We start from the raw sequence: 64,583 nt of genomic DNA, 5'->3' as shown, positions 1-64,583 counted from the left end.
GAGCTCATCAACCTCATGTCACGTGACGGCAATAGATAATACTACGTGTACCTCATGAGTCTTGCTGGGATTATCGCTCGAACTGCTCCTCTCTGAATGCAAAATGAAAACTACTACCCTCAAGCCACGCCCTCTATGTGTGGTTGTAAATTAATGGGATTAGTTGGATAGAAAATAGATTATACAATGATTGGTAGAGGTAAGAGATTGACGTAAGAAGATGACATAAACTGTGAAAATTCAAGGCTTTCACACGGAGAAAGAGAGAGAGAGAGAAGATGAGTTTGGACTGTTTAGTGGTTGGGGAGGTGACTTAAGAGAGTGACTTATGATGACTTAACAGTGCAAGTTCAAGGCTTCACAAACTTCTTTCATTTAAAAAAAAAAAAAAAACATCACAACTTTTGCAACAATTATTCTAACTGTCTGTCAGTTTCACTCTCACCACTTTTTCTCCTCCTGGTTTGCCGTGTGTAGACAAAAGTTTTGGTTTAATTACTTCTGGTCATATAATTTTTTAGTATAAAATGAAGAGTGAAGGCAGACATGTAAGACAGGAAAGAAGCATTAGTGGTGCTTCTGGCTATAGACAATTATTAACTTTTAGCAAAAACTAAATGCTGCTATGATGTTTCTGTGTCATGGATTTGTAATAATTTCATTAGATTACTGGTATCATGGAAGAAATAAGAAAAGTAAATAAATAAATAGAATGCCATCTTCATTCTGTCTTTAATGGAAAGAATTATGATAGCGCAAAACATATTAATGATCCATAGTTTCATTACTTTTTTCCAAACTTGTCTTTTTACTTTGGTTAAAATACTATTTTAATTGGTCCCTAAATTTTAATAAAAGTTTGTATTTCGTCCCTAAATTTTACAAAATTCTTTTTTTTCACTCCTAAACTTTATATATATTAAAAAAAATCAATAGTTTAGAGACAAAAATAGGAATAAAAAAATAACTTTTTTCAATAGTTTAGGGATGAAAAATAAACTTGTCGTAAATTTTAAGGACATAAATAAAACATTTTCAATAATTTAAGGACAAAAGATTAATTTTTCAATAGTTTAGGGATGAAAAAAGAACTTTTAAAGTTTAGGATAAAAAAGAAACTTTTGGTAAAATTTAGGAATCAAAATCAGGGGAGGATCACATTGAAGGCAGGGTGGTCACAAGACCACCCTGACTTGAAAAAAAATATATATATATATATATATATTTATATATATATATATATATTTATATATATATATATATATATTTATATATAATTATTATATATAAATTTAAAAATGATTGTATATTGATAAATGGAGTTTAAATATATAAATTACTATATATAAATTTAGGCCCAACATATATAAACTTTGAACAAAGTTTGACAAAAAAAATTAGTTTTAGACTAAAACTACAACTCCATTCAATTTTTTTTTTTTATTGAATGTGAATTTTGACAAATTCACCATTGTATTATATTTTCTTCTTATATCCTTCATACTTGCAGAATTTCAAAAAGATCAAAGATAATAGCTATAACATCAATCAAATGTTTATATTTCAAGTTTTTGTAGTTTAAAATTATACATCAAAAAATAATTTTATGGATCAAATAGTAAATAACATCCTATTGGCATAAAATTTAACATGTATTTTAAAAATATAAATAATATGCAATTCAACGATTATATTTTTAAAATATATAACCATGTTAATTTGTTTAGTGAAAGGTGTAACCATAGGCTACAATGAAGTTTGTAGTCAAAATTTGGTCCCCTTAACTATATATTAGACCCTTACAAACAAAAAGAAAAAAACCCAAGAAAAATTTTATTAAACTAAAATTTTGAAAAAAATGTAACTTGCAACATTGATAATGAAACTATTAAGTAACAATTTCAAGATAAGAAAAATTGTACAAGAAAATTGTAAGAGTTTATGTATTTTCTTTTTCTTTTTCTTTTTTTTGTCAATACATGAAGTTTTTTTTATTATATTTTGTATAATTTAAGTTTCTTAATAATCACCTTAAAAAATTACTAAAGCTACCACTGAACAAAATAGTACTTTATCCTTTTTACTTTTTAGCACCATATTATTCTCTAGTTACACGAATTAAATGATACTATTAAGTGAAAATTATAAAGTGATATAAATATAGGGCATATATGAAACTTTTTTTTTTTTTCTCTCTCTGAGTGCAACCCCGTTTTATTGTGCACGTTTCGGGCCCAGAAAATTAATGAGAAAACCCCGAGTTTGGACTTACCTCTCATTGATAAAAGAAACATTTCCACGTGCATGCCATGGACAGCTCCCAATCACAGTACCATCGTTTTCATTTCTCTATTGAAATTTATTAAGGGCGGACTACAGCGTCAGCTTGCTGACATCATTTAAACCGCAGAATTCAGTAGGCTGTTGTGGCAAAAAGTAGAAATATCTTGACACGTAAAGTAGTACAACTTATGTGACGAGTTGTAAGTAGTAAAGAGGTATTTTTACATAAACTCATCATCACCTTCTATTACTCACAACTTGTCACGTGGGTAAGTTGTGACACAACTTATGCCACAACTTGCCCATGTGACGAGTTGTGAGTGGTAGAGCGGTGTTCTCACATAGACCTACCATCACCTTCTATTACTCACAACTCGTCTCATGAGCAAGTTATGGCACAAGTTATACCACTTTATGTGGCACTAGCATAATTCTAAAAAGTATGCTAAAGAAGATGCCAAATAGTGCTCAGTTCTAAAACTATTCTCAATAAAAAGGCATATGGTAGTTCTAACTTCTAAGATCACAAATTAGTTGAAGATGCGAAATAGTGCGTTGTTCTAAAACTATTCTCAATAAAAAGATATATAGTACTTCTAAGATCACAAATTATTTCATAATTTTTTTGTCTCAGCTTTGTTGTGGCAGATTGTGAATGGTTAGTCATCGCTTACATATAGACCTACTATTTTTTCTTTACCAATCACACTCTCCCACGTCATAATTATGATAAAAAGTTGTGAAAATTTGTGTAATTCTAGAATTTAAAAAAGGGTCATGCTAACGAGTGCCCTAAGGACACTCATTAACCATCTATTTTAAGAAAATTTTGACATCACTTTTATGGGAAATAAAAAAAGCTGTCAAAACATTAATTGTTTTTTTTTCTTTTCCCATAAAACTTTCTTTAACTGGATTCTTAACCAATGCCCTAAGGGCACTCGTTAGCATTTCCCTTAAAAAAAAAAAAAAAAAAAAAAAGAAGAAGAAGACAAGTTAGATAAAATGTTCACATCATTTAAACTGTCCATATCAGCAATAATACCTAAAGGATGTCAAGGTCTTCGCGAAAATATCTAGTACAATAAACGTAGCGATCTAGCCAGCTGTCTTCAAATATCTTTGGAACCCACACGAATTTAAGATTACAAAAATCAATTAGAAAAATCAAGTGAGAAATAAAAGTTAAATCATGTTAACAGGTGCTTTTAGGATAAAATTATAAAAATCGTACCAAACTATCAGTTAAATTGTGAAACAAAGTATTATTTGGAATAGTTTGGTGTAAAATACTGAATATGCAATAACCCATTATCAAACCAGGTAAACCGACAGATTACATGGGTTAATTTTTTTTAACCCACAGATAAAACCTAAACAATACTGTGTGTATTTATGTGAATGACGTGTTTTTTTTTTCTCTAAATTTATGTCATTTGATATAATTTTTTATTGTTATAATTTATTAATTTACCTAAATGGATTTTTTTTTTTAGTTCCTTTTTATAATTATAAAATATATTATTTAATTAATTAATAAACCTACAATTTAACCAATGAACTAATGGTTGAACCAATGAACCAGTGAACCAATTCTTCAACCGGATCAACCTTTGATACAATTTTTATAACATATTGTAGGGCCGGGAAGCTTATGATCCGGCCCACGCTCTATCCGGGCTCAGGGCCCGTGCCGAGGAGGTAATGTGCCGAGGACGAGTGATCAAAAGCCGAGGGGTTAAGGGGAACGGCTGAGGACGACCCTGCCCTCGGCACTCCAAGGCTTTGATGAAAAGAGCAACGTCTTCGTGAAGGTCATCCCCAAATAGTCTCCTGAAGGGGATGTGAGTGGAATAGGGCCCACATGGAGGTACGGTACGAAATAGGTTCAAGGAAAATACGTCCCCTCCGCATTAAATGCACCGGTCAATGTCCTGATCATGTTAATGAGAAAAGACGCTTGGACGGTGTAACTTCGATCCTCGCGACTAAACAGAAAAGTAAGAGGGGACAGCTAATGGGACAGGTACAGAAGTAAGCACCTGCCTGACCAACAAGTGGAGGGCTAGGATCAACCAAGAAGGACTATATAATGTAAAAGTTAGTGCGCCAAGAAGGGGTTGGAAAAAATGGCCAGAAACCAGAGCCTCCCAGCCCGCCTCCTAGAGAAAGACTCCTAGGGCGAAGACGACTTAACCATGTATGGATATCACGAGAAACCCACCGCCTGGTGACCAAGGCCTAGCCTTTCAAACCCACGCTCTACAAATGATATTGTTTGGGCCTTTTTACGCGCGAGCCCAACACTGTTACGGTTCATTACGAATCGTGCCCTTACACATATGTTTTAGGGTAATTGTTAATAATCTATTTTAATAAACTTTTGACACAAATTTTATGAGATATATAAAAAGCTGTCAAAATATTTTTTTTTTTTTCCTACAAAATATTTCTAAAAATATAATCTAAACCAATGCCCTTATCACATCCACTCACCTTTCTTATAAAGTCATAGTCTTCAACTAAAAAAATAAAAGCTATTAGAGCTCAAACAGTTGGGAGTTGGGACAAAGAACTTTTCTTTTGTGTAGTACCGAACAAATAATAGCTCTAGTACCAAAAAACAAAAAAACTTTGTTCATTTAATGATTTTGAACTTATCATTATGATTTACGTAAATGATTGTATATTGATAAATGGAGTTTAAAACTCTTCCGTACGTTCGGGTAGTATTTTGATAAGAGAAATGCTAACGGATGTTCTTAGGATAATAGTAAATATTTCATTTAAAGAATGTTTTTATGGGAAAAGGAAAAAATGCAATTAATATTTTGACAACTTTTTTTTTTCTCCATCAAAGTGGTGTCAAAACTTTTCTAGAATGAATTGTTAACCATTACCCAAAGAGCAACCGTTAGCATAACTCATTTGGAAATTTAAGCATACAAACTTAGTACACAACTTTCACTTGGCAACAAGTCAAAATAATTCCAAAGAGAACAAATTTACTTCTCAAAGATATAAATAGCAAACAAAGGATAAAAGAAAATCATTTGAACTTTAATTAAGTACATTTTGGTCACATTTTCTTCTACTCTCCTCTTCTCACATTCCCTTTATTTCATACATATCCTTAGGTGTCTTGGGCTCGTTATATGTTAGGAATATAAAATAATTGTTATAATCCCTTTAGTTAGTTAGTTAGTTAAGATTAGGATGAGTTAATTAGGATTTGAGCACATGTAGCTCATTTAACACATGGTTTAATTCATAGAGCACATATTGAATTAACTAACCAATTATCTTGAGCCATGTGAGCTAATGAGATTAGAGACAGTCTCCTATAAATACATAATTGTAATTCAACATTAAATATCAATTGAAGAATAAATCAACTCATTGCTTAGTGCATTTCCTATTCCTCTCTTTCTTAATATTTCTCTATGAAAGGTTACTACTTCGAATTAAGTCAATTTCCCTACAATTCCCATCAATTCCCCTATAATTTTTACCCATCCCCATTAGGAACCACCAGGTTCCTACCATTTGGTATTAGAATCGTCGATCTTGAGATGGGTGAATATGACCGACAAGAAATCTTAAAGGACTTACAACAAATGGTGAATGAAGTTTCAGAGAAAGCCAAGGCCTTGGCTGAATCTAAAAAGACCATGAAAGAAGAGCTCTCAAGATTGCAAGAGGATCTTGAGAACATGACGAAAGACGAGTTACAATCTCTTGACTCAATGGAACTCGAAGAACAAAATAAGTTCCAAGAATCTACTACTATTGTTGCAAGCCGGGACATTGATTTTTGTGTCAAAGTGGATGATGATATCCATGTACACGCTGCCCTCGAAGTTCAATCCAAAGAACCAATAAAGAAGGTGATGATGATCCAAGAATCTACAATGCATGAAGTTGTTGCTATTGGTGTGGATACAAGTGATCTAATGGTGTTTGATTGTGGCCAAACTCGTACTTCAATATATGGGACTGCTCATGTAATCAAGAATGAAGGCATGAAATTAATAGCCACTAACATTGGTGGCAATGCAAATGAATTTGAATTAGATGATTCTTTTCTTGGTGGCTACGGGGGGATAAATTATGGATTCCATAATCAAGCTGATCATAATTTTTATAAGGACTTGGGTGTGAGTTGGGATCTTAAAGGTTGTGAAGATGTAGAAATTGCTCTCAAAAAACTCTCTATCCTCAATATCAGCTTCATGGGAATGTGATCAGTTGGATCCATTTACTGCATTATTTGCAGTTTGTGAGTAATTATCTCCGTACCCACATGAGTTGCATGGGTGGTCATTTGTTTAGAATTTTATGGTCAGAGACTTGGTATTTGATAGAAAGAAAGGTCACGACATAAAGATTTCTTGGTGCTCCTTTACTGATCTAGTTAATGATGGGATCTACTTGCTCAAGTTATGGGCTGTGACAAGGTGCTTGGAAATAGTTGGTGTGTTCAATGTTCAAGATGCTTTGGAGTATTGGATTAGTGGCCGGTTTCCCCTCATGAAGGTATCATTTCACAACAACACCTTGTGGGCAAGATGTTTTCAATGGGAGGGAAATGTTAGGAATTTGAAATAATTGTTGTAATCCCTTTAATTAGTTAGTTAGTTGAGATTAGGATGAGTTAGTTAGAATTTGAGCACATGTAGCTCATTTAACACAAGGTTTAATTTATAGAGCACATGTTGAATTAACTAGCCAATTATCTTGAGCCATGTGAGCCAATGAGATTAGAGCTAGTTTCCTATAAATACATAATTGTAATTCAACATTAGATATCAATTGAAGAATAAACCAACTCATTGCTTAGTGCATTTCCTCTCTCTCTCTCTCTCTCTCTCTTAATATTTCTCTATAGAGGGTGGCTACCTCGAATTAAGTCAATTTTCGTACAATTCCCATCAATTCCCCAATCATTTCTATCCATCCCCATTAGGAACCACCAAGTTCCTAACATTATACTTTGAAAATCTTAATCTTAAGAGTGTTATTGGAAAACTTAATTTTTCATCTAGAAGTTGGCCTATATGGAGGTCTTGTATACATAGAAACATGAGGCATTATCTCATTCATGTAAAGAGAGTAAACCAATGACATTTCCAATCTCAACATAAAATGAGAACAAAATAACATATTGATTAAGTCATTGTTTTTTGTTGCCTTAATTCCATGCCAAATTTGTTTGTATAATTTTGTCCAATTTTCACATAATTTTGGGGATTAATTGTAATTGGGTAGAAGTATTTGAGCCCTAGTCAAAGCACCGTAAAGATGAAGTCATGACAGCGAGATGCATGCCAAGCCGCAAAATGTACACGTGGAAAATAAAGAAGATATATTTTTCTTATTCGAGTTGCTACATGCTTGAGGACAGAGTCCAATGAGTCACTCTTATCAAATTGGCCAACTCATTTCTACCAACCCCACATCATTCCATCTGCATGTTGTATGTGAGAAATACTGAGAGAGCAATTGGAGAATCACAAAAGAAGTTCGACATTGTCTCCATTCATGATCCACCCAAAGAAAACCAATGAAAATGTAATTTGAAGTTTTGTAAATTGGATTCTTGGAAGGCACTATTTTTTGAAATATTTAAAGAATCAATTACACATATAAAGCAAGAGAAATTGATGCATTGGTACCATATTTTGTATCACTTCGTTTTCCAATATTGGCAAAATGCCCTCTTTTGTTAATCTACTATGTGCCTATTATCAAGGTCAATATTTTTTTTCTTGGTTCTTCTAATATTCTTTGTGCTTCTTTCTTATGTAGTCAAATTAATGTCTCTTTATTTAATGGTATAATTTTTAAGAACTTCAAAAATCAAATGATTATATTTTTTGTTTGTGTTATAAATCACTTCTAAATCTAATCATAATTGCTAATCTTTGTAATAGCAAGCATGTACCTTGTTCGTGTAGCCAAGCTAGTGCTACAAAGTAAAGAGTCAAAATATTTTGGATTCTGAATAGTCAATTCTTATCAAGATTGTATAAATATCTATAAATAGGAAAGTTACTATATGTGAATTGAAGGACTATACTAGATCAACCGATTTGTCTCACTTAAATTATCAAGCCGCCAAGGATCAGAGTGGTCAAAGCTATGAAGAACAAAGCTCCATTCACACAAGAGAAGTCACCAAAGTGGCCAAAGTGAAGAAGAAGAAGAAGAAGAAGAAGAAGAAGAAGAAGAAAGACTGACAGAGTAGAACAAAGGAAGAAAGCTTGTAACAAGCAAAACGATGTGTAGTTTAGGTGTACATATATGTAGAACTACATGTAGTTTAGTGAGTGTATTTAAATGTCTAAGCAAACACGTGTGTGAGTTTGTTATTCACACATGATTAAAGCTGTTAGGAATCTTCTTTCTGTTAGTTCAGTTTTTCAGTTGGTTAGGCCCTATTTTCTGGTAGCTATATATAGTTAATTGTAAACAATAATTAATCAATTCAATCATTCCTTTATTCACTCAGATTTTATATGGTATCAGAGCAAATTGCTTTTGCTTAGTTTTCCCTCTTTTCTCAATTTCCAATTCCTAATTTTCTCTTCTTTGAATCCAAAGCTTTTAAAGCTTCTTCAATGGCTTCCACTGATTCCTCTGCTTCTGCTTTCGCTTCCTTAAGCACCATTGATGAGTCCCATCCTTTCTTTCTTCATCACATTGAAAGTCCAGGCACTATCCTGATTTCACAGCCTTTGATTGGAGGTGAAAATTATTCAGCATGAGCAAGATCAATGGAGAGAGCACTCAGTGTTAAGAACAAGCTTGGTTTTATCAATGGTACAGCAATTCTCACTCCATCCATGGCAAAAGAGCCTCTGATTGCTTAAGTAGGGACTCGCTGCAACTATATTGTTGTAACTTGGATTCTCAATTGTGTATCACCAAGGATTGCTACAAGTATTACATATCGCAACTGCTCTAAATGTTTGGAATAACCTTTAAGAGAGATTCTATCAAGGCAATGGACTTAGGGTTTTTCAGTTGCAGAAAGATCTTGCTAGCATTTCACAAGGTAATACTTCTATGAGTGATTATTTCACTCAACTTACAATTCTTTGGGATGAGATTCAAAATTTTAGTCATTTTCCTTGTTACTCGTGAGGCAAGTGCATTTGCAATGTCAATGGAAAAATTGCAAGTGTGCAACACAAGGATTCAGTCATGCAATTGTTAATGGGACTCAATGATTCCTATGCTCAAGTCTGAGGCTTGATTTTGCTTATGGATCCCTTACCTTCTCTCAACAAGGTTTCTCTTTGTTGATTCAAGAGGAGAAACAAAAATCAATTGGCACTAGAAGCTCCAATAGACCTTTTGTTAAGTCTACTACTTTTGCTACAAAGGTCAGCTTTGGATCTGGACCTTCCTCAGGTGGTAGTTACAAGAATCACAAGAAAGGCAAGGAGAGACCTGTCTGCAACCACTGTGGTGTTGTTGGACACACTGTGGACAAATGCTATAAGATACATGGCTATCCACCAAGGTATAAGTCCAAATCAAAGAATGCTTTGGCTAATCAAGTGTCAAGCATTGATCTTGGACCTGATTCTTGTGCACAATCCCAAGTTCAGTTTGGGGCTCAACCACAGTTCCCTCAGTTTCATTTTGGGAATCAATCTCAAGCTCCTATGGAGACTCAATTTCAATTTCCTTTCACTCCAGAGCAATGCTAGAAGTTGCTTGCAATGATTGGTGGCCAAGAAGCACCCTTAACCTCACTGGGAATGGCCAACAATGTCTCTCTTCCTACACAACAAAGCACTCCTTTGGTAGGTATCTTTTCTCAACCCAATTTTGGTCTCAAGCATTCTGTTTTTGCTGACAAAATTGTGAATAGGACTGCTTTTGGTTATAAAACTTGGGTTATTGATACAGGAGCTAGTGATCATATTGTCTATTCTATGACTTTACTACATTCAATTACTTATGTCACCAATTGTATTGTGAAATTACCAAATGGAGAGTCTACCCAAGTTACACATATTGGATTTGTCCATCTCTCTTCAACATTGACCATACATAATGTCCTATGTGTTCCTTCTTTCTCTTTTAACCTACTGTCAGTTAGTAAACTAACACAAAAGTTGTCATAATGTCTTGTTTTCTTGGCTCAATATTGCTTTATCCAGGACCTTACCTATTGGAGGACGATTGGAGTGGGTGAAGTAAGCAATGGACTTTACTTGCTGCAGCACTCTCCACTTGCAACAGCAAGGCTACCTCCTTCCTTTCATGACTGCTTCAACCAATCCAGCTTTCCTAATGCTTTCTCAGCTAAAGCTTCTACTCTAGATATGTCTACTATTTGGCACTTTAGGTTAGGACACCCTTCATTGAATAAGATGCTACCTCTTAAGAATGTATTACATTCCTTCTCAGGTGTAAGGAATGATGTCTGTACTATTTGTACTTTGGCAAAACAGAAACGATTATCTTTCCCTTTCAATAATAATGTGTTCTTCTGCTTTTGATTTAATTCATGTTCCATTCCTACTCATGATTGTTATAAGTATTTTATGACTATAGTGGATGATGCAACCAAATCTGTTTGGGCTTTCTTGATGAAGTCCAAATCAGAGGTTAGACCCTTACTTGTTTCTTTTCATAAAATGATTTTCACTCAGTTTGGTGTTGGTTTTAAAGCCATTCGTTCTGATAATACCTTTGAGTTTTGTATGGTGGATTTCTTTAGTGCTCATGGCATTATTCATCAGAAGAGCTATGCTTACACTCCGCAACAAAATTTTGTTGTGGAGAGGAAGCATTAGCACATTTTAGCTATTGCCAGAGCTTTAAAGATCCAATCTCACATTCTCATTGCTTACTGGGGTGAGTGCATTCTCACTGCTGTCCACCTCATTAACAGGCTTCTATCTCCTTTACTCAATAACTTGACTCCTTTTGAAAAGCCTTTTCACAAACCCCCTACCTATGATCACCTTAAAGTTTTTGGTTGCCTCTGCTATGTATCCTCTATAGTTCATAACAAACCTAAGTTTGCTCCTGGGGCTTCTCATTGTGTTTTTCTAAGATACCCTTTTAATACAAAAGGTTATAAAGTCCTAAATCTTAGCACTAAAACCATTTCAGTTTCTAGAGATGTTGTTTTTGAAGAGAAAATATTTCCTTTCTCTCCTCCTTTTTCTAAAATTGACCCTTTACCTTCTACTATTCCTTTACCTTCAAGCACCTTTGATTTTCATTACTATTCCATACCTGCATCACATACTCCTGTTGATGCTTCTATTAGCCCTGTTGCTATGCCTACTTCTGAAGAATTCCATTATTTTATTGACGTGGTCAATTCTGCAAACCCTATTATTTCTGTAGATGTTCCTATCCCTAATACTACTTCTGTTCCTACTAATCCTCCTCTTCCTGATGTTACTTCTGTCCCTAGTCCCATTTCTAAGTCTATTCCTACAACTGTTCCTACTGTTCCTTTGCCTACATCTGTTCCATTTTCCACTCAAGACCAAATTGCACCCCATAGGAGGTCTTCTAGACCCTCTCACAAACCTTCTTATCTTATGACCTATCATTGTAATGAAGTCATATGCCTTCACCTGCTACATCATCCACCTCAGGTATCCTTATCCTCTTTCTTCTTTCCTATGTTATGACAAGCTCTCACCTAGTCATAAACACTTTTGCAATATGATCTCTACTGGTGTTGAACCTAAGTCCTATGACCAAGCTGTCCTAGATACTAGGTAAAGGGATGCCATGGCAATTGAAATTGCAACCTTGGAAGCCAGTCACACTTGAACTTTGACACATTTGCCTTCTCATAAGACACCCATTGGATACAAATGGGTTTACAAAATTAAGCATAAATCTGATGGTTCAGTGGAGAGGTATAAGGCAAGGTTGGTGGCAAAGGGTTTTACTCAAAAAGAAGGTTTGGACTATATTGAAACTTTCTCTCCAGTTGCCAAGATGGTTTCAGTCAAGTGCATTCTTGCTGTTGCTACTGTGAAAGGTTGGTTCTTATGCCAATTGGATGTGAACAATGCCTTTTTGCATGGTGATCTCAAGGAAGAGGTTTACATGTCTCTTTCCCCAAGCTTTCACAACAAGGGGAAGCTAGTTTGCAAGCTTAACAAGTCACTGTATGGATTGAAGCAAGCCTTTAGGCAGTGGTTTTCTAAATTCTCCACAGCCTTGGCTTATCAACTAGGATTTCAGCAGTCCAAGTCTAACTATTCTCTCTTTCTTAAGAAGACTAAGGATGCTTTCATTGCCTTGTTAGTCTATGTGGATGATATCCTCATAGCAAGTGATAACAAAGTTGCTGTCAATGAGCTGAAGGTAACACTGGATCAGAAGTTCAAATTAAAAGATCTTGGAGAATTGAAGTATTTCTTGGGTTTGGAAGTGGCTAGGTCTGCCCAAGGGATTAACCTTTGCCAAAGGAAGTATACATTGGAGTTGTTGAGTGATTCAAGTATGTTTGGCAGCAAACCAGTGAAAACTCCTATGGACCAAAATTTGAGGCTTAGCAAATATGAGGGGCAGAAACTAGGTGACCCCAGTGCATATAGGAGGTTGATTGGGAAATTGTTATACCTTACCATCACAAGACTAGCTATTACTTATGCTGTGCATAGGCTGAGTCAATTCATGTCTTAGCCAAGGAAACCTCACCTTCTTGGAGCAAACAGAATACTGCAATACTTGAAAGGTACTCCAGGCTAAGGCATTTTGTTCTCAGCCACTTCAGAGTTACATGTCAAGGCTTTTGTAGATGCAGATTGGGCATCATGTCCTGATACTAGGAGATTAATAACAACTTTTTGTGTTTTTCTTGAGATTCTTTAGTTTCATGGAAGTCCAAGAAGCAGCAAATTGTTTCTAGATCATCTACTAAGGCAAAATACAAGTCCATGGCAGTGGCAGTGTGTGAAATTGTTTGGTTATCTTCCTTCTTTGAGATTTGCAAGTGAAACATCCTAAAGCAGCCCTACTGTTTTGTGATAGTCAAGCAACTTTGCATATAGGAGCTAATCCTGTGTTCCACGAGAGGACTAAACATATTGAGATTGACTGCCATGTTGTTAGAGATAAGGTCATGGAAGGTGTTATTAAGTTGCTTCATGTTAGGACCAAGTCACAGCTAGCAGACCTGCTTACCAAAGCACTCAGTGCTCAGCAATTTAGCTTCCTTCTGTCCAAGATGAATCTTCTTAATATACATACTAAGCTTCATCTTAAGGGGTAGTATCAAGCTGCCAAGGATCATAGTGCTCAAAGCTGTGAAGAACAAAGCTCCATTCACACAAGAGAAGTCACCAAAGTGGCCAAAGTGAAGAAGAAGAAGAAGAAGAAAGACTGTGACAGAGCAGAACAAGGGAAGAAAGCTTGTATCAAGTAAAACGATGTGTAGTTTAGGTGTACATATATGTAGAACTACATGTAGTTTAGTGAGTGTATTTAAATGTCTAAGCAAACACGTGTGTGAGTTTGTTATTCACACGTGATTAAAGCTGTTAGGAATCTTCTTTCCGTTAGTTCAGTTTTTCAGTTGGTTAGGCCCTGTTTTCTGGTAGCTATATATAGTTAATTGTAAACAATAATTAATCAATTCAATCATTCCTTTATTCACTCAGAATTTATATAAACTATTGGCATTAGTGTGCGATTTGGGTTTCGATGATAAGCTGACTTTTTGCTTAAATTTTCTATTGTTTATAGGTCTCACATGGGTCTTGCACCAAAGAAGATTATTTATACCTTATTCTTTACACGATTGGGTATTGTTTTTGGTCAAAAAGCTGGGGCAAGGTACTATTTTTTGTCAATTAAAAAACCTTGACATGGTAACTCTGATTAGCCTAAACTCTAAAAGAAAATTCAAGCTCATTACATCCTTACAAAGTGGAAAGACGTGCTAATTACTCTTTGAAATCAACCACCTCCCTAAAGTTAAATTAAGAACCATGAAACTTATAAACGAGAGAGAGAGAGAGAGAGAGAGAGAGAGAGAGAGAGAGAGAGAGCAGAGCACCAAAAACAAAAGCTAAGTAAAACAAAGTATTACTAGAGCTTAACGTACCTTGCAAATGATATTACAATTGGTGCAAGTGCCATTCCCACCCCGAAGAACTTCAAAGACGAATGTGGCTGAGCTGAGATGAGAGAATGTATGGGGAGTTGAAAGCTCGAAATTGTGTGAAAACACAAAAGATGTTTAGACCCCCAAATTAAAATTACTGCTTGGTTAATTTTACTCTAACTTAAACTAAGTGCGGAATAGAGTAAATGCAAGCAAACAAACAATATAACTACTCTAAGCCATATTCATCAAATCACAACAATAAAATGAAAGCTAAAAGAGTAGAGAAGAAGAATGCAAACACAAGATAACAAGCAGATGTGTTAATGAAGAGAAAATCGAAGAACTCGGCGAAAAACCTCTCCGCCACCCTTCAAGCGGTAAATCGATCCACTAGAGAATAAATTGGAGTACACGAATAACAAAAGACCCTCCAAGCCTAGTCTATCCCATGTACTTGAGCCCTCCAAGCTCCTTCTACCAACTAACTTAACGAAGCCTTGTCTTCTCTAGCTCTCCAGATCACGCAATTCAGCCCGATTGCATCCACCAAACAAATGGCTTCTTCCAATACTTCCCAGTAGCACCAAAACCCCACTTTACACTCAGGATGGGTGTGGTAAGTGTTTGGACTATCAACCTCTCAAGGATTTTGAAATGGAGAGGTAGAAGTTGAGGAAAACCACAATGGATTGTATAGAAGATTGTGGGTATGACAATCTCTCACTTTCAAGGGTAATGGCTAGGGTTTTCTCTCTGAAAGCGCTCCTTTCAATATGTGGGTAATGTGGATATATATAGTGTGGGTAGAGATAAGGTGTATTAGATATGACAAAATAGCAAAATAGAATGTTTCGTGGGTATCTCGCGGGAAGGCCTTACCCACGAGACACTCGCGAAAACCAGCTGTCACCATCTGTCATGACTCTTCGCATTCCAATCATGTGCTGAGCACATGCTTTACTTCGCGGGAAGGCTACTCGCGAGCTACCCGCGAAAACTCCTTTGGTCTTCAATTTGCCTTAAGTCTTCACACTCTCTCTCACATACAACCCTTACAAAGAAATCCCACATAAAATACAGGGTACATAAGATTGAACAAAATTATAATCAAATTTGGCACGGAATTAAAGCCAACACAAAATAGTTTTAAATCACAACATTATAGGAGCCTTCAAGAACTTCACGGTGAGCTCTAAGTCATCACAGAGTGCTATCAAACTCAAAAGAGAAAACACCCAGCAAAGTAAAGCCAACAATGGAAGCTTGAGCAAGCCCATTTCAGAGTAAACCCCAATTGAAAGTTTGATGCATGTAAATGCCAAAAATTTATAACCAAAAGAAGCACATTTTTGGGGTTTGTGAAAGCAGCTTTGAAGAGTGAGAGAATGACATTGTATGGAAATAGTGTTGAAAATGAGATTAGTGGTGTAAAGTTATGATTTATAACTATGTTTTATGTTGGCTTTATTCCATGACAAAAAGTGTTTTATTTGCTTTAATTTTGTTCCTTGTATTTTGTGGGATTTTATTGTATTGGGTTTAGTATTAAGTTGGTGAAGAATCGAGCATGAAATGAAGAATCAGTGCAGTTTCGTGACTAGCTCTCAAGAAGTTCGCGAGTAAAGTTCCTGCGAAAAAAGCCACGTGAGAAGCACATGCTAGAAGCTGAAGAGTCAAGTGCCAAATTGCATTTCACGAGTGCTTCGCAAGACAGGCCATCTCGCGAGGTACCCGTGAAACATTCTGCCTTGGGGATTTTAAGTGTGACTTTCCTACCCTTTACTCATACTATATATACCCTCATTACCCACAAAAACAAGAAAGGCCATTTAGAGAGAAAGACCCAAGATAGGTTTTCTATAACACAACACACCCATCTTTTAGAAAGAGAGCTATTCATCCTTAGTGAGAAATCATTATAGCATCTTCTCCTTCCCTCTCCCATTGTCATACCTTGAGAGGAGATTTGTACCCAAACACAACCCACACTTTTTCAGAGTGTAGTGGATGTTTTAGAGCTTAGGAAGCTTTAGGGATTTGCCAAATGAAGCTGGTGAGGCTTGACAGATGCAATAGGGTGTATTGTGGGATCCAGAAAGTTAGAAAATACATGACTCTGAGAAGTCTGTTGGTAGCAGGAGCTTGGAGGGCTCAAGTACATGGGGTAGACTAGGCTAAGGGTCTTTTGATATTTGTGTACTCAAAATTTATTCTCTAGTGGAATGATTTCAACTTGGAGGGTCGTGGAGAGGTTTTTCGCCGAGTTCTTCGGTTTCCTCTTCAATTACACGTCTCAATGTTATCTTGTGTTTGCATCTCTCTTCCCTACTCTTTAAGCTTTCATTTTATTGTTAATGATTGATGAATATGGCTTAGGGTAGTGTTATCAGTTGTTCGCGCTTTTTACTCTTGTTCCACACTTAGTATAAGTTAGAGTAAAATCTATCTAACCGTAATTTTTTATTTGGGGGTCTGAACAAGATCATGTGATTTAGCACAAATCCGAGCTTTCAAGTGGAAGAGAAAAGAGATTATAGAGTGAATAGCACAAGTACGAGAGTGACTTAAGAAGATTGGTTTGGACTGTTTAGTGGTCAATGAAGGTTCAGTTAAGGATAGTGAACGTGAGACCAACAGTGCAAGTTAAAGGCTTTCAGTACTAGATAAGTGAGTGAGAGAGAGACTCAAGTTAAAAAAACAGTGAGAGAGAGAGAGAGACCAAGGACAAGGATTTGTTAGTGTTAGAAATATATTAGCCCATTAGCATAGGCCCAAGCCTAATTCTACTTTGTGTGCAAGCCAAGTCTCCTATTTGTACTAGAAGTCTATTAGTCTAGGGCTTAGTCTACTATATATACACATGTTATGATTCATTGTAACATATGATTTATACTACACTCTAATATATTATTGATGTAGCCCTTTAGGGGTTCCTCCGTGAATGTAGGCCGTTAGGCTAAATCACGTAACCCTCATATGTTATTATGTTCTACACTTTATACTTTTTCTTTCACATTCATACTAGCATATTCAACATAGTGTATCAATGCTAATATTTAACATGGTATCAGAGCCACCTTCTTGTGGTCATGGTTTTCTGTCTTTGCGGTATATTTAAGAGCAATTTTTGTCTTTCTCGATGTTTTCTTCGCTACGTTCATCTTCTTTGGCTTCCTACTGCTACCGTCAAAACTCTCCAGTATAGTCATGCCACCATTAGAACTCGCATCAACACTGCAAGACCATTTCCTTCCTCAAACTACCGTCACTGAACCAAACTTCATTCAAGGGATCTTCTCAACCTTATCAAATCTCAAGATTTCATAAAGATTTCGTCTTAAGCTTAAGAGGGGGTGTTAGAGATATATTAGCCCATTACCATAGGCCCAAGCCTAATCCTACTTTGTGTGCAAGTCAAGTCTCTTACTTGTACTAGAAGTCTATTAGTATAGGGTTTAGTCTACTATATATACACATGTTATGATTCATTGTAACACAGGATTTGTACTACACTTTAATATATTATTGATGTAGCTCTTTAGGGGTTCCTCCGTGGATGTAGGACGTTAGGCTAAACCATGTAACCCTCTAATATATTATTGTGTTCTACACATTATGCTTTTGCTTCCACATTCATACTAGCATATTCAACAAGGTGTATCAATGAGTACTATAAAATTAAGACAGACATGTAAAGATAGGAAAGAAGCATTACTAGGTTTTTTTTTTTTTTTTTTTTTGTGGCTATAAACAATTACAAGAGGGGGCTCAAAGCAGTATCAAGCTTAATTAATATTCCCACCAACACACAGTTTAAAACCAACCTTCATGTCATTTAGTGGATTAACTCACATAGCATGTTTAAAAATAAAACTAAAATATAAAACAAATCACTTAGTTCAATTACATTTCTTAGGATTGTAAAATTTGATCAAGTTTATATAATTTCCACAGAATTTGGCCTGTTGAATGTGGGCAAGACTGCAAATTTACTGAGCCCTAGGAAAAAGTAATAATTTTGTATTGCTTCTGTCAAACATTTAAAAGCACTCATAATGTTTAATGCGTCATGGGTTTGTGATAACTGCATTAGATTACTGGTTTTGGGGAGTAAAAGAAAATTTTGGCATCTTCCATTTTGTTTTTAATGCAAAGAATTATGAAGGCAAAGACAAGTCAATGGTCCATAGTTCCATTACTTCTTCAACCCTTGTGTTTTTAGCATCATATCATTCTCTGGTTAAACGAATCAAATGAGACCATTGAGTAAGAATTGTGAAAGTTATAAACATAAAGAGCAAATATGAAACTTCTTTGTTTTTGTTTTTGTTTTTGTTTTCTTTATTTTGTACTTTTTGGCCCAAAAAATTAATAAAAGAGTCCCAAGTTTGGACCCTCACCGATTAACCAACCTATAATCTCATTGGTAAAGAAACAGTTCCACGTGCATGGACAGCTTCCAATGACAGTAGAAACATGTTTTCCTTTCATATATGTTCTGTAAATGTTTTTTCAATTATGTAGAGGTTTGTGTCTGCAGATTCCATCCAATGATTCTGCTTGTCCAGCTAATAGAAAATGTTGCCCTCAAATAAGGAATCCCTCCTTGTCCACACATTAAAATGTGTTTCCCTAACCATTGATTATTGATCATGAATGTTCAAATAGTGTGTAAAACACCTATAAACATTTAGACCCCCAATTTATAAATTACCAACACAAGCTTATTATCAAACAATGTATGTACGGAATAAGAAAATAAGCTAAAACAAAATCGGTAAAACAATCTAAACCGAAATTAATCACAACCACAGTAGTAATTAAAAGGCAAAGATTAAGGGAAGAGAGATGCAAACACAAAGACAACATAGCGATATGTTATCGAAGAGGAAACCGAAGTCCTCGGTGTAAAACCTCTCCACCGCCCTCCAAGCGGTCAATAATCCACTAGAGAATTAAGTTGGGATACATGAATAGAAAAAGACTCTCCAAGCCTAATCTACCCAATGTACCTAAGCCCTCCAAGCTTCTTGCTCCAACAGGGTTACGCTGAACCTTGTCTTCTCTAGCTTATTGGATCCCGCAATAGCCCATTACATCAACCAAAATGAATTGGTCCCTTCTAAACTACTTCCTAAGCACCAAAATACTTTCTCACAGATATGGGTATGGTGAGATAAGGATTTGGCTAATATACCTCTCAAGGATGTATCAATGGAGAGGGTGAGAGTAGAGGAATTTGGAGAATCAAGGATGAAGATTGTGGATAAGTCAATCTTGTTTTTCTCTAGAGTTTCTCTCTCAAAATTCTCTCTGGAAACTTTTTACATTTCGTGGGTATAAAGGTATTTATAGTAGAGTCTGTATGGAATGCAAAGAGTCAGGTTTCTAACAAACAGGATGTTCTGGCGACTCGGCCTCGCAACTGGAACGAGTCATAAGTTTGAGTTGCGAGCTAACTGCTTGACCAAACTAGAAGTTTTGTCCTGTAGTGCAACATGGCGTGACTCTTCAACTCCCCTGCATGCTTCACATGTGTGCTATCTTTGATGACTTGCCAGTCGTAAGCTAGCCACAAGATCCAGTCGCAAGGCCCTTCTTGAGTGCACACTCTTGAACTTTTCTTCACACTCTCTCACACACTACCCTTACATGATTCCCACCTAAATACAAGGTTTATAAATGCTGAATTACAAGTAAATTTGGCACAGAATAAAGCCAACAAAATGATTGAATAAATTCAACCTTACAGATCATTAGCCATATCTTCAGTCTCTAATTTGTGGACATTGTTAATTTGTTAGTTGTGTTTGAAATTTTGGCAAGTGGACTAATTCTGTATGATATTTTTTATTCTCGTAACATTTGATTTTAAAAAGTAATTTGCTTTTGCAAGAAATTTTCTCTGGTTAAATAGACGCTAATCTTTTATATTGTAATTAGTACAATGATCGAATTTAGGATCTCACTTCGTTCCAAATATATAGTTAGGCATCTCGAGCTCATTATACTTCGAAAATCTTAAGAGAGCTATTGGAAGACTTTCTCATCTAGGAGTTGGCCTATAAGGAGGCTCTTGTACTTAGAAGCACAAGGCATTGTCTCATTCAATGTAAAAAGAGTACAATGTCCTTTCCAATCTCAACAAAAAAAATTGAGAACAAAATAACAAGTTAATTCTGATTATTCTGTTGTTTTGGTTCCAAAAGGTAAGAAACTGATTCAGCAGATTCGTTCCCATTCTTCTTTCCTATGTAAATTATAATGCATCCCACCAACAATGAGTGATGTGCTGGGTTCTAATTGGAGGACCATCAGTTTCAACAGTAAATGCAAAGCCAGAAAGAATTCAAAAGAACATAGACAGTGTTAGTGTCTCTAGCAATTGAGGCCCCCTCATAAGCAGGAAAAACGGGCAAAGACAGAAAATGATTGAAAATGTAGATCTATCTCCTTCATATGGTGACAAATGCGGTTGTAGTTGTAACTTGTAAGATAAAAGGGTCTTTGAAGCTCAACCTCAAATATACTATCCTTTCCCTGCTCACTCACACTCTCACATTTGTTATGGGCTTACAATTCACTTTCTGGAAACAGTAAAACGAATAAAAGAACCCATAGACAAGAAGACAAGACAGAATATAAAAGCATAAAGCGTACTAATAACAATTACAACAAATGTACTAAGCTCGCCTCAATAATTGCAGAATAACACTATTGAGTCAGGAATTGTTTGAACACTGTAGGTATGATATTAAAAAAAAATATGTGTATATACGTAAGTATATAGTATCAAAAAAGAATAAAAGAGTCTATCTCATTTTCAATGTATAAGATTAAACATTTCACTAGCTCCTTATTTTTTATATTAACTCTCATATCATTATAACCATGTTGTCATATTTATTCATTTTAATTAAGTAATATAAAAATGCTCCAACAACATTTTTCATGCTCCGCCAGCCACCTTGTCAATAAGCCATGTGATCGTCATTGATAATTTTTAAACTTAAATTAACTCAATAGTTTGTTTGGCCTCCACTCTCTAATGTGGTGAAGAATTTGGCCAGGGAAAAGAAGGTAAAAATGACATAAAACATTTGAAGGTGACTTTTATCTAGTTAATTATCTTTATATTTGGTGGCCATTGTTTTGTCTCGTCCCCCAACCGTTGTCCCCATATGGCCATTTGTCATTTGCCACTAATAATTCAAAAGACCCACATTGTACTGCTAGAATTTTCAAAAGGTGAAAGAACAATGATTGTAAAGCCAAAAATATTTTGTGTTGGTTTACCAAAAAAAAACTTTTGTGTTGACCCTAGTAAGACTAACAGTACCAGCTTTTCGAACATTTGCCCTAAATTTTCACTAACAGAATCAATAAAAAGTGAGTAAAACAACTAAATCATCCACCAAACGAGAAAAAAAAATAAAAATAAAAATAAAATAAAGAGAGAGAGAGAGAAGGACTAATAAGCATAATGCAAAATCAGAGTAATTGATAGTTTAGATATAGAGCCGCACACGTATACAAAAGCTAACAACAAATAAAATAACATATATAACACTAATAAGAATTAAATTCATTGCACACAAACTGTTTTACATACCTCCAAAAGCAACTAAAATCATAACTTCACTTGGAAATCGTCACAACTTCATATATAATAAACACTACTCCACTAACAGTAGCCTATAACTCGATTAGTACTCGACAATTTAAGAAAGACTAAATGAAACAGCAGAAGATTAAATTACTACTCGATTACATTATTAGCTTCTTCACGTGTGTTTGGATTGGGCGTTTTGCCCAATCCGTGCGTTCTACGTTTTTTAGTGGGTCCCATGGGTACTGTTCACTTTTCCACCAAACTCAGCAAAACACAGATTACAATGCATTTTTGGGTCCCACAGCACTATTCACACCTTTAAAAATTATTTTGCTTCTATGTTTTTAACAATAAGTTTTCAGTTTTCAGCAAATAAGTGGTATCCAAACACACCTTTCTTCTTCTTCTTCTTCTTCTTCTTCTTCTTCTTCTTCTTTTAATGCTAAAGGCTTACATTATTAATTAGATCATATAACTCTCTCATTAGATCCCTACACTTCCTTAACCAATTGGCCAAACCCAACTTCAGATGCATTTTAACCTTCATCATCAACAGAATTCAGAGCAGAGTTAGCAGCTTGGGAAACCCCAAATGATGCACCCATTGAGATCAGTGCCACTGTTATCTCTTCCCCCAATAACGCCTTGACAAACAAATCTACCATGCCACTAGGCTCTGGTGAAGCATAACCAGCAGGTGGGTATTCTTCAGTCCTCCTGACCTTATAAGAAATGTCAACATGTATAGTGTTGTGGGCTTTAGGCCCATCTAGATTACTTGTATAGCACACATACTTGCACTACACTCTTACTTGTACTGCACACATCTGCCTCCTATATAAAGGCACTCATGTATATTCTTTTACTATGAAATACAATACTATTGAATTCAGTATTTCTAACATGGTATCAAAGCCACTGCTCTGACCTTTCTCTTAGCAGTCTTGTCTCACTTATTGTTACTCCACTCTCATCGCTTCCACTGTCAAAACAGCTGCTACAGCCACTCACCGTTGAACCTCTGATGTCTCTCAGCTGTTATCCTTAGGTTCCAGGCCTGAAATCGCCGTTGTTGAGGAGTCCCACACCACACAGACCACTACACTTACCGTCTTAACCGTGTATCTTGCTCCGATAATTTTTCTGTAGGAACCACAGTGATCGCCTCGCCCCGTTCTACTCAACCGTGGAAGTCTCACAGTCATCGAAGCTCGCATGCGACCTTATGTGCCACCCAAAGAAGCTGCGCCTCAATCACGCGCCTCACACGCCGGCCTCTATTCCTACTAATGTCATTATTGACGTCATCACTACCACGTCAGCCTTAGCTGACGTCATCATTGCCACATCATCGTCCATTCATTTGCTAATGTCACCTACCACGTCAACTGACGTCATCATTGCTGACCATTGACAAGCATTGATTTTGACCATTGACCAGCGTTGGCTTTGACTGAAGGTTGACTTGACCGTTGACTTTTGCAGTCCACGTTCTCCTTACCCAGTTTTCACATAGATTTCATTTTTGTAGTCTGTTTTTGCATATTTTGTCTCTAAATGGATAAAAATGATATTTTTCTTCCTTGCCCCATTAATACTATATTGGAGGGGAATAAGAATTACTTATCTTGGTCTCAAGCTATGTGTTGTTTTCTTAAGGGTCGCATGCTCTGGTAATATTGTACTGGTGCAATCACTATTCATGTCAAGGGGGCAAGTGAATAAGATGTTGTCTTCATCAATTACATGATTGAATGGGATAGTCACAACCATATGATCCTCACATGGATTCGAAACACTTCCATTTCCTCAATCTCCAATTTGTTAGGCAACTTTGATGATGGAAAATCGGCATGGGATATGTTGGCCGAATGATACTCCACTACTCACGGATCCATGAAATATCAATCAGTAGTTGAATTGCATCAACTCAAGTAAGAAGCAGAGCAATCCATCAATGACTACTATGATCAGCTTCGCTTCATTTGGGACCAAGTTGATCTTTCTGATCCAACTTGGGCATGCTCAAAGAATGCTCAGCAATGTGCTACTGTTAGAGATGAATTTCGTCTTTATGAATTCCTGATGTCACTTCACAAGGACTATGAGCCCATCCAAGGTCAGCTTCTTAATCACAGACCTCCTCCCTCTCTTGATACTGCTGTAAATGAGTTGGTTGGAGAAGAAGCTCGTCTTTCAACCCTTTAAGCCCCGAATAAGCTTAATGTTCTGGCTATTGCTCCTTTTGCTCCACCCATAGAGCAACCTCCGCAATTAGGGTTTGATTCCTCTAGCTCTAGCAATCATCACAACCAGACTAACAAAAATTTCTACAACTATTGCAAGCGTCCTAGCCACACTATTGAGACTTGTTACCGTCGTAACAAATCTACTACTGTTGTTGCTAATACTGAGTCTACTCCGCCGATGCCTTCCATTTTAGCTAAGTCCCAGTCTTCTAGATCCATTATCAACCTCTCCTCCACTGAACTACAGGACACCATAGATCAAGTTGTTCTTATGACTGGTAATGCATCTCTTTCCACTGCTCTCTCAGTTTTACCCGGTAAGTCTCACACTTGGCTTTTTTATTCTGCCTATTGCAATCATATGACACCTCACTCGTCTTTATTTTCCAAACTTGACTCTGCACCACATCCTCTTAATATTCATATAGTCAATGGTTCCACCATACATGGAAATAGTCTAGGTTTTGTTTCGACCTCCAACCTCTCAGTTCTTGGGGTCTTCCATGTACCTGACCTATCATATAATTTATGCTCTGTGGGATAATTAGCTGAACTAGGATATCGCCTTATTTTTTACTATTCTGGGTGTACTATGCAGGATCCGAGGATGGGGCAGGAGCTTGGGACCGGTCCTAGTGTTAGGCGTATGTTTCCTGTGGACAATCTTCATCTTCCACCAGTTGCTCCTATTTCTATTGCTGCTATAGTCTTTGCAGTTTCTTCCTTACCTTCTCTCGCACTTTGGCATTCTTGTCTTGGTCATGCACCCTCTTCTCAGGTACAACAGTTAGCTTCTAAGGGTCTATTAGGTTTTGTGTCCAAAGACAATTTTGATTGTATTTCATGCCAGTTAGGAAAACAACCAGCTTTGCCTTTCAATAATAGTGAATCTATCTTTAATCGTATTTTTAAGTTAATTCATTATGATGTTCGGGGACCTTCTCCTATTGCTAGTATTGGTGGATCTCGATATTTTGTTGTTTTTATTGATGATTATTCTCGTTAAAGTTGGATTTTTCCTATGAAATCTCGTTTTGAAATTTTACCAATCTACAGTAACTTTGCAAAACTGGTTGAAACACAATTCTTCAAATGTATCAAAATTTTTGGATCTAATAATGCTCTTGAATATACTCAATATGCTTTTCAATCTTTGTTGCATTCCTATGGCACTATACATCATCTAACTTGTCCACGTACCTTTCAGCAAAATAGTCGAGCTGAATGAAAATTTCGTTATATTCTTAACACTATTCTTGCTCTTCTTCTTTTTGCCAAAGTTCCTGCCCCATTATGGGGTGAAGCTGTTGTTCATACTATTAATCGCATTCCAAGCATTGTCATCCATAATCAAACTCCATATGAACGCCTTTTTGGGTTACCCCCTGACTATCATCACTTTCGCTCCTTCAATTCTGCTTGTTTCGTTCTTCTTTAGCCTCATGAGCACAACAAACTTGGGCCTCGATCTAAACTTTGTTGTTTCCTTGGATATGGCGAAACTTAAAAGGGGTATTGGTGTTATGATTCTGTCTCTCATCGTCTTCGTGTTTCTCGTAATGTTGTCTTCTGGGAACACCGGTCATTTGTTGAACTCTCTCACTTTCGTTCTTCCATGACTACCTCCTCTATTTTAGAAATCTTTCCAGACAAGTCACATGTTCCTTCTACAAATACTCTTGATCCTCCTTTGGACTTCTCTATCTAACTTCCAGATATTTTTTATGCTTCTCTTGAGCAGGTTGATAACGAGCTACCCCATTTTGAGCCTAAGTCCCTTACTCCTACTCCGACTGAAGATCTTCCACAAGAAATTCCACCTCGTCACTCAACCCGGGTAAGATTCATTCCTGCACATTTACTTGACTATTATTGTTACACTGTCCTTGCTACACCACGAGCCTCACACCTATCATGAGGCCTCCATTGACCCTTTATGGCAGATCTCGATGAAAGAGGAACTTGATGCATTATCTAAAAACCATACTTGGGATTTGGTTACTCTCCCTCCTGGATAGTCTGTGGTTAGTTGTAAGTGGATCTACAAGATCAAGACTCACTCTGATGGGTCCATTGAGCGCTATAAGGTCCGTCTTGTTGCAAAAGGTTTTACACAGGAGTATGAGATTGATAATGAAGAGACCTTTGCTCCAATTGCTTGTATCTCATCTGTTCATGCCCTCTTAACTGTTGCCGCTGCCAGTAAATGAGATCTTTTTCAGATGGATGTTAAAAATGCCTTCCTTAATGGGGATTTAAGTGAAGAAGTTTATATGCAACCTCCTCTTGGTCTCTCTGTTGAATCAAACAAGGTTTGTCACCTTTGATGTGCACTTTATAGCCTTAAACAAGCTCCATAAGCTTGGTTTGCCAAGTTCATCTCCACCATTTTTCGCTTGGGTTACACTACCAGTCTTTATGATTCTACCTTATTTCTTCGTCGCACTGACAAAAGCACCATTTTGCTTCTCTTATATGTGGATGATATGATCATAACTAGAGATGACCTCAATGACATTCAAGAACTCAAGGACTTTCTTAGTTAGCAGTTTGAGATGAAAGTTCTTGAACATCTCAGCTATTTCTTGGGTCTTGAAATCACTCATTCCATAAATGGTCTTTATATTACTCAAGCCAAGTATACTTCTAAACTTTTGTCTCGAGTTGGACTTACTGATGGTAAGACTGTTGACACTCCAATTGAATTTAATGCTCATCTGACTCCCTCAGGGGGAAACAATTGTCTAATCCTTCTCTTTACAGATGATTGGTTGGCAACCTAGTTTATCTCACTATTACTCGTCCAGACATTTCCTATGTTGTTCATTAGGTGAGCTAGTATTTGTTTGCTCCACGATCGACTCACTATACTACGGTTCTACGTATTTTTCGATACTTGAAGAGTACTCTCTTCCATGGCTTTTTCTACTCAACTCAGTCTCCTCTTGTTCTCTGTGCATTCTCTGATACTGATTGGGCAAAAGATCCCACTGATCGCAGGTCCACCACTAGTTATTGCTTTCTAAGTGGTTCTTCTTTGATTTCTTAGCGAAACAAGAAACAAACCCTTGTGGCCCACTCCAGTACTGAAGCAGAATATCGTGCCCTTGCTGATACCACAACTGAGCTCCTTTAACTACGATAGCTTCTTAAGGACTTAGGTGTGTCCACATCCTTTGCTACTGCTCTTTATTGTGACAACCAGAGTGTCATTCATATTGCTCACAATGATGTCTTTTATGAATGGACTAAACACATCAAGATTGATTGTCATTTTATCTGTTATCATCTTGTCCATGGTGCTCTCAAGCTCTTCTCAGTCTCCTTCAAAGATCAACTTGCAAATATCTTCACCAAGTCACATCCTAAGGGACGCCTTCGTACTTTAGTTGACAACCTCAAGTTGGTTTCACACCCACCTTGAGTTTGAGGGGGGCTGTTAACGTGTATAGTCTTGTGGGCTTTAAGCCCACCTAGATTACTTGTATAGCACACATATTTGCACTACACTCTTACTTGTACTGCATTTTTACTTGTACTGCACACATCTGCCTCCTATATAAAGGCACTCATGTATATTCTTTTACTATGAAATACAATACTATTGAATTCAGTATTTCTAACAAGAAAATTTTAGTGTTCCTTAGGTCTTCCCATCTAAGCTCAAAGCATCTTTAGTCACATGCTTTTCAGCTACTACGTTAGCCTCAGCCTCACCAAAACCATCTAGCAGTTCCACGATGGGCACGAACTACACTATTTCTTTGTTCGGTTTTAAGTGAGATATCCAGTGTGACGTGAGCCTAACAACGAGAGTAATGCTGTTCTCCATGGCTTTGGCAACGTCGATGTAGGACTTAACTTGGAAGTTCCATGTGGGGTCTGAACCACGTTCTGAGTGTGGTGATTTTTGCACAGGGGTAAGAGCCTTGTCCTGGCTGTCGCAAATGGAAACTTCTACATAAGGCTTCATTTTTGTTATACTATTTACGTTTGTCAATCCTTTGGCTAATGATATTACAAGTTCTAAGGCTCTGTAACCCATAGCTTGTTGCTTTTGGAGAGATTGGCTTGGGTGAGTGAATGTGTGTGCTGGTTTTGTATGGCAATGTAAGATGGCTCGCTAATCATCATACTTATAACAGGGCAAGCATGCACACAGAAAAAAAAAAATTTAAAAAAAAAAAAAAAAAAAAAAAAAAAGAGAAGAAGATAAATGTTGTGGCACACAAGTTAATCTACACAGATTTGCACATACTCCTTTTGTGATTTGAATTCACGGTTTTGAAATCGTAACTTCAAGTTATGAGTTCTATTATTTGGGGTGTGCATGCAAAACTATGTGAATTAAAATGTGTATAATAAACATCACTCAAAAGATAAAAGGTAATATTTATCATACACCGTGTTGCCTATGGAAAATTCTTAGGTACTCTCGGAGTATAGATAATTAATGCTCCCTCCTCCCATATTCAAAATAGAATCCACCATGAATTTAATAAAGAGTCATATTAACGGATGCTTTTAAGATAATTGTTAATAAATCAAATTAAGAAAGTTTTAATACCATTTTCATGAGAAATATAAAAAGTTGTCATAAAAATTAATTGTTTTATCAATTTCCAATAAAATGTTTTTAAAAATGGTTCCTAAACCAATATCCTTAAGACATTTGTTAATAAATAGACTCAATCATGAATATGAGAGGAGGAAGCATCATTCTCCGTACTCCAAATATACCTAAGTATTACTTGTTACACACAGGGATATACACATATTGTTTGAACCGTGAGTTAAAAACACAATTTCAGTTAAAAAAAATGTGTGTATAACAGAATATGAGTATTTGTAGTAGTGTTTATCCAAATGCTAATCTAAGGAAGATGCATGCATCTTTGGGAGAGTACTGAGGTTGATGGGTCGGTTAAGATTGTGAGAGGAGGTGGGCCTTTGGCAAGAGATATTATGAGCTCTGTACAGGGAGTCCTCCCTCTCACGGGGCCAGGACTTAATAATTTCTCCTTTGGCAGAGTATTTCTTTTATTTTATTTTTATTTTTTATAGAAGACGATAATCAGTAACACTTTAATGATCTTATTTGCTCCTTTTTGATTTGCATCTACCGTTCAAAGCAGGGACGGACCAGGTGGGGGCTCAAAGGGCCCGGGCCCTCTGGGTCTAATTGTTTTTTTTTTTTTTTTTTTTTTATATATATAATAGTTATTATATATTTTAATTTTTTAGTTGGGTCCTTTTCTCCTCAATAAATCTAGGTAGCCTTATCTAAATAGTAACTATCCAACCCAAAAACTTAATAGAAATAATAAGAACATTCACAATGGTGATTGTATTCTAGCAACAAAAAAAAATAATAATAAAATAAAAACTATTTTACCACTAAAAAACTAAAAAATCATGTGTTATTGGAGAAGTTAAAACTAAATTTTTTTCAACTACATTAAACTGATATAAATGCCAATTGACTGTAGCAATTTGTCAAAAATAAAATACAATATTTTATTAAGATTATATCTCTTCATTTTATTAAAAAACTCAAATTCTCTCTCTTCCTTTATTATTTTAATGAATTGTTTATATTATTTTAATAAAGTGTAAAAAAATAGAATATTTGATATTAGATGTATTGTAAAATGAGGTGGTAAAATAAATAAAGTAATTTTTTAAAGTACTAAAAACTACCACTGTGAATGCTCTAACTTCAACAACAACAACAACAACAACAAAAAAAAAAAAAAAAAAAAATCCTAGCCAGCCTAGTATTAAAAAAAAAAAGTTTTTTTTTTTGTTTTTATCTTTGTTGGTAAATGATTACATCTTAATGTATTTAGAAACAATGATTTTGTGTATTTATAATTTTTTAATACTTTTCTTTATACTCGGCTACCGCTAGTTTAAAATTCTAGGTCCGTTCTTGATTCGAAGTGGATACAAATGAACTTCTGCTTTCTAAAAATAAATTGGTGTAGCTAGGTAGACTCAAATGATAATCAATAAAAAATTAGCAACTCAATAATGGTAAATAATGTTATACTTATTCTATATAATAATACTCTAATTAAAACAGAGAGGAATGGACAAATGTTCTTATCACCTTCTCATTATGATCTTTTGAAAAGCTAAAAGTAATACAGGATCCAGTCCAAACGTAGGTCTTGCGAAGGCTTAAAGGTCTAAAAACAACTTTAGACACGTTTCAGAGAGGTCCAAGGGTTATGGAAGATCTCGGACATATTTCAGAAAGGTCCAAAGGTTTTAGACTTTTAGTTATAATATTGATTATTCTGATGTTTTAGTTCCAAAGGATAACAAACTGCTTCAGCAAATTCATTCACATTCTTCTTTCCTATGCAAATTATAGGAGTCCGTTTGGCCTTAGCGATGGTGCGCCAAGAATGTGCTGGGTTCTATCAAGATCAGAGCAAGCAATTGGAGCAGAAGAAACATGGATCAACCTGCATAGCAGAAGTTCAAGAAGCCATATCTGAAGCTCTTGTCGTTTAGTAGTTGTATTAGTTTACATTAGCAATATACGACTTGTAGCTTAGTGTTTAATTTCGTTCATTTGTAATCACACGTGAGTAGGTTAGTTACTTACACGTGAGATAGGTTGTTAGTTGGTTATTCTGTTTCTGTTAGCTTAGATCAGAGCTTATGCTCTGTTTCCGTTTCTAACTGATCTTGTAGATGTATATAAGGGCAGAAGGTAAGTTAATCAAATTAATCAGTTTTTCCCAATTCATTCTTTTCTCATATGGTATCAGAGCTCCTAGAAAGCCTGAAATTCTAGGGTTTTACAGATTTGGGAATTTCTCTTTCATCGTCCACCATTGTTGCTTTTCTCAAGCTTTCTCAAAGCTTTCTCAAAACCTTCTCAAGCTTCTTTTCTTCTCAAGTTTTTTTTTTCTTTCTTAATGGCTGCCACAACAGCTAACACTACCACTGAATCTTCATCTTCTTCACAAGATTCATATAATCCCAACGATCCTCTGTTCTTACATCCAGGAGAAAATCCAGGGGCTGCTCTTACTTCTCAGCCTCTGATTGGAGAAGAAAATTATTCTGCTTGGGCAAGATCAGTGAGGAAGTCTTTGATTGGTAAAAACAAGCTTGGTTTTATAGATGGTTCTATAACCATCTCTTCTCCACTCGTTAATTCACCAACTGCTGTTCAAGCATGGATTCGTGCTGATAATATAGTTGGTACTTGGATCATCAACTCAGTATCACCAAAACTTCAGGGCAGTATCATTTACAGAGATACTGCTTTTGAGATTTGGACTGAGCTTCGAGACACATTCAGTCAAGGAAATGGAACCAAGATTTTCAACATCCAGAAGCAAATTGCTGAGTTCCATCAGGGAGAACAGTCACTCACTGATTACTTCACTCAGCTTAAGGTTTTGTGGGATCAGCTTCAGAATCTTAGTCCATTCCCTCAGTGCACCTGTGGTAAATGCGTGTGCAATATTAATCAGAGGTTGAAGGATCTTCAAATCAAAGAAGCAACAATGAAGTTCCTCATGGGAGTCAATGATGTGTTTTCTCAAGTCAGAATACAGATTTTACTCATGGATCCATTGCCTTCTGCTAATAAGGCTCATTCCTTGTTCATCCAAGAGGAAATGCAAAGATCAGTTACTAATTCTGTTAGAGTTGAATCTACGGTTTTGGCTGCCAAAAGCTCAAGCACAAATCAAAGAGGAAAAGAAAGGCCATTGTGCACTCACTGTGGAAAGTTGGGACACACTGTGGAGAAATGTTATAAACTACATGGTTTTCCACCTGGCTACAAATTCAAGAACAGAAATATGATGGCTAATCAGGTTTCAACTGTTGCAAATCAGTTTCAGGGACATAATCAGTTACAGGGCCATCACTTAGCCTCTACTTCTGATCATAATCCTATTCCAAATCAGTTTCAAGGGCATGGCTTAGCTCCAACTACTGAGTATAATCAGTTTATCACTGCTCAAGCACCTGCATTCACTCCTGATCAATATCACCAGCTTTTGTCATTGATTGGAGCTCACCAAACTTCAACAGTTCAAGAGCCTCACAAGGTTAATGCTGTGTCATTACCATCCAATACAGTTGCAGGTATTGTTCCTTGCTCACCACATTCAGTATTTTCTGCTAAAGTTGTGAATAGAAAGGCCTTTGGTATTGAAACTTGGGTTATAGATACTGGTGCTACAGATCACATAGTATGTTCCATGCATTTATTGACTTCTTTTACTGCAATTTCAAATTCTGTGGTTGAATTACCCAATGGGGAGGCTGCACTTGTGACTCATGTTGGTACAATTAAGCTTTCATCTCACATTACCCTAACAAATGTCCTTTGTGTGCCTTCTTTTTCTTTCAACTTGATATCTGTTAGTGCTTTAACTCAATCTCAACCCTTTTGTCTTGTATTTCTGTCCAACTATTGTTTTATACAGGCCCTTACCTGTTGGAACACGATTGGAATAGGCAGAATGCATGATGGTCTCTATCTGTTACAAGCTTCTAGTCTTTCTCAAGCCTCCAAGTCTCTTAATGATTTTCTTCTCAAGAATAAGTCTAGCTCTTTCACTGCTTTTTCTTCTTCTGTTTCTCATGCCAGCTTGTATTCTCTATGGCATTCTAGGCTAGGACATCCATCTGACATGAAAGTTCATGCTTTGAGTCATCTTTTTCCTTTCTTGCAACATTGTTGTACTAAAGACTGCATTGTATGCCCTTTGGCAAAGCAAAAGAGGCTACCCTTTCCTTTTGATAATAAAAGAGCTACTCATTCATTTGATCTTGTTCACATGGATGTTTGGGGACCCTTTTCTATTCCTACTACTGCTGGACATAAATACTTTCTTACTATTGTAGATGATGCATCAAGAGCCACTTGGGTTTTCCTCATGAAAACCAAATCTGAAGTTAGGCCTTTGATTACTTCATTCTACAAAATGATCCATACTCAATTCCAAACCCCCATTAAGTCCATTAGAACTGATAATGCTCTAGAGTTTAACATGGTTGATTTTTACAACTCTAATGGCATTATTCATCAACAAAGCTGTGTATACACTCCACAACAGAATTCGGTTGTGGAGAGGAAACATCAGCACATCCTTGCAACTGCTAGGGCATTGCAAATTCAGTCCAACATTCCTCTTGTTTTCTGGGGAGATTGCATCCTCACAGCTGTCTATTTGATCAATAGACTTCCTACTCCTTTCCTGCAAAATAAGTCTCCTTATGAGGTCCTTTTCAATCATATCCCCTCTTACTCTCACCTCAGGACCTTTGGCTGCCTTTGTTTTGCTACTAATGTCAATCCCCATAAACACAAGTTCACCCCTAAAGCTAGGAAGTCTGTCTTCTTAGGATACCCTTTCAATATCAAGGGTTACAAGCTCCTTGATCTTCAATCTCACTCTATTTTCATCTCTAGCGATGTCATTTTTCATGAAAAAGTGTTTCCTTTTACTTCACACACTCCTCTTCCTCCATCTGCCTTCATTCCTTTGCCTAGCATTCCTTCCATTCCTCATGCCTTACTTGATCCTAACCCACCTGTTACTGATTATTCCTTTGTTCAGATTCATCATGATCTTGATTCAGATGATCAAGTATTTCCTGATGTTTTTGATCATGTTGCTACTGATGTTCTTGATCATGATGCTTCTGTTACTCCAGCTGTGCTTCCTGATGCTCCTAGGAGGTCTACTAGGGTGCCTAAACCTCCTTCCTACCTTAAGGCTTATCATTGCAACCAAATTTCTTCAACCATCATATCCAATCAATCCAAATCAGGCACTTCCCATCCTCTTTCTTCCTATCTTTCTTATGCCTCTTTATCTCCCACATACAAATCCTTTTGTTGCTCAATTTGTACCAACACAGAGCCTAAGTTTTTTTCACAAGCTGCATCTGATCCTAAGTGGCAAGATGCCATGGATGCTGAGATTGCTGCCTTGGAAGCCAATAATACTTGGACCATCACTCCTTTGCCTCATGGTAAACATCCTATAGGATGCAAATGGGTTTATAGGATTAAGTACAAGGCAGATGGGGCTATTGAAAGGTACAAAGCAAGGTTGGTTGCAAAGGGGTTTACTCAGAAAGAGGGCTTAGATTACCTTGAGACTTTCAGTCCTGTTGCCAAGATGGTTTCTGTGAAGTGTATTCTTGCAGTGGCTGCTGTGAAGGGCTGGTTCCTTAGCCAACTTGATGTAAATAATGCTTTTCTTCATGGTGACTTGCATGAAGAAGTCTACATGGCTCTTCCACCTGGTTTTCACAGCAAGGGGGAGCATGGAAATCAGCTTGTATGCAGATTAAATAAGTCACTTTATGGACTTAAACAAGCCTCCAGACAATGGTTTTCCAAGTTCTCTAACACATTGATTCAGCTTGGTTTTACTCAATCTAAAGCTGATTATTCACTCTTCACTAGGCAACAAGGAGATTCATTCATTGCTTTGTTAGTATATGTTGATGACATTCTCATAGCAAGCAATGATAAGGGGCAAGTTGATCAATTTAAGGTGATGTTGAATCAAAAATTCCAGCTGAAGGATTTGGGTGCTTTGAGATTTTTTCTTGGTTTGGAAGTAGCTAGGACAGACAAAGGCATTTCCCTATGTCAAAGGAAGTATGCTCTTGAGATTCTGGAGGATGCAGGGCTTCTTGGGTGCAAACCTGTAAAAGTTCCTATGGATCAAAGCTTGAGACTCAGCAAACATGATGGTGTGTTACTTGATGATCCAGGGCAATACAGAAGACTGGTTGGAAGGTTGCTGTACCTAACCATCACTAGACTTGACCTTACCTTTGCAGTCCACAAATTAAGCCAATTTATGGCTAAACCAAGAAAACCACATCTTGAAGCAGCACTTAAGGTTTTGCAGTACTTGAAGAATGAACCGGGTAAAGGCATTTTCTTCTCAGCAAATTCAGAGTTGCATGTAAAAGGTTTTACAGATTCTGACTGGGCTTCATGTCCAGATACCAGAAGATCTGTTACTGGATATTGCATATTCATTGGAGACTCATTAGTTTCCTGGAAATCAAAGAAACAATCCACTGTTTCCAGATCATCAGCAGAGGCAGAATATCGGGCTATGGCTGTTTCAACTTGTGAAATAGTCTGGATTCTTTATTTGTTAAAGGATCTTCAGGTTCATCACAGCAGAGAAGCCTTGTTATTCTGTGACAGTCAGGCAGCACTCCACATAGGTTCTAATCCTGTTTTCCATGAACGAACGAAGCACATAGAAATTGACTGCCATGTTGTAAGGAATAAAGTGTTGGAGAGAGTTATCAAACTTATCCATGTAAGAACTCAATCCCAATTAGCAGATTTGCTCACTAAGGCTTTAAGCCATAAACAGTTTTCAGAACTTTTATCCAAGATGGGACTCATCAACATTTATCAACCTACAGTCCATCTTGAGGGGGAGTATCAAGATCAGAGCAAGCAATTGGAGCAGAAGAAACATGGATCAACCTGCATAGCAGAAGTTCAAGAAGCCATATCTGAAGCTCTTGTCGTTTAGTAGTTGTATTAGTTTACATTAGCAATATACGACTTGTAGCTTAGTGTTTAATTTCGTTCATTTGTAATCACACGTGAGTAGGTTAGTTACTTACACGTGAGATAGGTTGTTAGTTGGTTATTCTGTTTCTGTTAGCTTAGATCAGAGCTTATGCTCTGTTTCCGTTTCTAACTGATCTTGTAGATGTATATAAGGGCAGAAGGTAAGTTAATCAAATTAATCAGTTTTTCCCAATTCATTCTTTTCTCATAGGTTCGAATTGTTGGGGACCATCAATTTCAATGATAAATTTATAGCTAGAAAGAATTTAAAAAAACAAAAAAACATACAAAGTGTTGGTGCCTCTGGTGATAGAGGCATAGAGCCCCTACATGAGCTGGAAAAAAGAGCAAAGTCAGAAAATTATTGAAAATGATAATCATATCTCCTTCTTATGGTGACAAATGTGGTGGTAGTGGTGGTAAGTTGTAAGATAAAAGGGTCATTGAAGCTCAACCTTAAATGCACTGCTTTCCCTGCTCACTCACCCCCTCTCACATGTGTTGTCTACTTATAATTCACTTTCTGGAAACACTGAAAAGAATAAAATACATAAACAAGAAGACAAGAGAGAATATAAGAGCATAATGACAAATGTACTGATAGCAGTTGCAAACTTACAACAAATGTACTAAGCTAAGTGTAAGATTGTAAAGCATTTCTGGTTTGAACAAAAACAAAGATCTTCTTTGTCTTCTTCTTTTTTTCTTTTTTCTTTTTATATTGGTCTGAACTCTGAAGATCAAGTATAATTGCCAAACTTGAGCAAGCAACTGAAAGATGGTCCACAAGCTCATTGAATGAATGTTCACTTGTTCAGCAGGTTTGAGTTCTTAATGACCTCCATTTTATGTCAGAAGAGGTTCCACTAGGCTCAAGTTAAGGTTAAACCTGAGACCAAATGGACCAAAATCTGATGCTTCCAGGCTATGTGAGGCAAAGCCCACGCAAGGACCAAGACCACACAGTAACTGAGCCCAGAACCTTTGGCTCTTTGTGTGGGGTTTGGAAGGGTGGGGCATATGTGTATTCCTCAACACCAAGTGGACAAAAGTGCAAGTATAAAATTTAAGCACATTTGTCTACATTTTCTTGGGCTGATAAATTGCCTCATGTATATTATCAATGTTTCAAATGAGTTTGATAATAACAGGTTAATGCATTCTCTGCCTCAATTTACCAGGGAGGAAGAGAGGTTAGGTATCATGTTCACACATACCTAATGAAGTATCAAAATAGATTTTGGAAGAGTGAAAACGTTGGACATGGATCCTTCTGAATGCAATTAGACAGATGCTCTTAGATGCACTAAATCATGTTGTGATATCACTTTGTGGCATCCATATTCGAAGAAGCCGATCATAAAAAGAGCAAGCCACCACAGACTCTTATTTTTGCCACCACAGTAACATGGTTGGTGAAGCTTTCAACTAACTTAGTTGCAATAAGGGCTCAAGCTCCATGTCCCTTGCTGAGTATGGTTAGTGACTTAGTGTGATGACATGTTAGCAAATATTAGACTAAATACAGTGCAAAGCAAGCGAAGCTAGTGACTGCACTTAGGGCATCCAGTGAATGCAAAAGACTGAAGGGAGCATGAATTTACAGAATTAACTTTTGTCACTCGGTGGCAACAAGAATGATAATCAAGCTACCATTGGCCAATCATTAAATTTTTTTTTACTCTCAGTTTACTTGCTTCTCAGGTCAAAAATAAAGCTTTTAGATCTGATTTGAAGCAAACTTGATTTCCCTAGATACTACATGTTAATTGCAGTTCCATGCTTGCACATATGCACCAATACAACTAGATACAAACAAGTTCCAACTTTTGCTTAAATTAAATTTTTATAGTTCTAACTTTCACGGCTATTCAAAAGTAGACAAAATTTTACTCTTATGTGCCCCACAAAATGGGTCACAACTTAAAAATAAAAAGGGTTACAGCCCCATCTCCACAATTCTAAGCAATCACCCATTTCTCATTACTTCTCAAAAAATAGTGGAGTCAGCACTGCATCTGCTGTTGGAAGATGGATAAAGAAACTGCAATGAAACCAGAGTTCTAAATGAAATGTTCTTTGAATCATTAACTTTTACTTGGATGCAAAAATGGCTTCTAAATCTTTGTACAACCCGCTTGGATTTGACTTTAAATCAGAAGATGCATTTAAAGTAGGGCTCCCACTACCTTTAGTGCCCCAAAGCCCACTCCATCTTGCACGACTGGTTGAGGGATCACTTGGAGCCCCACTTTCATCCTTACTAAAGCTAGCCTTTGCCAGTTCTCTTAGCTGTTTCAACCATGATTTTTCTGGCACAGTTGTGCCCGAGTTCCTACTCCCAGAGTTCCTGTTCCTTTCAGCTGAAGAACTAGTGACATTAGTCTCTCCATCCCCATGGTGACCATTAACTGGGAACCTGCTTTCCAAAAACTTGTGTGGGATGAAAAGCAGAACTAATCCAATTGAAGCTATCTTCAAACCAGTTAAGAAAGACTTCTCAGCCGAGTCCAGCTGCTTTGTCTGTCTATACAAAGCACACCATTCATTCATCATCTGTGGTAAATATCCCACTAGGAAAAGTATAAGCATGAACACTCCAACTATAGTCTCAACCCTGGCTGAAAATTCCTTCTCCAAGAGAACAAAACAAATAGCAAATAAACCTACTTCACTGGTAACTGAGATGATCTCAACCAACTGAACTTTTTTCTTAATAAATGGCTTCTTGAGAACAAGGAAGAAGAGCTGAAAAGAGGTGATGCATAACAAGATTATTGTGGGAGTCTTAGAAGACCGCTTCTCCTTATAGACACCAGCCATAGTCCCTAGTGTAACGCGTCTCACGGATTCAAGCAGCGTGTAGTATATTCTGAGTATTCCAAACAGCTTTTGGATAAAAGGTGCTTCTGCATCTTCAGTTTCGTCATCAGAGGCAATGATCCGATCACCATGTGTAAGGGAACTGCCCCCAGAAATCTGTGAGAGCATGTATTTTGGGGGGCCTCTTAAATCTTCAAATAGAGGCCCTAACATGGTTAGGTAATTAGAGTTCTGTTGATTTTTCCACGTCCACTGGCCTCTCTTACCAGGACCCAGTGTTACTCGGACTATTTCTTGATACCAGTGAAATCTCCGACCTACTTGATGAACTTCCTTGTATTGAAGTAGCTTTGCAAATGTAATACCTATAGAGAGGAACAAGAGCAATACCAGCAGTAGAAATGACACAGCACCCAGAAGCAGAATGCCAACTATAATCTCTGATGCCGATCCTCCTTAATCCACAAAGTAAGATAAGATTAAACCATGTAGATCTGTACTTGAAGTTCTTAGCGTTAAAATTTAAAACCAATGAAAAATAGCATGTAAATGTGCAAAAAATGTGAATCTTAGTTCTCAATACACATTGGTGTAACTCTGATATGATGCAGTCAGATAACTATGATATGATGGTTGTCATGCACAGAAGTGATTTGAGTTAATGTACAACCAGTGTGAAACATCAACTGAATGAAAATTCTAAAATATGTGAGGAGACGGGACAGTAGACCAGTTCTGGTGCCAACCAATATGATAATGATTAATTCCATGAGACTTATATGAACAAGAAAGGAACATGGTCACAATTACATCACATATTTGGAAAGTAGAATAGAAAAAATGACTTGATAGATATATATAAATAAATAAATAAAAACCCAGCTCATTCTATGCGTTTCATAATGAGAAGTAGACAATTGTTTGATTAAAGAATTCAATATAAGTAGAAATTTGAAAGACATTAATATTGGGTTTGCAATGAAAATACAATACAAGCAGCATTATTACCAGTGGCGGCGCCACATAGAGGTCAGGGTGGTCCCAGGACCACCCTGACCTGAAAAAAAGAAAAAAATTATATGTAATAATTAAATATTTTTTATTTATCTACCCTTAAAAAAAAAATAAAAAAAAAAAAAGAACACCCTCAAAAAAATAGGAACACCCTCAAAATTTTTTTATGCCAATAAAATTAAAGAGAGATGCTTTGTCCACAACATTTTTACAATATTTTCATAACAAATTATAGGTGGTTAGTTGTTATTAGTTCAAATTTGAACCTAGCACTAAGATTACTTTTTTATGACAACAATAATAACCAATAACAACTTACCACTTAGGATTTGTTGTAAAAATGTTGTGAAAATGCCATGGACATATCATTTCTCAAAATTAAATTTTGGTGGATTATTTGTTACATTTCGGCCGGTACCAGTTTTTAGAAGAAAAAAAGAAAAATCCCTAAACGGACAAACTCGTCAGCACAGCATGTCATTACCTGCGTCAAATGCCTAAAAAACAAATCCAACCATCGCAAAGGTCGCCCCTACTTCTTCTTCTTCTTTTTCTTCTTCTTCTTATTGTACTATTTTTGGTTGTTGTTTTTTATTATTTAATTACATATTTATGTTTTAATATTATAAAACAGTAATTGTTATGTAATAACTAAATGATCTGAGTGTCAAAAAAGAAAAACTAAACGATTTGTTTTATTTGAGGTTTATTTATTTGGATCAATAATTTTATGTTGTATAAGAAAATATAAATATAAATATATATATATATATATTTTTTTTTTTTTTAGAAACCCCGAAATACCCTAAAATGGTACATCGAAATAGATCAGTACTGAAATATTCTGTTCCACTAAACAAATCGAAACAGTGTCCAAAACAGTATTCATAACATTGCTTTCAAGCAAAAAGAAAAAGCTAAAAAAAAAAAAAAAAAAAAAATTGAACTAAAATCTAAAAAAGAAAAAATTGTAATAGAGAATCTAAAAAAAAAAATTGTAATAGAGCAAGCCCACCCAGAAACACCCTGAAAAATATTCCTGGAGTCGCCACTGATTATTACCTTTCAAAACTCAGATTTTGCACCATAAACAAATAGATAAAGATTCATTTGTGGGGAAGGAAACAAACTGTCAAGTTACCTCTAATTAGAGCAGCAGAGGCCTCGCAAATACAAGGTAGTGCAAGAATTATAAGGAATATTTCAAATCTTGGGAATGTGAGTACTCCATAACCCCTCTGCTTTTCAGGATTTTTCTTCCTGAATTTTAGGATGACAAGGAGTAAAGCATGCAGCAGTATGAAACTGCCACCAATTATGGCTAAGCAGAACATGCTTCTACTAAAATCCCTCCACCTACATGAGACAAAATCTAGTAAGATATTACACTAATAAATAAATGAGTATGTCTATGGCACCTCAAATCCAAATGATGAATTCACCAATTTAAATGGAAATGAATAATAGGGTATGAAGTATCAAGAATGTCCTTTCGGTTTGAAATATAATTTGCAACAATTCAAAGCATCAACAGCTTTAATTTTTCACAGCACCTACAAAAAAATTCTACGTCTAAATAACAAGTATACCAAATCGTACATTCCCAAAATTCTTTATCTTCCATTCAACATTTAAAATATATATATATATATATTGTCGAAATATTCCTTTGTTTCTTTCATAGTTTTTCTGCTTTATATTGTATATTTTTTGCCCAAAAAAAAAAAAAAAAAAAAACTCCATATGGAATAATTTCTCCACTTGTTTTGTGTCTCTAAAATCCATATGCAAGTGCATGTAATAATAGAAAATAAGAGTCCTCATAACTTACCCATTTAAAATATGCGGATCCAAAATATATTCAGCTTCTGGTCTAATATTTTGGTTCTGCAGGTGTACAAAGCATTCTATCACAAAATTTATTCATTAGATAATTGAAGAAACCAGGAAAAGTAGAGGTTTCAGACCTGAAAGTATGATCTATATTCCATTGGAGTCAGTGGCAACCCATATACAGAAGCAGCCCTACTCAAATTCTCTTGTTTCAGCTGCACACCTGGAAAATTTTCTGAATCATGAATTTTAGATATGTAGGGATGTGAGTTGGAAGGGGGACTTGAGCCCATCAAGACCGGCTGGGTGTTCCGAGTTTCCCATGGAAGATTGAAGTAGGGAATGCTCCACTGCAAACCCCTTGCAAATTCATGATACTCCACTGGCAGTGTCACTGCCAACCATCTAGATAATGCAAAAACCTGAATATGGCATGCAATTCTCTGTATGAAAGAGAAGAGGAAAAATGCAAGTTAGTTCTACAAGAATGATGCAGTTCATAAGGTTTGATAAGCTATATATCAGATACTTAAAATGGCAGTAGGTTACAATCATCTACATGCCAAAAACCATATATTTCTACAAGAATATGATTTTGACAAGTTCTACAAGAATGATGCAGTTCTTGAGGGTCTATTGCCCCCCCACCCCCCCCCCCCCCCCCCCCCCCTCCTCCTCCTCCTCCTCCTCCTCCTCTCTCTTTTTATGCCAATAATAGAATAACACCCCTGCCCACAAAATCCCACTCTGAAAAGGTCAATCCGAGTTTTCCATCTTTGGAACCAACAGGCTCCACTGGATTCAGTTGGTCCTATGATTCAAGAAGTCAGACAACATGGTCAAAACCAACCAAAATATTTAGAGAGTTCAGTTATATATTAAATCTGTTGTATAAAAATCAAGGAAAGTTTTTCTTGGAGTGTATTATTTTTCTACAGGAGGAAAAGGGTTAATTTGTTCCTCAGTATTTCTAATTACTTTACTCGATTTTCAAGAGGCTACATATAATATAATCATAGTGAGATAACCTGCTTGGTACATTTTGATTAACTTCTGGTTCAACCTTACAAAATAGTGGATCAACCACCAAGAAAAAATAAGCATATATGATATGTACATCAGAAAGATCATGTTTTACCATAAATGAAATGCTTTGCAAAGAATAAGACCATAAACAAACTTTAGAATGAAGAGATCGCCAATAATGTGCTTAGTGTTCTTATTCAAGGTGTCCCAAGAAAGTTAAAGGTGCACATCGACATGCTATCAGAACTTTTTTTGGGGTCATGATTGTTTGTCAATAATGTCATTTAAAGAAATTTGTTTCAACCCCAAAGAGTTTGTTAGATTTATCTCTACCCTTTTTATAACATCCAACCTCAGCATTAATGTCAATTTATTTTTCTAACTCAGTGTAAAAGCCCCCCATGTAAAAGATTATCATGGTATAACTAAATAATCAATTAATGAGATAATAGTTCAAATGAATTAGATATCATACAAAAAGATTCCTTGCCGGATCAGAAGAAGAAGAAAATGGTCTTGAAAATTCCCCAATGGAGTGAAGGCTTGCAATTGAAACCATAAGCAACCCGGAAGCAATAGATGTCACCACAAATGAAGCGGTTGCAAGCTTAGAAATCACAGAAGATATTTTGGGCACAGAATCTGTATATGTTTTTTAACCTTACATCAGTAAATAAATAAGAAAATAAAAGGGCTAACCTAGGGCTTAGATGTTGGACAACAATTGAGCTGACGACAAGAGAAAAGAGTAAGAATCCTTACAGTGCCTTACTTGTAGAACATTGGAGGGTAGATTTTTGTTTCCAGCAACATCCCCAGTTACATTCTCGGGAACATAGACAGATACAATATCATGGTCTGCTTTTATCTCTATAGAATATGTGCTTTTACTTATGTCACGAAAGCTGAAAATGATAATGATTATCATTGGAGGGGAACAAAAATGACAAAATGTTGAGAGTATATATGCCATACTAATTGAATTATTATTTCCATCAAGAACCCAAATATTGTATAGAGGTCACCATTATGGTTTCTCATTTGTGTGCAAGTGCATTATTTATGTGACGTATCATGTACAGGTTAATATACATATATACAAACACAAAGGTAACCAGAAATGACTTGCCTCTGTAAATGCCCTCCTGTGATTGATATATTAGAAGAGTTGAAACCAAATACAGGCTTCATGAATTTTATTAACATAGGGATGCTATGTTCTCTTGTCCTCAGATGGGATGGTGTACTCAACCTTACAGCAGGCCTCAAAGAATCTGAAGGTCACATTTATATCTATCAGGAGGAAACATCTTAAAAATAGAAATCCAAATGTAAAGCTTTCCTGATTGCATAGAATCGTGGAAAAAAATTTCAATCTCAAAAGTTTCTATATTCAACAAGCTGAGTAAAAGAATATTAAAACTGAATTTTGATTTCTACAAACAGATGATTTATTTTCTCTTTGTAACACTTGTAAACTAGTGTAGATCGTACCATACAGGAAAGTAACTGGTGCAACTTGGGAAACTGGAGTCCCTTGTCTACTTATTATAGAGTTTGAATTAATGCTTAGTGTGACTATAGCCATGCCAGATAGATTTGCAACCTGAAAGGAGAGAGTGAAAATGAGTAAGCAAGAATAGGTATGAGAAAAATATATCCTAGAGATATAAATAAATATCAAAACATGAAATTCAAGACCATTAAGGGCCTGTTCAATCAGCCCGTGGAATTTGATGGCTTCATTTTGTATTTTATATTAGGGGGGAGTTCAAAATATGCAACCATCAAAATAAAATGTTTGAAATTAGGGCATTTTACTAATTTTTAAAAATGATTAACTTGCCCATTTCAATCAATGGCTCCAATGTTTCTAAGTGTCCCCATTCAAGATGAAGTTGTGCATTACATATTATACAAAATAGAAATGAGCCATTCCAAATTTGTAGGACAACTAAACAGGCTCCTAACTTATGAACCAACTTCTAGTCTCATGGATGAAAAAATAACAAAAAAAGATTGTGAGAATCATCTGACCATAAAGCCAAATCTGCGATTCCCAAGATCATTTCCACTGACAGGAAGAAGTCTGCCCTGACTCATTTGGAGAGAATTTAGAATTTCTGCAGATGAGTTGAGAACAGGCTCTGAAAAGTACAAATACACCTTTAGTTTATTGTAGTTATTAGTTGCTTGCACCAGTCTAGTTTCACCATTAAGTTGAAGTAGCCTTTCAGGAACATGAATCCTCAAGTTGACAAACACACTTCGTCTATCTGTGGAATTAATGAAAACAGCAGGTAAAGAACATGTTGACAACAACAATTAAATTAGGTAAACTAAGTTGTATCAATGGTCTAGATTATTCATTTTAATATGATACAAATTTCCAGTAAGTAAAGCGCAAGGCATCAATTAGATAAAAACAAGAATAGCAATGAAAGGACATATCACTTATAACTTCTTGAAAATAATGACACATATAGTCTATTGATCCTATGGAAATAGAAACTAGACTCACCAAAATGCACAAAGAAAGTAGAATTCGCATTTCTTGTAAATTTGTTCCCAGCACTGTCAGTACAAAAATTCTTATCCATTACCAAAATTGCTCGCCCATAATGAGAAGCAGATGATAAACCCACAAGGATGGAATATTGGAGGTTTGGCTGTAGAATGTTGAGTGAGGATGGTATAACTTGGCCGGCACCATAGACCAAAAGCTATAAAGAGTTTTCCACAAATGATGAACATGTTAGAATTTGGTTTATGATTCAGTCTAGACAAAATTACTTGTAAAAGAACCTAGATTATGGAACTCAATTTTTATGCATCTACTCAATTAACAAGGTGGACAGTTCCATGAGAGGAATTTCAAGACATTTTACAGTGATTCAAAAATATACAAGATAAAGAAGATTATATCATGTATTGATAAGTGTGCACAACACATTTCAAGCAATGTTATTATAAAATATCCTTATGGAAAAGATCTGATAATAAATCCTTGGCAAGGGATATAATCCACCATTATTGCTTGTGCTATGGAAAAGATCTGATAACAAATCCTTGGCAAGGGATATAATCCACCATTATTGCTTGTGCTGTGTGGACTCATTACACTAGAGGGGACTCCATTACACTAGAGGGAACTCCATTTTATCTTTCTCTAATCAACTAAACCATACTTCATTAATAGAAAGGTTGAGAACAAGTCAACCAAAAACCGCAATGCTGAAACACTATAATAATGCAAGAACCAAAGAGAGAACATAAAATCAATTTAGAGGCCTTTTCATATGTTTGTTAGCCACCTACTCACGTTGCAGGCATTCACAGATGAACATACAAAACCTCCTCCACCAGTACAGGGTTCACTGAAAGATATATTTATAGAAACATTTAGAGCATTTGTGAAAGGTGTTGAGGCTGTGATATATGCTGTAGGCGGGACTGTATCTGCAAAATTAAGGTATAATATGAATCAGCTAAATGTACAGGAAAGATATAAGTCAGCATGATTGCCAGAAAATCTAATCTGCAATGTTAACATCATAGACTCGGTTAGTTTCAGCAGGCTTGATGAAGTGTCAAACTAACCTTCAGTGTAAACAGGGTCTGTTTAAGTCTTTAAAAATAAGAATAGTAAGGAAAAAGTTATGCATTTCATATAAAATTGAAAAATTGAGTAGATGGGTTCTGTAGAGCCAGTTTCAGAAAAATGTATAAATTATAAATTGGGTACCAAAAAAATACAATATAAGCTCATGGGAATCGATTTTGTCACATTCAATTAGTCGGTACATAGGGAGGCAAAACATTTCCTCATAGACATAACTGTCGAGGACTTTCAAGCAAGGTCTTATTTTAAGTTGAGTGGTAATTGAAGAAAATATAATAAAAAATAAAAAAAGGATAAAAGGAAGGTTCTTAACCAACAGTCCAGTTATAGTTAGCACAGCCAACTCCTCCAGACCCGTTGGTGCAAACCTCAAATGTATGATTTCCATCCGGCAAGCCTGCATACAAAACCATCCTGCCTTCACAGTCCGAAGCAAAGCCATCATCCAGCTGCACCAAGAAGTTTATTAACCTTTTATTTTGTAGAACAAGCCAAATAGACATCAAGAGAAAATCCAAAGTTATCCCAACAAATCAAACCATTATGCAGCTTCTTCACTTCCCACTTACCATTGAGTTGGGAAGCAAAACACACACACACACACAAAGCAAAAACAATCCTATTCATTTAGCTTGGCAGCAGGAAGAATATGACCAAATAGCAAGTATATGACATGTAACTGTTCATTATAATAACCATATCACCTATAGAAAATTACAAAAAATATATATGAATAAACTGAATTCGAAATAGTTTTCTTGATTAGCCTAAACTCTAAAAGAAAATTCAAGCTCATTACATCCTTACAGAGTGGAAAGACGTGCTAATTACTCTCTGAAATAAACCACCTCCAGTTAAATTAAGAATCATGAAACTTATAAACGAGAGAGAGAGAGAGAGAGAGAGCAGAGCAGAGCACCCAAAACAAAAGCTAAGTAAAACAAAGTATTACTAGAGCTTAACGAACCTTGCAAGTGATATTACAATTGGTGCAAGCGCCATTCCCACCCTCAAGAACTTCAAAGACGAATGTGGCTGAGCTGAGATGAGAGAATGTATGGGGAGCCTTCAAGAACTTCACGGTGAGCTCTGAGTCATCACAGAGTGCTATCAAACTCAAAAGAGAGAACACCCAACAAAGTAAAACCAACAATGGAAGCTTGAGCAAGCCCATTTCAGAGTAAACCCCAATTGAAAGTATGATGCATGTAAATGCCAAAAATTTATAACCAAAAGAAGCACATTTTTGGGGTTTGTGAAAGCAGCTTTGAACAGTGAGAGAAGGACATTGTATGGAAACAGTGTTGAAAATGAGATTAGTGGAAGAGAACAGAGATTATAGAGTGAATAGCACGAGTACGAGAGTGACTTAAGAAGATTGGTTTGGACTGTTTAGTGGTCGATGAAGGTTCAGTTAAGGATAGTGAACGTGAGACCAACAGTGCAAGTTAAAAGCTTTCAGTGTAAGATCATTCCCATCAACCATTCTAAAAACTAATTTTATAATACAGGTGGAAAGTATATTTTAATTCCTAGCTATTATTATTTTGGTTCTTATATTTTATTTTTATTGTTTTTAGTCCTTATCTTGAAAAACGTTTCTCATTTTGATCATTGTCGTTACATGAAATTATATGAAGAAAGCTAACGTAGCAAACAACATAAATAAATAATACTAAATTAATATCCATGTGGCCTAAATTAATAGTAAAAAATATTTTTTAGCATTAAAAAATATTACATCAACATCTAAATTAAAAAAGTTAATTTATTAATTTTAACTAAATAAAAAAATTAAAAGCAGAATTAAAAATTAAAAATTATATGAATTGAGATCTAAGTGTGTCTTGAACAAGAACAACAAAGACACAGAACTAGAAATTATTAAAAAAAAAATAGTAAATCTTTGATTTACAATCCAATTCTCTCCCAAAACAGCCCAATTACGATCCCAATCCAACTCCGCCACTAAGATCCAGTCCGCATATTGGGCCCACGCGATCCGCACCCTGTACAAAAAGATCTCAGCCGTCAGCTTCGAAGCCGATCACCTCCAACGCTTAATCCAACGGCAGGAAACGATGGACGCAATCCCCAACAACAAGCGGGAGAAGCTGAGGATGAACGAGGCACTGATGGGTTTGCTACTGAAGCTAGACTCAGTGCCTGGAGTTAATCCGACGGTGAGGGAGGCGAGGAGGAAGGTGAGCCGTCGGATTGTGGCGTTGCAGGAAATACTCGACGCTATTTCGAAGGCAAAGACGGTCTACGATGACAACGACTGTTACGAATACGGGTTTGTGAGGAACTAGGACGACGTTGTTGCGAAGATGGAGGAAAAGGTTTGTAGAGAAAGAGGAGGTGATCAGATGGAGAAGTTTTTTTAAAAAAATAAAATAATAATAATAATAATTCTGGGTTTGTGTTCTTGTTCTTCTTTTTTTCAAGATACAATTAGATCTCAATTCATATGATTTTTAGTTTTTAATTCTGTTTTTAATTTTTTTTATTTAGTTAAAATTAATAAATTAATTTTTTTTAATTTAGATGCTGATAGGACATTTTTTTAATGCCAAAAAATATTTTTTATTATTAATTTAAGACACGTGGACATTAATTTAGTATTATTTATTTCTGTCATTTGCCACGTCAGTTTTTTCTGTTTCTGATATAACGATAGGGACCAAAACGAGAAAGTTTTTTTAGGATAGGGACTAAAAGCGGTAAAAATAAAATGTAAGGACTAAAATGAAAATAACCTAAAAATGTAGGGACTAAAATTTGCTTTCTGCCTATAATATATAACAGATCATTTTACAATATCCCTTCTATGAAAACTTCTATTTTTTTAACACTCCATCTAAATATTCTTTCTTTATTATTTTTTATTCATTTTTTATTTTTCCTATCTCTCTTTCTCTCCTGTCTCTCCCTTTATTAAACAAATAATTTTTTTTTTTACAATCTTGCTACAGTGGGTTGCTATCTCTAGCAGCCCACTGTAGCTAGATTGCAATATTAATAGGATTTAAGAGCCCACTGTAGCTAGATTGCAATATGAATAGGATTTAAGAGTTTTGATGGAGTATACTTTTTGATCTTTTGATGTAAAAATTTAGCATTTATAGTATTTGAGAGTAATGATGAGAATGCCCAGTGAGTGAGTGAGAGAGAGACTCAAGCTAAAAAAACAGTGAGTGAGAGAGAGAAACCAAGGACAAGAATTTGTTTAGTACTATAAAATTAAGACAGACATGTAAAGACAGGAAAGAAGCATTACTGGTTTTTTTTTTTTGGCTGTAAACAATTACTAGAGGGGGCTCAAAGCAGCATCAAGCTTAATTAATATTCCCACCAACACAGTTTAAAACCAACCTTTATGTCATTTAGTGGATTAACTCGCATAGCATGTTTAAAAATAAAACTAAAATATAAAACAAATCACTTGGTTCAATTACATTTCTTGGGATTGTAAAATTTGATCAAGTTTATATAATTTCCACAGAATTTGGCCTGTTAAATGGTGGGCAAGACTGCAAATTTACTGAGCCCCAGGAAAAAGTAATAATTTTATATTGCTTGTGTTAAATATTTAAAAGCACTCAGAATGTTTTAATGTGTGATGGGTTTGTGATAACTGCATTAGATTACTGGTACTTGGGAGTAAAAGAAAATTTTGGCATCTTCCATTCTGTTTTTAATGCAAAGAATTATGAAGACAAGGACAAGTTAATGGTCCACAGTTCCATTACTTCTTCCACCCTTGTGCTTTTAGCATCATATCATTCTCTAGTTAAACGAATTAAATGAGACCATTGAGTAAGAATTGTGAAAGTTATAACATAAAGAGCATATATGAAACTTCTTTGTTTTTGTTTTTGTTTTCTTTATTTTGCACTTTCTGGCCCAGAAAATTAATAATAAAGTCCCAAGTTTGGACCCTCACCGATTAACCGACCTATAATCTCATTGGTAAAGAAACAGTTCCACGTGCATGGACAGCTTCCAATGACAGTAGAAACATGTTTTCCCTTCATATATGTTCTGTAAATGTTTTTTCAATTGTTTAGAGGTTTGTGTTTGTAGATTCGATCCAATGATTCCGGTTGTCCAGCTAATAAAAAATGTTGCCCTCAGAAAAGGTATCCTTCCTTGTCCACACATTAAAATGTGTTTCCCTAACCATTGATTATTGATCATTAGCCATATCTTCAGTCTCTAATTTGTGGACATGGTTAATTTGTTAATTGTGTTTGAAATTTTGGCAAGTGGACTAATTCTGTATGATATTTTTTATTCTCGTAACATTTTATTTTAAAAAGTAATTCACTTTTGCAAGCAATTTTCTCTGATGAAATAGATGCTAATCTTTTATATTGTAACCAGCCGCGAACCCACACGTTGGACGTGATAATTATTTTTATGGCGGTTTTATTAAAAAAACTTTTTTAACAATTTAAACTAATTTAATAAAGAGTAATGTATTTTGTAATTATATTTTTATTTATTATAGGAACAATCATAAATGTAATAAAGGAACAATCATAAATCATAAATATAAATTTTTTTTGTACCAAAATGAAAACAATACAATCTTTCTTAGAAATTCAAAAGGCAAGTTAACGAAAATATTCATTTTTTAATAAAAGTTATTTATAACATTTTTATAAATCATTAAAAAGAATATAAAATTTGAAAATTATTTTTTTTGTTTTAAATAAATTTTCTCAAACCTTATTTTTTCCTGCCTACAATCCAAAACAATAAAAAACATAACTAAAAAAATTAATGAACTTAACTATGATTATTTGGACCAATTAGGAAAGCAATTTGTTGTGGATAATCTATTAAGATTATTTTCTTTGCAAAAATTGTAATTTCATCCACTCAAAACATATTACTATCAAATAAACAATTATTAGCAAAAATTTCTATATATGCATTGTTTTAAAGTAATAATAATAATTAAAATAATATTGTAAAAGCTAAAATTTGACACTCATCCGATTATTAAGGGAAAGATGGTGGTGAGGAGATAAAAAAATAAAGATGAAGAATAATATTAATGTAGAGGGTCGTGGGGATATGAAAAGGTAAGGGAGGGAGAAAGGATTCCCCACCCTCTAAAATTTTTCTAACTTTTAAGTCTTTCTCTAAATAAATGGCATTATAGAGTACTTCTAGTACTTTATCCACCACAAAGGATTATAAAATAAACAAAAATTAGTCAAGTTTCATAGCTTAACATCTAAATTTAGCACTCTAAAAAATATGCTATGTAATAGAATAAATACTAAATTATCCAAATCATGTTATATGATAGAATAATATTATATTTTTATATGCTATATTTAATTCTTTATAACACAATAGGATAATACTTAACAATCAAAAAAAAAAAAAAAAAAAAAAACAACAACAACAACAACAATTTAAAAAACAAAACTAAATTGCATTAACCCAAAGTAGAGTTTTAAAGAACATAAAAAATTATTAATCTAAAGTAGAGATGCAAGAAAAATAAAAATAAAAATCCACCAAAAATTTGAGAGAGAGAGAGAGAGGAACAACATTTTTATTATGAGGGACAACTGTACATAGAATGGAAGAGATAGTGACAAATTTATAGTAAAAGGGTATGGATAAGAAGAGACAAAAATAGAGGAAGATGAAGGGAAAGAGGAAGAATGATATTAATATAGAGAGTAGTGGGGAGATGAAAAGGTAAGGGAGGGAGAAATGTTGGAGAAGTAGTGGGGATATAAAAAGGTAAGAAAGGGAGAAATGTTGGAGAAGTGTAAATATTAAAAAAAATAAATGCTTAAAACAATTATAGGAAAATTGGAAAAAAATAATAATAATGACATAGACGCTAATGTGGCTCAACTGGAACATAGCAACAATAAATACTATACTTCAGCTTTTAGATATATATAAATATAAATTAGTACAATAATCGAATTAAAGATCTCACTTCGTTCCAAATATATAGTTAGGCGTCTCGAGCTCATTATACTTCGAAAATCTTAAGAGAGCTATCGGAAGACTTTCTCATCTAGGAGTTGGCCTATAAGGATGCTCTAGTACTTAGAAACACAAGGCATTGTACTTAGAAACACGAGGCATCGTCTCATTCAATGTAAAGAGAGTAAAACAATGTCCTTTCCAATCTCAACAAAAAAAATTGAGAACAAAATAACTAGTTAATTCTGATTATTCCGTTGTTTTGGTTCCAAAAGATAAGAAACTGATTCAGCAAATTCGTTCCCATTCTTCTTTCCTATGTAAATTATATTGCATCCCGCCAACAATGAATGATGTGCTGGGTACAAATTGGGGGACCATCAATTTCAATAGTAAATGTAAAGCCAGAAAGAATTCAAAAGAACATAGACAGTGCTAGTGTCTCTAGCAATTGAGGCCCCCACATAAGCAGGAAAAAAGTGCATAGACAGAAAACGATTGAAAATGAAGATCTATCTCCTTCATATGGTGACAAATGCGGTTGTAGTTGTAACTTGTAAGATAAAAGGGTCTTTGAAGCTCAACCTCAAATACACTATCCTTTCCCTGCCCACTCACACTCTTACATTTGTCACAATTTACTTTCTAGAAACAGTTAAACGAATAAAAGAACCCATAGACAAGAAGACAAGACAGAATATAAAAGCATAAAGCGTACTAATAACAATTACAAACTTACAACAAATGTAGTAAGCTAGCCTCAGTAATTGCAGAATAACACTATCGAGTCGGAATTGTTTGGGCAGTGTAGGTATGATATTAAAAAAATATATGTATGTATAAATAAGTATATAGTATAAAAAAAAAAAATCCACAATTGTTAAGGTGGCCTGTGTAAGTGCATTAGTACAGGTAGTGCTAAAAAACTATATTGCTATTTTTAGCACCACCAAATACAAATTTATAACTACATTGGTGGAGTCAAAGCCAAATAATTTGGCTCCACATATCTAGTGCACAGCCAAAAGAAGTATTATTAAATTGTGTGTTTACACTGTTTTATATTAAATATATTATTTTATTCTTGTACTCACACTACTTTATAGTGAATATATTATTTTATTGTAGTAAATATATTATCTTATTTATTGTTTATATTGAATGTTTGTTTTGTAAAATGAATAGTAAGATAGATAAAGTAATTTTTTATGAATTTTTATAGAAATTTGTGGAAGCAAAATTCATGACTCCACAATGCGAATGCTCTAAGTGGTTTTAATATAAGGTGTGTCATTGTGAAAAGGTGATTGCTGCAATCACACATTGCCACGTCAACCGTTGTGGAAAAGATTGTAAAGCATTGCTCATTGGTTTGAACAAAACCAAAGATCTTTTCTTTTTCTTTTTCTTTTTAATTGGGTCTGAAGCTCAGTATAAAACTATAAATTGCCAGACTTGAGCAAGCAGACTGAAAGATGGTCCACAAGCTCATTGAATATTCAGCAGGTTTGAGTTCTTAATGACCTCAGTTTCATGTCAGAAGATACCCATTTTACAAGTAAGCTACGAACAACCTATTTAAGAGGTTCCACTAGGCTCAAGCTAAGGTCAAACCTAAGACCAACTGGGTCAGAATCTGACGCTTCCTAGGCCATGTGAGGCAAAGGCCACACAAGGGCCAAGACCAGGCAGTAAATGACCTTTGGTTTTATGTGTGGGGTTTTGGAGGGAGAGGCATGCGTGTGTTCCCTAAGCACATTGGCATACATTTTCCTGAGCTGATAGCATATGTGTGTTCCCTAACACCAAGTAGACACAACTGCAAGTAGAAAATTTAAGCACATTTGTCTACATTCTTTTCTAGCTCCCTCTGCGATGAGATATAAGTTTTCTTGAATTCATTTTGAAGATCACCCTTTGTTCACCAAAATTAATGGGCAAGCCAACTCACAATAACCTTAGAGGTGATAAAGGATTTCAGTTATCAAATAGGAACACATTAAAAAATTCATGTCTTCATTAAAATTATGTCCCATCTCTCTCTCTCTCCCCTCCTTAAGGTCCATTGTTGGGGAAAAAACAAATGTAGATCTTATGTCCTCCAATAGAAAATTGAAAAGGATCCTTTCTTATAGGGATGGGAGTAAAAGGACTTATATAGATAAAAGTTATACTTTATAAAATAAACATAGCTGGAACCCAAAAATCTTCTTGAATCATGTTACCATGGAGGAAGAGAGGTTACGTATCATGCTCACACATACCTAATGAAGTATCAAAAAAGATTTCTCAAGGGTGAAAACATCGAACTTGGATCCTTCTGACTGCAATTAGAGAGATGCCTGTAGATGCACTAAATCATGATGTGATATCACTTTGTGGCATCCATATTCGAAGAAGCCGATCATAAAACGAGCAAGTAGCCACCACAGAACTCTTATTTTTGCCTTCCTGGTTTGATTCACATTTCTGCCAATCTGCTCCATATGCAAGTGAGTCATGCTTACTATATGTTTCAATCACTTCAGTGTTATCCCCTTCAATCTTAACAACTGCAAACCCATTGTGCATGCAAGCTGCCAAGACAATACCCGGTAAAATAGGATGGGGCTTGATTCTCCAGACACCTCCCCCTAAACAAATTGAAGTTTCATTTACAGGTTTTGAGATTGATCTTACATCCCATACCCTCAAGTGCTCGTCATAACAACCAGTAAGTACGGTATTAGGATCATTAGGGCTCTTCACTATGCAGCAAACACCCATCTTATGAGCCTTGATATTCTGAAATGCTAACTTAGAAGGACTATCTCGTAGATCCCAACAACTGAATTTGCAGTCATCCGAACCACTGTATACCAGTTGGGGTTGGTGAATATCAAAAGAAGTTGCCCAAAGCTCAAAATCATGCCCTTTCCATTGTTGTTGTATTTCAATTTGTGACCCCAACACAGAAACAATTGAGACAGAACCATCAGAAAGACCCACTGTGATTGATGTGGCTGAGGGGTTCCAGTCAAGACAAAGGCACATGGACGAACTGATTTTTACTCCATTTATCTCTTTCAAGAAACTCCCTGCATCAGCAGTTAAGAACAAAACCATATATAACGGAAACAGATATAATAGCCAAAAGCTGTAGCATTGCCAATACAATATTTTCAGTTGAAACAAAAGCTACAGCATTTAATAACCTCCACTTTGTTCTTGGAAAGTACAAGCGAAAAGAAAGAGATAATCTTAATAGCTTCTATTCTAATACATCTTTACACATTTATTTACTATTTTTTAACATTCTCCTTTCTCTTTTCTCCATACTTCTTTAAAATTATGTACTCCTTTTCTCCACACTTTCTGACAAACAAAGTAACAAACTGACTGCTAAATTATTTATATGCTACAGAAATAGAAACCATACCTTCTGCTCCATCTGAACTATCCTCAAGACTGTAAGTTCTCAGAAAACCATCGGCATCCGCTTGAGCAAGCAAAGAACCCACATTACTACCCCCAACTGGACTCCACTTTATATCAAATATGCCCACTGTGTCCACGCGATGAAACAAATCAAAGCGACCCATGTTAGCATCGACGTTGAACAGCGATATGCTCCCAGATCGACTGGGACAATCCCCCTCTTGTAACGTGTACGTTGAAGCTGCCAGAACATGTTGGTAAGAATCGTGCGGACAAAACTCCACAGCATCAGCATTGCCATCTAGATAGCAATGTGCCACATCCATGCCTAAATCATTGACACAAAATAATAATAACAATAATAAAAGAAACCCAAATTTCCTTGTAAAGTAACTTAACAATTATAACCCAAAAATAAATAAATTTAGCATATATGGGCATTTTGTCGAACACCTTATGGGCAAAATTCATGGAGTCAACAACCGGGTTGCTTTAATTTTAGGAGGAATAAACCTAAATTTAAACGAGTACAATACATAATCAAAGTTTGCAGAGAGCTTATGCTAAGGAAATTCAAAGTCTCAAACTAAGAAGGAACCGAAAGTTGGAGATGTTACCGTTATGTTAGTTGGAAATTGGAAGTTAGTCCCAGGTTGTGTGAGTGTCAAAATGAAAAGTTTGTGTTTGTGTTTTTTTTTTTTTTTTTTTTTCCTCAAATAGCAGTTTATGGGCTTTTTTTTCTTACCTCTACTTTGGGCCCTTTTTTGATAGCCCAATCCAATCACTGTTATTTGTTCTGACCTTTTTGAAAAAAATTTGGCCCAATGACATGTTTGGCCTGTTCCACACTAGTTTGGCATAGGATAAAAGCCATGTAAACAGACATTTGTTAATTGACCATTTTAGAAAATTTTATACTTTTTTTTTATGAGAATATAAAATGTGTCAAAAAAAATTTTTCCCTAAAATTTTTTTAAAATATTTTTTATTCAATATCTTTTGAGCATCTATTAACTTTTCCTTAGATAAATGACAAAGGATTTTTTTTTTTTTTTTAACAATAACTAGTTTTTTTTTTTTTTAATAGAACATGTATTGGGCACGTGGAATCTTTTCAACCAAAATTTTACTGTTTGTACCAATTTTTTTATAAAAGTAATATAATCAACTAAATAATTTGTTTTAGCATTAAGCCTTTAACAATATTTTGTTCATGAAAATATGTACTCATATCTCTTTTGTAATTGGATAATATTAAGTATGTTTTATTTTGATAGACTCTTTTATAGCAGGTCAAAGTTTTTTTTTTTTATCATCCTTTTAAATTAGAATTATACTTGTAGGGTCACGTTTTTCAGGCCAAGCCCAAGATGCATGGAACCTTAAACCAGTGAGCCCGATACAATGAATTTGTAGAGAGTGGGTCAAAGAGCTGGGTTTTAGTGTATGGACAACGACCATCACGGTGTTCCTCAAGGGCCAAGTTTACCAGAGAGAATTGGTTCTCGGCACGATCCAATGAACTTTTTCTGGTGCCTCAAGTGTGTTGGGGGGGGGGGGGGGTCTCCTCCTTTTCTGTTTCTCTTTACTCCATTTTATAGTTGTTTTCTTCCTCCTGAATGGGGTCCCTAGGGTAGGTACTTGTCCCATCAGCCCCTCTCTCCAGTTGTTGGGCGTGGTTGTAAGGACAGAGAAGTATAGCCGTGTCAGGCACAAGGCACTGAATGCAATAATAGCAGCCTTTCCCTTAGACGCTTCCGTTTTCTCCGTTGTCCTTTTCTGCTTTAGTGTTTTTCCTGCCCTGTGGAACGATATGGAGTGTCGCTACTGGTGGTATGTTGCCTCTTTTACCCTCGGCTATATCCATGCCGAGGAGTATTCTCCCATGGCCGAGGAGGGGTTTTTCCTTAGGCTGGGCCCCTGGCCTAGTGTAGACATCGACATGGGCCTATTAGTCTTTTACCCCCCACAATAGCCCCTCAAAATCCTGCTATCCGGTTCCTCGGACGGAGAGGAGGGTTTTGGTGACATCGAGTCTCTGTCACGGTTTCCCAAGTCTTGCCTTCCATTAATGCCAGAGTCTCTTCATTTGCCCGAGGCGCATTCCTGGCTGTGAGACATTCTTTTAGTCTATCCAAGCCACATCCCTGTCGTTTCAGTACATGAGATGCGCTTTAATTAAGGCCCTTTCACAAGGTGACATAAATCCAACGGTTAAAGATTACTCTGGAATTCGAGCGAGATTGATCTCCTTTGTAATTCCTTCTTGGAGATTTGGGGCGAATTGATTACCTCCATATTTGTCCCCTATATAAGACGCGCAATGGGAGATAGTCCCCCTTTATTTGCAGACCCTTGAGTTTTTCAAGTTTCTAACTCCCCAAATGTTCCCAAAGTCCCTACTATGAGAATGACTGAGATTTAGGGAGTGAAATGGTCATGGTTAGGGTGAGGGTGAAGGAACAAAAACCTCTTTAAAAGCCTTGGGTATCTCCGAGATTCAGAATGGCCCGGTCAGGACAAGGGAGACAAAGGCTCAAGACATTTTTTCACCTAGACAAGGCAAGAAAGGAGCCTCTTCTTCCTTCAGCCAAAATTCGAAGTGGGTGGAGGTCGCATTAGATTTTTGGTGCGATAGCACTAGGACCTCCATTCGGTGCCGTATGTCATGCACGTGAGGGCCTGGATTTCCCATCACCGCTACCATCCGTGCCTGCTCGATTGCTGCTAGAACGATACTTGCTCGGTTGCTGCTAGAGCAGATATGGGGATTGGGCATCCCCGCTTCTTCCTCTCTTCCATCATTGGTGCTACCAGGCTTGCCTAGTCGCTGCTAGAGCAAGGTTGTGAACCAGTTGCCTCTACTTCTTCTTCTCTTCCGTCACTGGTGCCATCCAGACTTGCCTAGTCGCTGCTAGAGCAAGGTTGTGGATCAGATGCCTCTGCTTCTTCTTCTCTTCCGTCACCAGTGCCATCTAGACTTGCCTAGTCGCTGCTAGAGCAAGGTTGTAGACCAAATGCCTCTACTTCTTCTTCTCTTCTGTCACTAGTGCCATCCAGACTTGCCTAGTCGTTGTTAGAGCAAAATTGAAGGATCTATCATCCCCGTGTATTCCCTTTTTTTTTTTAGTTAGCTTATGATTACAGGCTTGTCTAAGCCCTTTTATGTATATTGTACTATCTCTTTATCTAATAAAAGATGATTTTATCGCATTTTATGTATCCTTTCTCTTCTGCAATAATTATTTTGTGAATGGATGTGCTGGTGTCTTTTCTTTCAAACCGTACTTAGAACCGATGCCCTCATCGGTAAAGAGTTATTACTTTGAACTTATCGAAATCGACGAGCACAAAAATGCCGACTTTAAATAGGTTAACTATACAAGACTAACCGAGATAATAGCCACACGTTCTGTATTGCGAACGGGGTGACCGCCTGAGGATGTGTAATCCAAAATAAACTGTCCGAGGGGGTTGCTGGGTATTAGGGTTCTTTTCCACGTTTCCGATGATATTCGTAGCTTTAACTTGTTTTAGGTGTATAGTCTGAGGACCATGCAAGATCTTGGTTCTGTTTAGCACTTAGGCTCTTAGAGTGTCTAGTTTCCCCATAGGCTTGAGTCTGAGGACCATGCAAGACCTTGGTTCTGTCTAGCACTTAGGCTCTTAGAGTGTCTAGTTTCCCCATAGGCTTGAGTCCAAGGACCATGCAAGACCTTGGTTCTGTTTAGCACTTGGGCTCTTAGAGTGTCTAGTTTCCCCGTAGGCTTGAGTCTGAGGACCATGCAAGACCTTGGTTCTGTTTAGCACTTAGGCTGTTAGAGCGTCTAGTTTCCCCATAAGCTTGAGTCCGAGGACCATGCAAGACCTTGATTTTATCTAGCACTTGGGCCTTTGGTTTGGCCATCAACTTCTCTCTCTGTAGGGGATTCAACGGACTGGACTACTAGGCCCGTGAGAATTAGCCCCTTGTCAAGTGCCCGGGGCACACGTCTGACGTCAGAAGCCCCTAAGACCACGTTTCGCTTAACAACCCTTCCCACATAATCAATGCTTCGAAGTGTGGGCCTGAGTGGAAGCTGAGTTACGACAACTACAGTGTGTTTTAGGAAATAATGGTGAGACTTTCATGTAACTTGTACCACCACCACAACGGTCTTCCTGATGGACTCCTACTGGCAGGAGCTTGATCCCATCGTGATTAGCCGTTGCACTTGCTAACGCACAAGTTCTTCCCACAGACGGCGCCAATTGTAGGGTCATATTTTTCAGGCCAAGCCCAAGATGCATGGAACCTTAGACCAATGAACCCGATACAATGAATTTGTAGAGAGTGGGCCAAAGAGCTGGACTTTAGTGTATGGGCAACGACCATCACGGTGTTCCTCATGGGCTGAGTTTACCAAAGAGAATTGGTCCTCGGCACGATCTGAGGAGCTTTTTCTGGTGCCTCTAGTGTGTTGGGGGGGGGTCTCCTCCTTTTCTGTTTCTCTTTACTCCCTTTTTATAGTCGTTTTCTTTCTCCTGAATGGGGTTCCTAGGGTAGGTACTTGTCTCATCAGCCCCTCCCTCTAGTTGTTAGGAGTGGTTCTAAGGACAGAGAAGTATGGCCGTGTTAGGCACAAGGCACTGAATGCAATAATGGCAGTCTTTCCCTTAGACGCTTTTGTTTTCTCCATTGTCCTTTTCTGCTTTAGTGCTTTTCCTGCCCTGTGGAACAATATGGAGTGTCGCTACCGGTGGTATGTTACCTCTTTTACCCTCGGCTATATCCATGCCGAGGAGGATTCTCCCATGGCTGAGGAGAGGTTTTTCCTTGGACTGGACCCCTGGCCCAGTGTAGACATCGACATGGACCTATTAGTCGTTTACCCCCACAATACTCATATCAAAAGGATTAGCCAGTTTGGAATCATTAAGAATTTTTTGGTAGGGTATAAGATTTTTTAAAGTATTTCCAAAGTCCAAATGTTTTAATGATCTTTCATTTGTTGAGAACTGCACTACATGGTATTTATACTCATAGCCATACAATATTTTGTAGGGATTTGAAATTTATTTTATATGCTTGGTTTTTGTTATTTATTTTCTATTGTGGGAGTTTAAAATTATCTCTAGGACTTTATGTTTGGCTTATTTTTTAATTGTATTATTTGTTTAAAATTATCTTCTTCTTTTTTTTTTTTTTTTTCTGGAGATTGGTCAGAAATATTTACTTAATTAATTAAATAACTCCACCTCCCCACCCTGGGACAAAACACTCAAAGCCTTTAAGGCTTGGAGATATGTATTATATTATTGGGACCATTAATTTGTTCTATTATTGATTGTCGTTGTTAGGCATATTTGATTTATTGGGCCTGGAATGATTGTTAATGTAAATATGCTTAGCCCAACCCATTTGATTTAATTGTACTAGTTTCCTAGTGTGTTATGGAATGGTTTATTAAACAATCTCAATTAAAGCCTAGACTAGGCCCCAACTGGGAACTTACAAGCTAGAATAGCTTTTGTCTGTGGTTTCTCGGGCTTATATGTATTTCTTGAGTCTGTAATGTGATGTTTTGTGACTGCATTAGGAGGTTAGATTAATGTTAGCTAATTCCAACCACAAACTAAGAGTCAAAAACAGTAATAAACTAGCTTGTGGTTCATGCATATGCATGGAAAAAATTAAGAACAATTACAATTGCACACTATTTACATTATTTAATGCCTTTTTAATTGCACTCCTCAATTCTTGTAATGTTGTAAATAGCTTCACCAAAATTAAAAAGTTAAATTGGACACTTGGCATCAAATTAGACTCCAATTGAAGTCTGATTTGGAATCAAATTTTCTCTTAGTTTTGACTTTAAGAGGTTCAAGTGTAATTATTGTGATCTTCTTGGCTTCTGCGTCAAGTGTTAATGCGTCATTCATTTTTGTCACAAAAATTTTAAAATTTTAGATAGAACAAGTAACACAAAATTAGTTATACATTTAGATTATATCAAAATAAAATTTATATCTTGTATAAAATAAAATAAAAATAAATAAATAAAACTCTATACAAAGCTATTGAAAAAAATTCAAGATCAGGAAATATTTGCTCAAATGAAATTCAAACTCACTTCGACGAAATAATAATCCAAACAAAAGCTTCATGATTAGTTCGCTAGAAGTTTGGCCAAGTGAAATCGTCAGGATTTAAAATCCAAGCTTCATGAGTAGTTTACCTAACTTTGGTCACAAATATACCACTTAATGCATGACTTTTTGAATTGAGAAAGACTTTCATGATTCATACTATAGAAATACAAATAAAATCTTAGTTCTTTCTTACCCTTAAGCTAAACTAAAAAATGATTAGATTTTGCCCACTCATTTTATGATCCCCTAGAAAGCATTTGCAAGATTAGTTTGAAACCACAGAAATTCTTTCCAACGAGTTCAGTGCCAAAGATTATTCTTCATGCGGAGGAGGTTTGTTTGTGGAGGAAATCTATATAGAATGATTCCAAGGATTTTGAGACTAGTGCGATAGAAAGGCAAGCCGGATGTGTAAAAAATTTATATAAAAAGTTTAGGTTACAAAGGTTTTGTAAGTTCTAACTAATTATAACTTTTCCTATATATTGAATTTTTAATGTGATCGGATCCCCAAAGTGTTTATTCTATCAGATAAGTTTTTTTTTTTTTTTTTTTTTTAATTTTTTTTAATTGGTTTTCTAATTTGTTATAAATCTTCGTATTGTATGTTTCATGCTTAATTATTATTTCTAGAATTTGGTATTTAATATTTATAGTTAATATTTGTTACTCAATTAGCACCTCTCAATATTTAACCAAAAAAAAAAAAAAGCACTCTCTAATGTTTTCACCGGAGACCTTTAAGGTTTAAATTCTCTCTTCCCAACTATCAAATTATTTATAATAACTAAAAAAAACTTGTAATATATGGATGAATTTAGCAACTTAGTTAACTGATAGTCCAAATAAATTCTTTCAGATGTTGTGATGGTTTCTATTATGTTTCTAAAAGTAACAATAACACATCTTAGCAAAAAAATATAAGTTACAAAAACGCATCTATCTGGAAGTTGACTCTTTCAAAATTATTTTAGAGTATTTTTCGAGAATTTTGACCTTTCAAATTTAATCTTTTAATGACTTTGTATATTATACAAATATAACCATAGTCAGTGGCCAATGACATTGAATTAACCTTAGAAAAGGGCTGGAATGACAAATTCTAGTTGCTAAGTTTGGTACCCATATCTCCCAATAAGGAAATGAGGGGGAAAAAAAGATGATACACAATAATTTTCACAACAATTAAGTTGAAATATTTTTGTTGGTTCTCATTTGAATTTATCATTGATATCAATTATTTTTCAAAAAAATGAAACCAAGTTTGGCTATAAATTTAGTTATAGTTTAAGGCTACAAATCCCACTAAAAAAATTAACATGGCTACATATTTTGAAAATCTAACTTAAATTATATATTCTTTATATTATCAACACACATATCAAATTCTATGTTAATAAGATGTTATTTACTATTCGATTCATAAACCTTTTTTTTCTGCATAATTTCATACTATATAAACTTGAAATTTAAATATTTGATTGATAACATGACTATTGATCTTTGATCTTTTGAAAATTTTGCAAACATGGAGAATATAAAAAAAAAAAAAAAAATGTAATCCAATGGTGGATTTGTTAAAATTCATATTAAAAAAAAAAAAAAAGTGGAGTTATAGTCTTAAGCTACAACTAAATTTATAACCAAACTTTGTCTAAAAAAAAAAAAAAAATCAATGATATCTTTTTGATGAAATATTCATAAAAATTGTTATGTTTATAATTAGGACATCCGTTAACATTTCCCTATTTTATATATATGCTGATAATATTTTTCTTTTTCTAAAAGTAAGAAGAATTATAATTTCTATTTGACTCTTGATTTGTACCGAATTTAGGTACTTCCATAAACTTTAGTACAATGGTACAGCCCATAGTGGGTCAAGCATTGGTCCTTGGTTATCTCAGTCTGTGTGGAAAACGTAAGGTCACTCATGGGTGGGCAATATCAGAGGATATAGGCTATTGAAAAAGAAATTCCAGAAACTTTATTTCAAAGAACATTAATTGCCATTAATTTGTTGCTTGTGGCATATAATTAAGATGATTAAAGTTGTTAAGAAGAGCCCCTAGGGATTGAATTGAATTGAATACCCATTAACTTTTTGAAAAAACATTTGGTGCGAATCAAGAGACAAAATGTAGTGATGTTCTTTGCAATTGCTAATGAAAAAGATTTGGCATACTTAAGACTTTATTATAATAATATGATCACAATTCATGCCCCATTTCCTCTAGCCTCTTTGTTAATTTGTGGGGGAATCTAATTTTAGTCTTAGGAAGAGGGTATTAATTTAGATTTTAGTCACGTTTCTCAACTCTCATTCGGCCGTCTATTTTTTTTTTTTTTTTTTTTTTGAGGAAAGTTCGGCCGTCTAATTAGTTTAACCTTTTTCTTTACCATCATTTTAAGTTTATTATATAGCTTTTTCTTTGACGAAAGTGCGTCATGGTATAATATCTTTGTATCATATATGATATCGATTGACTGCATTCAGTCCAAAAGTTATGCTTTACTTCTTAGCAATAAACAATTAATGTGGCAAAAATATTGCACCACTTAGTGGGTCCATTAATCTTTTTATATATAAGATCACAATTCAAATTAATTTATCAAGAGTCTTGTAAAAGATCATAATTCAGATTAATTTATCAGGAGTCTTGTAATTTAGTGTGTTACATGTTGTAAATATGGTATAAGAGTAAAATAAAGTTGAATTTCATATTATAAGTAGTGTTTCTTTTTCAAAATACAAGTTTTGACGCAAATATATTCAATTGAAAACTATTTAAATAAAGTGAAAGCAAAAAAAATAAAATAATCATCAAAGTGGGTTATTTTATAATCTTTAAACTTGACGAATGATTAAATATGTATACTATTATACTTTTGTTATGTAAAAAGTT

General features: G+C 35.6%; 2 protein-coding genes across 6 annotated transcripts; both read right to left on the bottom strand.

Annotated features, from left to right (window-relative positions):
* Positions 1-37,656: 37,656 nt before the first annotated feature.
* On the bottom strand, positions 37,657-47,620 carry LOC126703147 (uncharacterized). Of its 3 annotated transcripts, XM_050402073.1 has the most exons (13): positions 47,132-47,620; positions 46,478-46,613; positions 45,865-46,001; positions 45,064-45,265; positions 44,580-44,818; positions 44,037-44,148; positions 43,672-43,816; positions 43,305-43,447; positions 43,018-43,184; positions 41,651-41,959; positions 41,515-41,570; positions 40,825-41,039; positions 37,657-39,124 (listed from the first exon to the last, which is right to left on the bottom strand). In XM_050402073.1, exons 1-13 carry the CDS (start codon positions 47,336-47,338, stop codon positions 37,941-37,943), a joined length of 3,252 nt encoding a protein of 1,083 aa, XP_050258030.1. In that variant the 5' UTR covers positions 47,339-47,620; the 3' UTR covers positions 37,657-37,940. The 3 variants fall into 3 exon arrangements, with proteins under 3 accessions (XP_050258030.1, XP_050258031.1, XP_050258032.1); XM_050402074.1 differs by lacking the exons at positions 46,478-46,613; positions 47,132-47,620 and having other exon boundaries at positions 45,861-46,001; XM_050402075.1 differs by lacking the exons at positions 46,478-46,613; positions 47,132-47,620 and having other exon boundaries at positions 45,857-45,988.
* A 6,507-nt stretch (positions 47,621-54,127) lies between these two features.
* LOC126702922 (uncharacterized) lies at positions 54,128-56,307 on the bottom strand. 3 transcript variants are annotated; one of them, XM_050401787.1, is made up of 4 exons: positions 56,163-56,226; positions 55,999-56,058; positions 55,547-55,873; positions 54,128-55,205 (listed from the first exon to the last, which is right to left on the bottom strand). In XM_050401787.1, the coding sequence occupies exons 3-4, from the start codon at positions 55,869-55,871 to the stop codon at positions 54,487-54,489; spliced, it is 1,044 nt and encodes a 347-aa protein (XP_050257744.1). In that variant the 5' UTR covers positions 55,872-55,873; positions 55,999-56,058; positions 56,163-56,226; the 3' UTR covers positions 54,128-54,486. The 3 variants fall into 3 exon arrangements, with proteins under 3 accessions (XP_050257744.1, XP_050257743.1, XP_050257745.1); XM_050401786.1 differs by lacking the exon at positions 55,999-56,058 and having other exon boundaries at positions 56,163-56,307; XM_050401788.1 differs by lacking the exon at positions 55,999-56,058 and having other exon boundaries at positions 55,547-55,786; positions 56,163-56,225.
* Between the last annotated feature and the right edge of the window lie 8,276 nt (positions 56,308-64,583).

Source organism: Quercus robur, chromosome 10, assembly GCF_932294415.1.
Source record: "Quercus robur chromosome 10, dhQueRobu3.1, whole genome shotgun sequence".
Classification (NCBI taxonomy): Eukaryota; Viridiplantae; Streptophyta; class Magnoliopsida; order Fagales; family Fagaceae; genus Quercus; species Quercus robur.
Note: the sequence above shows the minus strand (reverse complement) of the source record. Positions and strands in the feature narration are given on the sequence as shown.

Excerpts from the sequence above, each read along its gene's own strand:
- LOC126703147 (XM_050402073.1), bottom strand. The coding sequence starts at position 47,338 with ATGGGCTTGCTCAAGCTTCCATTGTTGGTTTTACTTTGTTGGGTGTTC. Across the intron at positions 45,266-45,864 it reads CATCTGTGAATGCCTGCAAC|CTTTTGGTCTATGGTGCCGG; the intron begins GTGAGTAGGTGG and ends AACTCTTTATAG. Across the intron at positions 44,149-44,579 it reads ATCGCAGATTTGGCTTTATG|GTTGCAAATCTATCTGGCAT; the intron begins GTCAGATGATTC and ends CTCTCCTTTCAG.
- LOC126702922 (XM_050401786.1), bottom strand. The coding sequence starts at position 55,871 with ATGGATGTGGCACATTGCTATCTAGATGGCAATGCTGATGCTGTGGAG. Across the intron at positions 55,206-55,546 it reads TAGTTCAGATGGAGCAGAAG|GGAGTTTCTTGAAAGAGATA; the intron begins GTATGGTTTCTA and ends CTGCTGATGCAG.